The sequence below is a fragment of the Callionymus lyra genome, chromosome 17, assembly GCF_982586985.1.
Source record: "Callionymus lyra chromosome 17, fCalLyr1.hap1.1, whole genome shotgun sequence".
Lineage (NCBI taxonomy): Eukaryota > Metazoa > Chordata > Actinopteri > Syngnathiformes > Callionymidae > Callionymus > Callionymus lyra.
The window spans coordinates 23,704,611-23,776,699 of record NC_141834.1 but is presented as its reverse complement, the minus strand read 5'-3'; the positions used below and the strand labels follow the sequence as shown (position 1 = coordinate 23,776,699).

At 41.6% G+C, this 72,089-nt stretch overlaps 3 protein-coding genes across 3 annotated transcripts; all 3 read right to left on the bottom strand.

Moving 5' to 3' along the window:
* Positions 1–25,926: 25,926 nt before the first annotated feature.
* Positions 25,927–27,605, bottom strand: LOC148063053 (protein LRATD2-like). The gene has a single exon (XM_087778954.1). The coding sequence runs from the start codon at positions 27,335–27,337 to the stop codon at positions 26,519–26,521; it is 819 nt and encodes a 272-aa protein (XP_087635080.1). The 5' UTR covers positions 27,338–27,605; the 3' UTR covers positions 25,927–26,518.
* Positions 27,606–28,691: 1,086 nt separating this feature from the next.
* On the bottom strand, positions 28,692–36,185 carry nsmce2 (NSE2 SUMO ligase component of SMC5/6 complex). The gene is made up of 6 exons (XM_087812290.1): positions 35,888–36,185; positions 32,968–33,080; positions 29,596–29,746; positions 29,313–29,401; positions 29,098–29,204; positions 28,692–29,013 (listed from the first exon to the last, which is right to left on the bottom strand). The coding sequence occupies exons 1-6, from the start codon at positions 36,000–36,002 to the stop codon at positions 28,911–28,913; spliced, it is 678 nt and encodes a 225-aa protein (XP_087668416.1). The 5' UTR covers positions 36,003–36,185; the 3' UTR covers positions 28,692–28,910.
* Positions 36,186–36,278: 93 nt separating this feature from the next.
* On the bottom strand, positions 36,279–57,436 carry washc5 (WASH complex subunit 5). The gene is made up of 29 exons (XM_087812288.1): positions 57,360–57,436; positions 56,845–57,063; positions 56,504–56,649; positions 56,342–56,426; positions 56,173–56,273; positions 55,315–55,507; positions 54,015–54,167; positions 53,732–53,845; positions 48,718–48,889; positions 47,529–47,656; positions 45,613–45,742; positions 43,335–43,447; positions 43,074–43,240; positions 42,927–43,002; positions 42,749–42,859; positions 42,438–42,578; positions 41,740–41,820; positions 41,584–41,685; positions 41,338–41,517; positions 40,240–40,364; positions 39,531–39,693; positions 38,960–39,062; positions 38,820–38,899; positions 38,665–38,768; positions 38,478–38,607; positions 37,913–38,009; positions 37,706–37,859; positions 36,860–36,947; positions 36,279–36,451 (listed from the first exon to the last, which is right to left on the bottom strand). Exons 2-29 carry the CDS (start codon positions 57,028–57,030, stop codon positions 36,395–36,397), a joined length of 3,480 nt encoding a protein of 1,159 aa, XP_087668414.1. The 5' UTR covers positions 57,031–57,063; positions 57,360–57,436; the 3' UTR covers positions 36,279–36,394.
* Positions 57,437–72,089: the final 14,653 nt, after the last annotated feature.

Here is a 72,089-nt window from a genome sequence, read left to right as displayed (position 1 = left end):
TTAGTGTTAGTTAGTGTTAGTGTTGGTTAGTGTTAGTGTTAGTGTTAGTGTTAGTGTTGGTTAGTGTTAGTGTTAGTGTTGGTTAGTGTTAGTGTTAGTGTTAGTGTTAGTGTTAGTGTTAGTGTTAGTGTTAGTGTTAGTGTTAGTTAGTGTTGGTTAGTGTTAGTGTTGGTTAGTGTTAGTTAGTGTTGGTTAGTGTTAGTGTTGGTTAGTGTTAGTGTTAGTTAGTGTTGGTTAGTTTTAGTTAGTGTTGGTTAGTGTTAGTTAGTGTTAGTTAGTGTTAGTTAGTGTTAGTTAGTGTTGGTTAGTGTTAGTTAGTGTTAGTGTTGGTTAGTTAGTGTTAGTGTTAGTGTTAGTGTTAGTGTTGTTTAGTGTTAGTGTTGGTTAGTGTTAGTTAGTGTTAGTGTTAGTTAGTGCTAGTGTTGGTTAGTGTTAGTTAGTGTTAGTGTTAGTGTTAGTGTTAGTGTTAGTGTTAATGTTAATGTTAATGTTAATGTTAATGTTAGTGTTAGTGTTAGTGTTAGTGTTGGTTAGTGTTAGTTAGTGTTAGTTAGTGTTAGTTAGTGTTAGTGTTGGTTAGTGTTAGTTAGTGTTAGTGTTGGTTAGTGTTAGTTAGTGTTAGTGTTAGTTAGTGTTAGTGTTAGTTAGTGTTAGTGTTGGTTAGTGTTAGTTAGTGTTAGTGTTGGTTAGTGTTAGTGTTGGTTAGTGTTAGTGTTGGTTAGTGTTAGTTAGTGTTAGTTAGTGTTAGTGTTGGTTAGTGTTTGTTAGTGTTAGTTAGTGTTAGTTAGTGTTAGTTAGTGTTAGTTAGTGTTAGTTAGTGTTAGTGTTGGTTAGTGTTAGTTAGTGTTAGTGTTAGTGTTGGTTAGTGTTAGTTAGTGTTAGTGTTGGTTAGTGTTAGTGCTAGTGTTGGTTAGTGTTAGTGTTAGTTAGTGTTAGTTAGTGTTGGTTAGTGTTAGTTAGTGTTAGTGTTAGTTAGTGTTGGTAAGTGTTAGTTAGTGTTAGTGTTGGTTAGTGTTAGTGCTAGTGTTGGTTAGTGTTAGTGTTAGTTAGTGTTAGTGTTTTGCTCATCAATGACACACAAACATACTCACATCTACTCGGCTCTGATGAAGCAGCAGGACCTGCTGCTGCTGAGATCACCTGCTGTCAGGTGACGTCTTGATTGACACTCGTGTCATTAAAGATGTTTTTCTGCCGCAGAGACTCGAGTTTTAACATCGTCTGGTTCTGATCGTTTGACTCGTTTCTCTGTTGACTTTTACACACACACACACACACACACACACACACACACACACACACACACACACACACACACACACACACACACACACACACACACACACACACACACACACACACACACACACACACACAGACACACACACACACACAGCTACACACACAAAATGCCACCTGCTCGATAACCTTTCCTCAGACCTTTCTCTTGATCTGCTTCATTCAAGGCCACAGTCGCACACGGACAACATGCCTGGACTCACACGATGGATCAGCTCTGTTATCCATTACTTCTGCCTGCTTCTAAAACAAACACAACGAGGACAAAGAAGAGAAAAGTTGGACGACAGTGAAGTGAGAAGTTGATGAAGTCGTGGAGAATCTTTCAACTCCAGAAGTTCTACACTGTTGTGTGACACACACTGACTTGAACACAATATTGTGAGTCACACACTGACTTGAACACAATATTGTGTGTCACACACTGACTTGAACACAGTATTGTGTGTCACACACTGACTTGAACACAGTATTGTGTGTCACACACTGACTTGAACACAGTATTGTGTGTCACACACTGACTTGAACACAATGTTGTGTGTCACACACTGACTTGAACACAATATTGTGTGTCACACACTGACTTGAACACAGTATTGTGTGTCACACACTGACTTGAACACAGTATTGTGTGTCACACACTGACTTGAACACAATGTTGTGTGACACACACTGACTTGAACACAATATTGTGTGTCACACACTGACTTGAACACAATATTGTGTGACACACACTGACTTGAACACAATGTTGTGTAACACACACTGACTTGAACACAATAGTGTGTGACACACACTGACTTGAACACAATATTGTGTGTCACACACTGACTTGAACACAGTATTGTGTGTCACACACTGATTGAACACAATATTGTGTAACACACACTGACTTGAACACAATATTGTGTAACACACACTGACTTGAACACAATATTGTGTGTCACACACTGACTTGAACACAATATTGTGTGTCACACACTGACTTGAACACAATATTGTGTGACACACACTGACTTGAACACAGTATTGTGTGTCACACACTGACTTGAACACAGTATTGTGTGTCACACACTGACTTGAACACAGTATTGTGAGTCACACACTGACTTGAACACAATATTGTGATTCACACACTGACTTGAACACAGTGTTGTGTGTCACACACTGACTTGAACACAATATTGTGTGTCACACACTGACTTGAACACAATATTGTGAGTCACACACTGACTTGAACACAATATTGTGTGTCACACACTGACTTGAACACAGTATTGTGAGTCACACACTGACTTGAACACAGTATTGTGTGTCACACACTGACTTGAACACAATATTGTGATTCACACACTGACTTGAACACAGTATTGTGTGTCACACACTGACTTGAACACAATATTGTGTGTCACACACTGACTTGAACACAATATTGTGAGTCACACACTGACTTGAACACAATATTGTGTGTCACACACTGACTTGAACACAGTATTGTGAGTCACACACTGACTTGAACACAATATTGTGTGTCACACACTGACTTGAACACAGTATTGTGTGTCACACACTGACTTGAACACAGTATTGTGTAACACACACTGACTTGAACACAGTATTGTGTGTCACACACTGACTTGAACACAGTATTGTGTGTCACAAACTGACTTGAACACAGTATTGTGTAACACACACTGACTTGAACACAATATTGTGAGTCACACACTGACTTGAACACAGTATTGTGTGTCACACACTGACTTGAACACAGTGTTGTGTGTCACACACTGACTTGAACACAGTATTGTGTAACACACACTGACTTGAACACAGTATTGTGTGTCACACACTGACTTGAACACAGTATTGTGTAACACACACTGACTTGAACACAGTATTGTGTGTCACACACTGACTTGAACACAGTATTGTGAGTCACACACTGACTTGAACACAGTATTGTGTGTCACACACTGACTTGAACACAGTATTGTGTGTCACACACTGACTTGAACACAATATTGTGTAACACACACTGACTTGAACACAGTATTGTGTGTCACACACTGACTTGAACACAATATTGTGAGTCACACACTGACTTGAACACAATATTGTGAGTCACACACTGACTTGAACACAGTATTGTGTGTCACACACTGACTTGAACACAATATTGTGATTCACACACTGACTTGAACACAGTATTGTGTGTCACACACTGACTTGAACACAATATTGTGTGTCACACACTGACTTGAACACAATATTGTGAGTCACACACTGACTTGAACACAATATTGTGAGTCACACACTGACTTGAACACAATATTGTGAGTCACACACTGACTTGAACACAATATTGTGAGTCATACACTGACTTGAACACAATATTGTGAGTCACACACTGACTTGAACACAATATTGTGAGTCACACACTGACTTGAACACAATATTGTGTGTCACACACTGACTTGAACACAGTATTGTGAGTCACACACTGACTTGAACACAGTATTGTGTGTCACACACTGACTTGAACACAATATTGTGAGTCACACACTGACTTGAACACAATATTGTGAGTCACACACTGACTTGAACACAATATTGTGTAACACACACTGACTTGAACACAGTATTGTGTGTCACACACTGACTTGAACACAGTATTGTGAGTCACACACTGACTTGAACACAGTATTGTGTGTCACACACTGACTTGAACACAGTATTGTGTGTCACACACTGACTTGAACACAATATTGTGTAACACACACTGACTTGAACACAGTATTGTGTGTCACACACTGACTTGAACACAATATTGTGAGTCACACACTGACTTGAACACAATATTGTGAGTCACACACTGACTTGAACACAGTATTGTGTGTCACACACTGACTTGAACACAATATTGTGATTCACACACTGACTTGAACACAGTATTGTGTGTCACACACTGACTTGAACACAATATTGTGTGTCACACACTGACTTGAACACAATATTGTGAGTCACACACTGACTTGAACACAATATTGTGAGTCACACACTGACTTGAACACAATATTGTGAGTCACACACTGACTTGAACACAATATTGTGAGTCATACACTGACTTGAACACAATATTGTGAGTCACACACTGACTTGAACACAATATTGTGAGTCACACACTGACTTGAACACAATATTGTGTGTCACACACTGACTTGAACACAGTATTGTGTGTCACACACTGACTTGAACACAATATTGTGAGTCACACACTGACTTGAACACAATATTGTGAGTCACACACTGACTTGAACACAATATTGTGAGTCACACACTGACTTGAACACAATATTGTGAGTCACACACTGACTTGAACACAATATTGTGTGTCACACACTGACTTGAACACAATATTGTGATTCACACACTGACTTGAACACAGTATTGTGTGTCACACACTGACTTGAACACAATATTGTGAGTCACACACTGACTTGAACACAATATTGTGAGTCACACACTGACTTGAACACAATATTGTGTGTCACACACTGACTTGAACACAGTATTGTGAGTCACACACTGACTTGAACACAATATTGTGTGTCACACACTGACTTGAACACAGTATTGTGTGTCACACACTGACTTGAACACAGTATTGTGTAACACGAACTGACTTGAACACAGTATTGTGTGTCACACACTGACTTGAACACAGTATTGTGTGTCACACACTGACTTGAACACAGTATTGTGTAACACACACTGACTTGAACACAATATTGTGAGTCACACACTGACTTGAACACAGTATTGTGTGTCACACACTGACTTGAACACAGTGTTGTGTGTCACACACTGACTTGAACACAGTATTGTGTAACACACACTGACTTGAACACAGTATTGTGTGTCACACACTGACTTGAACACAGTATTGTGTAACACACACTGACTTGAACACAGTATTGTGTGTCACACACTGACTTGAACACAGTATTGTGAGTCACACACTGACTTGAACACAGTATTGTGTGTCACACACTGACTTGAACACAGTATTGTGTGTCACACACTGACTTGAACACAATATTGTGTAACACACACTGACTTGAACACAGTATTGTGTGTCACACACTGACTTGAACACAATATTGTGAGTCACACACTGACTTGAACACAATATTGTGAGTCACACACTGACTTGAACACAGTATTGTGTGTCACACACTGACTTGAACACAATATTGTGATTCACACACTGACTTGAACACAGTATTGTGTGTCACACACTGACTTGAACACAATATTGTGTGTCACACACTGACTTGAACACAATATTGTGAGTCACACACTGACTTGAACACAATATTGTGAGTCACACACTGACTTGAACACAATATTGTGAGTCACACACTGACTTGAACACAATATTGTGAGTCATACACTGACTTGAACACAATATTGTGAGTCACACACTGACTTTGAACACAATATTGTGAGTCACACACTGACTTGAACACAATATTGTGTGTCACACACTGACTTGAACACAGTATTGTGAGTCACACACTGACTTGAACACAGTATTGTGTGTCACACACTGACTTGAACACAATATTGTGAGTCACACACTGACTTGAACACAATATTGTGAGTCACACACTGACTTGAACACAATATTGTGAGTCACACACTGACTTGAACACAATATTGTGAGTCACACACTGACTTGAACACAATATTGTGTGTCACACACTGACTTGAACACAATATTGTGAGTCACACACTGACTTGAACACAATATTGTGTGTCACACACTGACTTGAACACAATATTGTGTGTCACACACTGACTTGAACACAATATTGTGAGTCACACACTGACTTGAACACAATATTGTGAGTCACACACTGACTTGAACACAATATTGTGTGTCACACACTGACTTGAACACAATATTGTGAGTCACACACTGACTTGAACACAATATTGTGAGTCACACACTGACTTGAACACAATATTGTGAGTCACACACTGACTTGAACACAATATTGTGAGTCACACACTGTCTTGAACACAATATTGTGTGTCACACACTGACTTGAACACAATATTGTGAGTCACACACTGACTTGAACACAATATTGTGAGTCACACACTGACTTGAACACAATATTGTGAGTCACACACTGACTTGAACACAGTATTGTGTGTCACACACTGACTTGAACACAATATTGTGTGTCACACACTGACTTGAACACAATATTGTGAGTCACACACTGACTTGAACACAGTATTGTGAGTCACACACTGACTTGAACACAATATTGTGAGTCACACACTGACTTGAACACAATATTGTGAGTCACACACTGACTTGAACACAATATTGTGAGTCACACACTGACTTGAACACAATATTGTGAGTCACACACTGACTTGAACACAGTATTGTGAGTCACACACTGACTTGAACACAATATTGTGTGTCACACACTGACTTGAACACAATATTGTGTGTCACACACTGACTTGAACACAATATTGTGAGTCACACACTGACTTGAACACAATATTGTGAGTCACACACTGACTTGAACACAATATTGTGAGTCACACACTGACTTGAACACAATATTGTGAGTCACACACTGACTTGAACACAATATTGTGTGTCACACACTGACTTGAACACAGTATTGTGTGTCACACACTGACTTGAACACAATATTGTGAGTCACACACTGACTTGAACACAATATTGTGAGTCACACACTGACTTGAACACAATATTGTGAGTCACACACTGACTTGAACACAATATTGTGAGTCACACACTGACTTGAACACAATATTGTGTGTCACACACTGACTTGAACACAATATTGTGATTCACACACTGACTTGAACACAGTATTGTGTGTCACACACTGACTTGAACACAATATTGTGAGTCACACACTGACTTGAACACAATATTGTGAGTCACACACTGACTTGAACACAATATTGTGTGTCACACACTGACTTGAACACAGTATTGTGAGTCACACACTGACTTGAACACAATATTGTGTGTCACACACTGACTTGAACACAGTATTGTGTGTCACACACTGACTTGAACACAGTATTGTGTAACACACACTGACTTGAACACAGTATTGTGTGTCACACACTGACTTGAACACAGTATTGTGTGTCACACACTGACTTGAACACAGTATTGTGTAACACACACTGACTTGAACACAATATTGTGAGTCACACACTGACTTGAACACAGTATTGTGTGTCACACACTGACTTGAACACAGTGTTGTGTGTCACACACTGACTTGAACACAGTATTGTGTAACACACACTGACTTGAACACAGTATTGTGTGTCACACACTGACTTGAACACAGTATTGTGTAACACACACTGACTTGAACACAGTATTGTGTGTCACACACTGACTTGAACACAGTATTGTGAGTCACACACTGACTTGAACACAGTATTGTGTGTCACACACTGACTTGAACACAGTATTGTGTGTCACACACTGACTTGAACACAATATTGTGTAACACACACTGACTTGAACACAGTATTGTGTGTCACACACTGACTTGAACACAATATTGTGAGTCACACACTGACTTGAACACAATATTGTGAGTCACACACTGACTTGAACACAGTATTGTGTGTCACACACTGACTTGAACACAATATTGTGATTCACACACTGACTTGAACACAGTATTGTGTGTCACACACTGACTTGAACACAATATTATGAGTCACACACTGACTTGAACACAATATTGTGAGTCACACACTGACTTGAACACAATATTGTGAGTCACACACTGACTTGAACACAATATTGTGAGTCACACACTGACTTGAACACAATATTGTGTGTCACACACTGACTTGAACACAATATTGTGAGTCACACACTGACTTGAACACAATATTGTGTGTCACACACTGACTTGAACACAATATTGTGTGTCACACACTGACTTGAACACAATATTGTGAGTCACACACTGACTTGAACACAATATTGTGAGTCACACACTGACTTGAACACAATATTGTGTGTCACACACTGACTTGAACACAATATTGTGAGTCACACACTGACTTGAACACAATATTGTGAGTCACACACTGACTTGAACACAATATTGTGAGTCACACACTGACTTGAACACAATATTGTGAGTCACACACTGTCTTGAACACAATATTGTGTGTCACACACTGACTTGAACACAATATTGTGAGTCACACACTGACTTGAACACAATATTGTGAGTCACACACTGACTTGAACACAATATTGTGAGTCACACACTGACTTGAACACAGTATTGTGTGTCACACACTGACTTGAACACAATATTGTGTGTCACACACTGACTTGAACACAATATTGTGAGTCACACACTGACTTGAACACAGTATTGTGAGTCACACACTGACTTGAACACAATATTGTGAGTCACACACTGACTTGAACACAATATTGTGAGTCACACACTGACTTGAACACAATATTGTGTGTCACACACTGACTTGAACACAGTATTGTGTGTCACACACTGACTTGAACACAGTATTGTGTAACACACACTGACTTGAACACAGTATTGTGTGTCACACACTGACTTGAACACAGTATTGTGTGTCACACACTGACTTGAACACAGTATTGTGTAACACACACTGACTTGAACACAATATTGTGAGTCACACACTGACTTGAACACAGTATTGTGTGTCACACACTGACTTGAACACAGTGTTGTGTGTCACACACTGACTTGAACACAGTATTGTGTAACACACACTGACTTGAACACAGTATTGTGTGTCACACACTGACTTGAACACAGTATTGTGTAACACACACTGACTTGAACACAGTATTGTGTGTCACACACTGACTTGAACACAGTATTGTGTGTCACACACTGACTTGAACACAGTATTGTGAGTCACACACTGACTTGAACACAGTATTGTGTGTCACACACTGACTTGAACACAGTATTGTGAGTCACACACTGACTTGAACACAGTATTGTGTGTCACACACTGACTTGAACACAGTATTGTGTGTCACACACTGACTTGAACACAGTATTGTGAGTCACACACTGACTTGAACACAGTATTGTGTGTCACACACTGACTTGAACACAGTATTGTGTGTCACACACTGACTTGAACACAATATTGTGTAACACACACTGACTTGAACACAGTATTGTGTGTCACACACTGACTTGAACACAATATTGTGAGTCACACACTGACTTGAACACAATATTGTGAGTCACACACTGACTTGAACACAGTATTGTGTGTCACACACTGACTTGAACACAATATTGTGATTCACACACTGACTTGAACACAGTATTGTGTGTCACACACTGACTTGAACACAATATTATGAGTCACACACTGACTTGAACACAATATTGTGAGTCACACACTGACTTGAACACAATATTGTGAGTCACACACTGACTTGAACACAATATTGTGAGTCACACACTGACTTGAACACAATATTGTGTGTCACACACTGACTTGAACACAATATTGTGAGTCACACACTGACTTGAACACAATATTGTGTGTCACACACTGACTTGAACACAATATTGTGTGTCACACACTGACTTGAACACAATATTGTGAGTCACACACTGACTTGAACACAATATTGTGAGTCACACACTGACTTGAACACAATATTGTGTGTCACACACTGACTTGAACACAATATTGTGAGTCACACACTGACTTGAACACAATATTGTGAGTCACACACTGACTTGAACACAATATTGTGAGTCACACACTGACTTGAACACAATATTGTGAGTCACACACTGTCTTGAACACAATATTGTGTGTCACACACTGACTTGAACACAATATTGTGAGTCACACACTGACTTGAACACAATATTGTGAGTCACACACTGACTTGAACACAATATTGTGAGTCACACACTGACTTGAACACAGTATTGTGTGTCACACACTGACTTGAACACAATATTGTGTGTCACACACTGACTTGAACACAATATTGTGAGTCACACACTGACTTGAACACAGTATTGTGAGTCACACACTGACTTGAACACAATATTGTGAGTCACACACTGACTTGAACACAATATTGTGAGTCACACACTGACTTGAACACAATATTGTGAGTCACACACTGACTTGAACACAATATTGTGAGTCACACACTGACTTGAACACAGTATTGTGAGTCACACACTGACTTGAACACAATATTGTGAGTCACACACTGACTTGAACACAATATTGTGAGTCACACACTGACTTGAACACAATATTGTGAGTCACACACTGACTTGAACACAATATTGTGAGTCACACACTGACTTGAACACAATATTGTGAGTCACACACTGACTTGAACACAATATTGTGAGTCACACACTGACTTGAACACAATATTGTGTGTCACACACTGACTTGAACACAATATTGTGTGTCACACACTGACTTGAACACAATATTGTGAGTCACACACTGACTTGAACACAATATTGTGAGTCACACACTGACTTGAACACAATATTGTGAGTCACACACTGACTTGAACACAATATTGTGTGTCACACACTGACTTGAACACAATATTGTGAGTCACACACTGACTTGAACACAGTGTTGTGAGTCACACACTGACTTGAACACAATATTGTGTGTCACACACTGACTTGAACACAATATTGTGAGTCACACACTGACTTGAACACAATATTGTGTGTCACACACTGACTTGAACACAATATTGTGTGTCACACACTGACTTGAACACAATATTGTGAGTCACACACTGACTTGAACACAATATTGTGAGTCACACACTGACTTGAACACAATATTGTGTGTCACACACTGACTTGAACACAATATTGTGAGTCACACACTGACTTGAACACAATATTGTGAGTCACACACTGACTTGAACACAATATTGTGAGTCACACACTGACTTGAACACAATATTGTGAGTCACACACTGACTTGAACACAATATTGTGTGTCACACACTGACTTGAACACAATATTGTGAGTCACACACTGACTTGAACACAATATTGTGAGTCACACACCGACTTGAACACAATATTGTGAGTCACACACTGACTTGAACACAGTATTGTGTGTCACACACTGACTTGAACACAATATTGTGTGTCACACACTGACTTGAACACAATATTGTGAGTCACACACTGACTTGAACACAGTATTGTGAGTCACACACTGACTTGAACACAATATTGTGAGTCACACACTGACTTGAACACAATATTGTGAGTCACACACTGACTTGAACACAATATTGTGAGTCACACACTGACTTGAACACAATATTGTGAGTCACACACTGACTTGAACACAGTATTGTGAGTCACACACTGACTTGAACACAATATTGTGTGTCACACACTGACTTGAACACAATATTGTGTGTCACACACTGACTTGAACACAATATTGTGAGTCACACACTGACTTGAACACAATATTGTGAGTCACACACTAACTTGAACACAATATTGTGAGTCACACACTGACTTGAACACAATATTGTGAGTCACACACTGACTTGAACACAATATTGTGTGTCACACACTGACTTGAACACAATATTGTGAGTCACACACTGACTTGAACACAATATTGTGAGTCACACACTGACTTGAACACAATATTGTGAGTCACACACTGACTTGAACACAATATTGTGAGTCACACACTGACTTGAACACAATATTGTGAGTCACACACTGACTTGAACACAGTATTGTGTGTCACACACTGACTTGAACACAATATTGTGAGTCACACACTGACTTGAACACAATATTGTGAGTCACACACTGACTTGAACACAATATTGTGAGTCACACACTGACTTGAACACAATATTGTGAGTCACACACTGACTTGAACACAATATTGTGAGTCACACACTGACTTGAACACAATATTGTGAGTCACACACTGACTTGAACACAATATTGTGAGTCACACACTGACTTGAACACAATATTGTGAGTCACACACTGACTTGAACACAATATTGTGAGTCACACACTGACTTGAACACAATATTGTGAGTCACACACTGACTTGAACACAGTATTGTGAGTCACACACTGACTTGAACACAGTGTTGTGAGTCAGTGTCTGACTTGAACACAATATTGTGTGTCACACACTGACTTGAACACAATATTGTGAGTCACACACTGACTTGAACACAATATTGTGAGTCAGTGTCACCGGCGTCTCAAACAGCAACTTCTAACGATGACGAGACATTTCTTCAGAAAAGCAGAAGCTCAAGCATGGACGTCGACGTGTGTGTCGCTACGGTGACGAGACAACAAACACACAAAGGTCAAAGTTCAGGAGAAAAGAGAGAAAACGAAAGTCAAACGAACGATGATTCAGAATCTGTTTGATCTTCTGCTGGTTCACCATCTGGATCCATGGATCTTTTGAAGGACTTCTCAGCTGCTGCTCGTGCTTCGTGTTGTGTGAGCGAACATTGATGGTAACAGTTGTTTATGAAGATGACAAATATATACACTAAACCGTTCAAAAGTTTGGGGTCACATAGAAAATGTTGTGTTTTCCATGAAAAGTCACTTATTTACCATGACTTGTAAAATGAATAGAAAATATCCATTTGCAGAAACTACAGCCTTGCAGACCTTCTTCATTCTAGCTGTTCATTTGTTGAGGTGATCAGGAGAAGTTTCACCCCATGCTTCTAGAAGCCCCGCCCACACGTTGGATTGGCTGGATGGACACTTCTTCGTACCATACGGTCAAGATGCTCCACAACAGCTCAATGGGGTTTAGACCTGGTGACTCCATTACAGATAGAATACCAGCTGCTTCTTCTCTAAGGTGTGCTTTGGGTGATTGTCCTGTTGTATGGAAGTGTCTCCAATCAAGCGCCGTCCTCAGGGTATGGCATGGTGTTGCAAAATGGAGTGATAGCCTTCCTTATTAGAATCCCTTTAACCTTGAACACATCTCCCACCTTACCAGCACCAAAGCAGCCCCCGACCCTCAGGTTACCCCCACCATGCTTGACAGATGGCGTCAGGACCTCTTCCAGCATCTATTCAGTTGTTCTGCGTCTCACAAATGTTCTTCTATGTGATCCAAACACCTCAACCTTCGATTCGTCGTCCATAACACTTTTTTCCAATCTTCCTCTGTCCAGTGTCTGTGTTCTTTTGCCCATATTCATCTTTTTCTTTTATTGGCCAGACTCAGATATGGCTTTATCTTTGCCACTCTGCCCTGAAGGCCAGCATCCCGGAGTCGCCTCTTCACTGTAGATGTTGACACTGGTGTTTTGCAGGTACTGTTTAATGAAGCTGCCAGTTGAGGACCTGTGAGGCGTCTATTTCTCCAACTAGAGACTCTAATCTTATCTTCTTGCTGAGTTGTGCAGCAGGGCCTCCCACTTCTCTTCTACTCTGGTTAGAGCCAGTTAGTGCTGTTCTCTGAAGGGAGTCGTACACCGTTGTAGGAAACCTTCAGTTTCTTGGCAGTTTCTCGCATGGAATAGCCTTCATTTCTAAGAACAAGAATAGACTGTCGAGTTTCACATGAAAGTTCTCTTTTTCTGGCCATTTTGAGCATTTCATCGTCCCCACAAATGTGATGCTCCAGATACTCAACCAGCTCAATGGAAGGTCCGTTTCATAGCTTCTCTAACCAGCTAAACTGTTGTCAGCTGTGATAACATACTTACATAAGGGTTTCTAATCATCCATTAACCTTCTGATCCAATGAACAAACACATGTACCGTTAGAACACTGGAGAGATGCTGGAACTGGGCCTCAATACACCTGTAGATATTACACCAGAAAACAGACATTTGCAGCTAGAAGTCATTTAACACATTAGCAATGTATAGATTAGATTAAACTTAGATTAGTTTAAACTTAGATTAGTTTAAACTTAGATTAGTTTAAACTTAGATTAGTTTAAAGCACTGTTTAAAAAAACAGAATCAAATCAAAAATAAGGACATTTCTAAGTGACATAAACATGTATATATATATCAACAACATGTACGAGTTCTGAGTTTCTACAAACATCTTCACAAACAAACTGAATAAAGTGAGACTTTTGTGATGAACTTCTGTGGTTTCCTGCCTTTTTCCTGTTGTGTTGCTGCACAGTTGTTGTGTTTCTGCACAGTTGTTGTGTTTCTGCACAGTTGTTGTGTTTCTGCACAGTTGTTGTGTTGCTGCACAGTTGTTGTGTTTCTGCACAGTTGTTGTGTTTCTGCACAGTTGTTGTGTTTCTGCACAGTTGTTGTGTTTCTGCACAGTTGTTGTGTTTCTGCACAGTTGTTGTGTTTCTGCACAGTTGTTGTGTTGCTGCACAGTTGTTGTGTTTCTGCACAGTTGTTGTGTTTCTGCACAGTTGTTGTGTTTCTGCACAGTTGTTGTGTTTCTGCACAGTTGTTGTGTTTCTGCACAGTTGTTGTGTTTCTGCACAGTTGTTGTGTTTCTGCACAGTTGTTGTGTTTCTGCACAGTTGTTGTGTTTCTGCACAGTTGTTGTGTTTCTGCACAGTTGTTGTGTTTCTGCACAGTTGTTGTGTTTCTGCACAGTTGTTGTGTTTCTGCACAGTTGTTGTGTTGCTGCACAGTTGTTGTGTTTCTGCACAGTTGTTGTGTTTCTGCACAGTTGTTGTGTTTCTGCACAGTTGTTGTGTTTCTGCACAGTTGTTGTGTTTCTGCACAGTTGTTGTGTTTCTGCACAGTTGTTGTGTTGCTGCACAGTTGTTGTGTTGCTGCACAGTTGTTGTGTTGCTGCACAGTTGTTGTGTTGCTGCACAGTTGTTGTGTTGCTGCACAGTTGTTGTGTTGCTGCACAGTTGTTGTGTTGCTGCACAGTTGTTGTGTTGCTGCACAGTTGTTGTGTTTCTGCACAGTTGTTGTGTTTCTGCACAGTTGTTGTGTTTCTGCACAGTTGTTGTGTTTCTGCACAGTTGTTGTGTTTCTGCACAGTTGTTGTGTTTCTGCACAGTTGTTGTGTTTCTGCACAGTTGTTGTGTTGCTGCACAGTTGTTGTGTTGCTGCACAGTTGTTGTGTTTCTGCACAGTTGTTGTGTTTCTGCACAGTTGTTGTGTTGCTGCACAGTTGTTGTGTTGAAGCACAGTTGTTGTGTTTCTGCACAGTTGTTGTGTTGAAGCACAGTTGTTGTGTTTCTGCACAGTTGTTGTGTTTCTGCACAGTTGTTGTGTTTCTGCACAGTTGTTGTGTTGCTGCACAGTTGTTGTGTTTCTGCACAGTTGTTGTGTTTCTGCACAGTTGTTGTGTTTCTGCACAGTTGTTGTGTTGCTGCACAGTTGTTGTGTTTCTGCACAGTTGTTGTGTTGCTGCACAGTTGTTGTGTTTCTGCACAGTTGTTGTGTTGCTGCACAGTTGTTGTGTTTCTGCACAGTTGTTGTGTTTCTGCACAGTTGTTGTGTTGCTGCACAGTTGTTGTGTTGCTGCACAGTTGTTGTGTTTCTGCACAGTTGTTGTGTTTCTGCACAGTTGTTGTGTTTCTGCACAGTTGTTGTGTTTCTGCACAGTTGTTGTGTTGCTGCACAGTTGTTGTGTTTCTGCACAGTTGTTGTGTTTCTGCACAGTTGTTGTGTTTCTGCACAGTTGTTGTGTTGCTGCACAGTTGTTGTGTTTCTGCACAGTTGTTGTGTTGCTGCACAGTTGTTGTGTTTCTGCACAGTTGTTGTGTTTCTGCACAGTTGTTGTGTTGAAGCACAGTTGTTGTGTTTCTGCACAGTTGTTGTGTTTCTGCACAGTTGTTGTGTTGAAGCACAGTTGTTGTGTTGCTGCACAGTTGTTGTGTTTCTGCACAGTTGTTGTGTTTCTGCACAGTTGTTGTGTTTCTGCACAGTTGTTGTGTTGCTGCACAGTTGTTGTGTTGCTGCACAGTTGTTGTGTTGCTGCACAGTTGTTGTGTTGCTGCACAGTTGTTGTGTTGCTGCACAGTTGTTGTGTTGCTGCACAGTTGTTGTGTTTCTGCACAGTTGTTGTGTTTCTGCAAAGTTGTTGTGTTGCTGCACAGTTGTTGTGTTGCTGCACAGTTGTTGTGTTGCTGCACAGTTGTTGTGTTGCTGCACAGTTGTTGTGTTGCTGCACAGTTGTTGTGTTGCTGCACAGTTGTTGTGTTGCTGCACAGTTGTTGTGTTTCTGCACAGTTGTTGTGTTTCTGCACAGTTGTTGTGTTGCTGCACAGTTGTTGTGTTTCTGCACAGTTGTTGTGTTGCTGCACAGTTGTTGTGTTTCTGCACAGTTGTTGTGTTTCTGCACAGTTGTTGTGTTTCTGCACAGTTGTTGTGTTTCTGCACAGTTGTTGTGTTTCTGCACAGTTGTTGTGTTGCTGCACAGTTGTTGTGTTGCTGCACAGTTGTTGTGTTTCTGCACAGTTGTTGTGTTTCTGCACAGTTGTTGTGTTGCTGCACAGTTGTTGTGTTTCTGCACAGTTGTTGTGTTGCTGCACAGTTGTTGTGTTGCTGCACAGTTGTTGTGTTTCTGCACAGTTGTTGTGTTTCTGCACAGTTGTTGTGTTGCTGCACAGTTGTTGTGTTTCTGCACAGTTGTTGTGTTTCTGCACAGTTGTTGTGTTGCTGCACAGTTGTTGTGTTTCTGCACAGTTGTTGTGTTTCTGCACAGTTGTTGTGTTGCTGCACAGTTGTTGTGTTTCTGCACAGTTGTTGTGTTGTTGCACAGTTGTTGTGTTTCTGCACAGTTGTTGTGTTTCTGCACAGTTGTTGTGTTGCTGCACAGTTGTTGTGTTTCTGCACAGTTGTTGTGTTTCTGCACAGTTGTTGTGTTGCTGCACAGTTGTTGTGTTTCTGCACAGTTGTTGTGTTTCTGCACAGTTGTTGTGTTTCTGCACAGTTGTTGTGTTGCTGCACAGTTGTTGTGTTTCTGCACAGTTGTTGTGTTTCTGCACAGTTGTTGTGTTGCTGCACAGTTGTTGTGTTTCTGCACAGTTGTTGTGTTTCTGCACAGTTGTTGTGTTGCTGCACAGTTGTTGTGTTTCTGCACAGTTGTTGTGTTTCTGCACAGTTGTTGTGTTGCTGCACAGTTGTTGTGTTTCTGCACAGTTGTTGTGTTTCTGCACAGTTGTTGTGTTTCTGCACAGTTGTTGTGTTGAAGCACAGTTGTTGTGTTGAAGCACAGTTGTTGTGTTGCTGCACAGTTGTTGTGTTGAAGCACAGTTGTTGTGTTGCTGCACAGTTGTTGTGTTTCTGCACAGTTGTTGTGTTTCTGCACAGTTGTTGTGTTGAAGCACAGTTGTTGTGTTTCTGCACAGTTGTTGTGTTTCTGCACAGTTGTTGTGTTGCTGCACAGTTGTTGTGTTTCTGCACAGTTGTTGTGTTTCTGCACAGTTGTTGTGTTTCTGCACAGTTGTTGTGTTGCTGCACAGTTGTTGTGTTTCTGCACAGTTGTTGTGTTTCTGCACAGTTGTTGTGTTGCTGCACAGTTGTTGTGTTGCTGCACAGTTGTTGTGTTTCTGCACAGTTGTTGTGTTTCTGCACAGTTGTTGTGTTTCTGCACAGTTGTTGTGTTTCTGCACAGTTGTTGTGTTGCTGCACAGTTGTTGTGTTTCTGCACAGTTGTTGTGTTTCTGCACAGTTGTTGTGTTGCTGCACAGTTGTTGTGTTGCTGCACAGTTGTTGTGTTTCTGCACAGTTGTTGTGTTGCTGCACAGTTGTTGTGTTTCTGCACAGTTGTTGTGTTTCTGCACAGTTGTTGTGTTTCTGCACAGTTGTTGTGTTTCTGCACAGTTGTTGTGTTTCTGCACAGTTGTTGTGTTGCTGCACAGTTGTTGTGTTGCTGCACAGTTGTTGTGTTTCTGCACAGTTGTTGTGTTTCTGCACAGTTGTTGTGTTGCTGCACAGTTGTTGTGTTTCTGCACAGTTGTTGTGTTGCTGCACAGTTGTTGTGTTGCTGCACAGTTGTTGTGTTTCTGCACAGTTGTTGTGTTTCTGCACAGTTGTTGTGTTGCTGCACAGTTGTTGTGTTTCTGCACAGTTGTTGTGTTTCTGCACAGTTGTTGTGTTGCTGCACAGTTGTTGTGTTTCTGCACAGTTGTTGTGTTTCTGCACAGTTGTTGTGTTGCTGCACAGTTGTTGTGTTTCTGCACAGTTGTTGTGTTGTTGCACAGTTGTTGTGTTTCTGCACAGTTGTTGTGTTTCTGCACAGTTGTTGTGTTGCTGCACAGTTGTTGTGTTTCTGCACAGTTGTTGTGTTTCTGCACAGTTGTTGTGTTGCTGCACAGTTGTTGTGTTTCTGCACAGTTGTTGTGTTTCTGCACAGTTGTTGTGTTTCTGAACAGTTGTTGTGTTGCTGCACAGTTGTTGTGTTTCTGCACAGTTGTTGTGTTTCTGCACAGTTGTTGTGTTGCTGCACAGTTGTTGTGTTTCTGCACAGTTGTTGTGTTTCTGCACAGTTGTTGTGTTGCTGCACAGTTGTTGTGTTTCTGCACAGTTGTTGTGTTTCTGCACAGTTGTTGTGTTGCTGCACAGTTGTTGTGTTTCTGCACAGTTGTTGTGTTTCTGCACAGTTGTTGTGTTTCTGCACAGTTGTTGTGTTGAAGCACAGTTGTTGTGTTGAAGCACAGTTGTTGTGTTGCTGCACAGTTGTTGTGTTGAAGCACAGTTGTTGTGTTGAAGCACAGTTGTTGTGTTGCTGCACAGTTGTTGTGTTTCTGCACAGTTGTTGTGTTGCTGCACAGTTGTTGTGTTGCTGCACAGTTGTTGTGTTTCTGCACAGTTGTTGTGTTGCTGCACAGTTGTTGTGTTGAAGCACAGTTGTTGTGTTTCTGCACAGTTGTTGTGTTTCTGCACAGTTGTTGTGTTTCTGCACAATTGTTGTGTTGCTGCACAGTTGTTGTGTTTCTGCACAGTTGTTGTGTTGAAGCACAGTTGTTGTGTTGCTGCACAGTTGTTGTGTTTCTGCACAGTTGTTGTGTTGCTGCACAGTTGTTGTGTTGCTGCACAGTTGTTGTGTTGCTGCACAGTTGTTGTGTTTCTGCACAGTTGTTGTGTTTCTGCACAGTTGTTGTGTTTCTGCACAGTTGTTGTGTTGCTGCACAGTTGTCGTGTTGCTGCACAGTTGTTGTGTTTCTGCACAGTTGTTGTGTTGCTGCACAGTTGTTGTGTTTCTGCACAGTTGTTGTGTTTCTGCACAGTTGTTGTGTTGCTGCACAGTTGTTGTGTTGCTGCACAGTTGTGTTTCTGCACAGTTGTTGTGTTGCTGCACACTTGTTGTGATACAGTGTGTGCAGTGTGTCTAGTGCGACAACACCTCTCAGAGCACGTTTGTGTAGTGAAACACAGAAGGGTGTGAGTCAGAATACGAAGTGTGTTGTTGCTCTGGAAGCAGAACAATGTGACTCGACGTGAAAAGCTCTTCAAGTGAAAGACTTTAAAGAAGTTAAAGATTTTAAAGACTTTAAACAAGTTAAAGATTTTAAAGACTTTAAACAAGTTAAAGATTTTAAAGACTTTAAACAAGTTAAAGACTTTAAAGACTTTAAAGACATGAGAAGTAAAAACAAACATGTGTTGCTGAACAAACACAGTCTGATGGAAACTTCATGTCAATCATTAACTTCTGTGTCAACGACACACACAACCTCAAGCAGCTGCAGTTCTGGAGGACACCACACGGGGCGCTCTCTCCTCACTCTTGACTCTGAGCTGTACGTACGTTAAAGTGTGTATGTTCGTGTGTTAAAGTGTGTGTTAAAGTGTGTATGTTCGTGTGTGTTAAAGTGTGTATGTTCGTGTGTATGTGCGTGTGTGTTAAATTGTGTGTTAAAGTGTGTATGTATGTGTGTATGTGTGTGTGTGTTAAATTGTGTGTTAAAGTGTGTATGTATGTGTGTATGTGCGTGTGTGTTAAATTGTGTGTTAAAGTGTGTATGTATGTGTGTGTGTGTGTGTGTGAGTGTGTGTTAAATTGTGTGTTAAAGTGTGTATGTTCGTGTGTATGTGTGTGTGTGTTAAAGTGTGTATGTTCGTGTGTTTCAAAGTGTGTATGTTTGTGTGTATGTGCGTGTGTGTTAAATTGTGTATGTGCATGTGTGTTAAAGTATGTATGTACATGTGTGTTAAAGTGTGTGTATATGTGTATGTATGTGTGTATGTACACATGTGTTAAAGTGAGTGTATGTGTGTATGTACATGTGTGTTAAAGTGTGTATGTATGTGTGTGTTAAAGTGTGTGTGCGCGTGTGTGTTAAAGTGTGCATGTGCATTTGTTTGTTAAAGTGTGTATTGTCTCCACATCCAAGGGACTCGTTGTATAAACAAAGTGTGATTACAGCTGGAGGAGTGAAGCCATTATTACGTCATAATGGACTCTCGTAACCAGAGTCAATACTAGTTGATATTTAAATGTATTTAACTGATAGATGACAAGTTAAGAATCATTTAAAGTTACAGTAATTTAGTTATAATTAGTTTAAAGTCACAGTAATGTAGTTATAGTTAGTTTAAAGTCACCGTAATTTAGTTATAATTAGTTTAAAGTCACAGTAATGTAGTTATAATTAGTTTAAAGTCAGAGTAAAGTAGTAATAGTTAGTTTAAAGTCACAGTAATGTAGTAATAGTTAGTTTAAACTCACATTAATGTAGTAATAGTTAGTTTAAAGTCACAGTAATGTAGTAATAGTTAGTTTAAAGTCACAGTTATGTAGTAATAGTTAGTTTAAAGTCACAGTTATGTAGTAATAGTTAGTTTAAAGTCACAGTTATGTAGTAATAGTTAGTTTAAAGTCACAGTTATGTAGTAATAGTTAGTTTAAAGTCACAGTAATGTAGTTATAGTTAGTTTAAAGTCACAGTAATGTAGTAATAGTTAGTTTAAAGTCACAGTAATGTAGTAATAGTTAGTTTAAAGTCACAGTTATGTAGTAATAGTTAGTTTAAAGTCACAGTAATGTAGTTATAGTTAGTTTAAAGTCACAGTAATGTAGTAATAGTTAGTTTAAAGTCACAGTAATGTAGTTATAGTTAGTTTAAAGTCACAGTAATGTAGTAATAGTTAGTTTAAAGTCACAGTAATGTAGTAATAGTTAGTTTAAAGTCACAGTAATGTAGTAATAGTTAGTTTAAAGTCACAGTAATGTAGTAATAGTTAGTTTTAAGTTACAGTAATTTAGTTATAGTTAGTTTAAAGTCACAGTTATGTAGTTATAGTTAGTTTAAAGTCACAGTAATGTAGTAATAGTTAGTTTAAAGTCACAGTAATGTAGTTATAGTTAGTTTAAAGTCACAGTAATGTAGTAATAGTTAGTTTAAAGTCACAGTAATGTAGTAATAGTTAGTTTAAAGTCACAGTAATGTAGTAATAGTTAGTTTTAAGTTACAGTAATTTAGTTATAGTTAGTTTAAAGTCACAGTTATGTAGTTATAGTTAGTTTAAAGTAACAGTAATTTAGTTATAGTTAGTTTAAAGTCACGGTAATGTAGTAATAGTTAGTTTAAAGTCACAGTAATTTAGTTATAGTTAGTTTAAAGTCACAGTAATTTAGTTATAGTTAGTTTAAAGTCACAGTAATGTAGTTATAGTTAGTTTAAAGTCACAGTAATGTAGTAATAGTTAGTTTAAAGTCACAGTAATGTAGTTATAGTTAGTTTAAAGTCACAGTAATGTAGTAATAGTTAGTTTAAAGTCACAGTAATGTAGTTATAGTTAGTTTAAAGTCACAGTAATGTAGTAATAGTTAGTTTAAAGTCACAGTAATGTAGTTATAGTTAGTTTAAAGTCACAGTAATGTAGTTATAGTTAGTTTAAAGTCACAGTAATGTAGTAATAGTTAGTTTAAAGTCACAGTAATGTAGTTATAGTTAGTTTAAAGTCACAGTAATGTAGTTATAGTTAGTTTAAAGTCACAGTAATGTAGTAATGGTTAGTTTAAAGTCACAGTAATGTAGTTATAGTTAGTTTAAAGTCACAGTAATGTAGTTATAGTTAGTTTAAAGTCACAGTAATGTAGTTATAGTTAGTTTAAAGTCACAGTAATTTAGTTATAGTTAGTTTAAAGTCACAGTAATGTAGTAATAGTTAGTTTAAAGTCACAGTATTGTAGTTATAGTTAGTTTAAAGTCACCGTAATGTAGTAACAGTTAGTTTAAAGTCACAGTAATGTAGTTATAGTTAGTTTAAAGTCACAGTAATGTAGTTATAGTTAGTTTAAAGTCACAGTAATGTAGTAATAGTTAGTTTAAAGTCACAGTAATGTAGTTATAGTTAGTTTAAAGTCACAGTAATTTAGTTATAGTTAGTTTAAAGTCACAGTAATGTAGTAATAGTTAGTTTAAAGTCACAGTAATGTAGTAATAGTTAGTTTAAAGTCACAGTAATTTAGTTATAGTTAGTTTAAAGTCACATTAATGTAGTAATAGTTAGTTTAAAGTCACAGTAATTTAGTTATAGTTAGTTTAAAGTCACAGTAATTTAGTTATAGTTAGTTTAAAGTCACATTAATGTAGTAATAGTTAGTTTAAAGTCACAGTAATGTAGTTATAGTTAGTTTAAAGTCACAATAATGTAGTAATAGTTAGTTTAAAGTCACAGTAATTTAGTTATAGTTAGTTTAAAGTCACAGTAATGTAGTAATAGTTAGTTTAAAGTCACAGTAATGTAGTAATAGTTAGTTTAAAGTCACAGTAATGTAGTTATAGTTAGTTTAAAGTCACAATAATGTAGTAATAGTTAGTTTAAAGTCACAGTAATGTAGTTATAGTTAGTTTAAAGTCACAGTAATTTAGTTATAGTTAGTTTAAAGTCACAGTAATTTAGTTATAGTTAGTTTAAAGTCACAGTAATGTAGTAATAGTTAGTTTAAAGTCACAGTATTGTAGTTATAGTTAGTTTAAAGTCACAGTAATGTAGTTATAGTTAGTTTAAAGTCACAGTAATGTAGTAATAGTTAGTTTAAAGTCACAGTAATGTAGTTATAGTTAGTTTAAAGTCACAGTAATGTAGTAATAGTTAGTTTAAAGTCACAGTAATGTAGTTATAGTTAGTTTAAAGTCACAGTAATGTAGTAATAGTTAGTTTAAAGTCACAGTAATGTAGTAATAGTTAGTTTAAAGTCACAGTAATTTAGTTATAGTTAGTTTAAAGTCACAGTAATGTAGTAATAGTTAGTTTAAAGTCACAGTAATGTAGTAATAGTTAGTTTAAAGTCACAATAATGTAGTAATAGTTAGTTTAAAGTCACAGTAATGAAGTTATAGTTAGTTTAAGGTCACGGTAATGTAGTAATAGTTAGTTTAAAGTCACAGTAATTTAGTTATAGTTAGTTTAAAGTCACAGTAATTTAGTTATAGTTAGTTTAAAGTCACAGTAATGTAGTTATAGTTAGTTTAAAGTCACAGTAATGTAGTAATAGTTAGTTTAAAGTCACAGTAATGTAGTTATAGTTAGTTTAAAGTCACAGTAATGTAGTAATAGTTAGTTTAAAGTCACAGTAATGTAGTTATAGTTAGTTTAAAGTCACAGTAATGTAGTAATAGTTAGTTTAAAGTCACAGTAATGTAGTTATAGTTAGTTTAAAGTCACAGTAATGTAGTTATAGTTAGTTTAAAGTCACAGTAATGTAGTAATAGTTAGTTTAAAGTCACAGTAATGTAGTTATAGTTAGTTTAAAGTCACAGTAATGTAGTTATAGTTAGTTTAAAGTCACAGTAATGTAGTAATGGTTAGTTTAAAGTCACAGTAATGTAGTTATAGTTAGTTTAAAGTCACAGTAATGTAGTTATAGTTAGTTTAAAGTCACAGTAATGTAGTTATAGTTAGTTTAAAGTCACAGTAATTTAGTTATAGTTAGTTTAAAGTCACAGTAATGTAGTAATAGTTAGTTTAAAGTCACAGTATTGTAGTTATAGTTAGTTTAAAGTCACCGTAATGTAGTAACAGTTAGTTTAAAGTCACAGTAATGTAGTTATAGTTAGTTTAAAGTCACAGTAATGTAGTTATAGTTAGTTTAAAGTCACAGTAATGTAGTAATAGTTAGTTTAAAGTCACAGTAATGTAGTTATAGTTAGTTTAAAGTCACAGTAATGTAGTTATAGTTAGTTTAAAGTCACAGTAATTTAGTTATAGTTAGTTTAAAGTCACAGTAATGTAGTAATAGTTAGTTTAAAGTCACAGTAATGTAGTAATAGTTAGTTTAAAGTCACAGTAATTTAGTTATAGTTAGTTTAAAGTCACATTAATGTAGTAATAGTTAGTTTAAAGTCACAGTAATTTAGTTATAGTTAGTTTAAAGTCACAGTAATTTAGTTATAGTTAGTTTAAAGTCACATTAATGTAGTAATAGTTAGTTTAAAGTCACAGTAATGTAGTTATAGTTAGTTTAAAGTCACAATAATGTAGTAATAGTTAGTTTAAAGTCACAGTAATTTAGTTATAGTTAGTTTAAAGTCACAGTAATGTAGTAATAGTTAGTTTAAAGTCACAGTAATGTAGTAATAGTTAGTTTAAAGTCACAGTAATGTAGTTATAGTTAGTTTAAAGTCACAATAATGTAGTAATAGTTAGTTTAAAGTCACAGTAATGTAGTTATAGTTAGTTTAAAGTCACAGTAATTTAGTTATAGTTAGTTTAAAGTCACAGTAATTTAGTTATAGTTAGTTTAAAGTCACAGTAATGTAGTAATAGTTAGTTTAAAGTCACAGTATTGTAGTTATAGTTAGTTTAAAGTCACAGTAATGTAGTTATAGTTAGTTTAAAGTCACAGTAATGTAGTAATAGTTAGTTTAAAGTCACAGTAATGTAGTTATAGTTAGTTTAAAGTCACAGTAATGTAGTTATAGTTAGTTTAAAGTCACAGTAATTTAGTTATAGTTAGTTTAAAGTCACAGTAATGTAGTAATAGTTAGTTTAAAGTCACAGTAATGTAGTAATAGTTAGTTTAAAGTCACAGTAATTTAGTTATAGTTAGTTTAAAGTCACAGTAATGTAGTAATAGTTAGTTTAAAGTCACAGTTATGTAGTAATAGTTAGTTTAAAGTCACAATAATGTAGTAATAGTTAGTTTAAAGTCACAGTAATGAAGTTATAGTTAGTTTAAAGTCACAGTATTGTAGTTATAGTTAGTTTAAAGTCACAGTAATGTAGTAATAGTTAGTTTAAAGTCACAGTAATGTAGTAATAGTTAGTTTAAAGTCACAATAATGTAGTAATAGTTAGTTTAAAGTCACAGTAATGAAGTTATAGTTAGTTTAAAGTCACAGTAATGAAGTAATAGTTAGTTTAAAGTCACAATAATGTAGTAATAGTTAGTTTAAAGTCACAGTATTGTAGTTATAGTTAGTTTAAAGTCACAGTAATGTAGTAATAGTTAGTTTAAAGTCACAGTAATGAAGTAACAGTAATCAATAGTCATTAAACTTGTCACTAGTTGAACATGAATATTGAGCAGGTTTATCGTTAACAAACACAAACAAACAAAACTGCTGCAAAAACATCTGCTCAAATATAGATTTATTTAGATCATCTGCGATACAAACACAAGTGAAGACTGATGTCTCCTCTCGTCCTCAGTCGTTCACGGGAGAGACGAGCAGTTACAAGAGGGATTAGAACCAGAAGAAATAAAACAAATAATTACTTTGATCAAACCACGTTCCACTCGTGTTCAAACTGTTCTGACCATGTTATGATGCAAACATCAGGAACTAAACAACATTTAAACGATGCTTCTGTCAATCAACGCTTCAGAAAATATATTCATACAAATAAATGTTATTTTGATCGTATCGAGTGAAGGCTCTACTGCCCCCTGTGTCTGGGAGAAGAACTGACTGAAGATCTCATTAATTCAAGGATTAATCACTTTTATAAAGTTTTTCTTCAAGGACTTGAGGAGCAACATCGCCCCCTTTTGGACTGGAGGCTGCGTGGATATTTCTATGACGTCACAGTTTCACTGTTGTCACGTGTCAGATTCATATTTAAAGGTTTTTTAAAGTTCAACACGTGATCAACAGTTGATTTAATTTGACCTTGATCTTGTTGAACTTTGATGAAGATGTTTGAACCGGTTCCGTCCGGATCGGTCAGTTCTCCCGCGGCTCCTGCGCGGGCTCGTGCGGTGCGTGCAGGTGAGTGTCCAGCTCCTGCAGGACGGCGTCTCTGCCCACCTGGTCGTTCCTCCTCTTCTCCATCACCACGTCCTCCAGGCTCTGGAACTCCAGCACGTGACTCTCCTTCTCCGAGAAGCGCATCTTCAGCCGATACGGCTGCTTTCCGATCCGGATCTCGCCTCCGATCTTGAACTCGCGCCTCCCGTAGCGACACCAGGCGGCGAAGCTCTCCGAGTTCCTCCAGTCCAGGTCCCGGTCCCGCGTGCCCACCTGGTCCAGCGCGTTCCGAACCACCGCCTCCGGCGGCAGCGCGCGGTATCGGTACAGTTGGTTTACGATCCTGCCGCGCCGGCCTTGACTCGCGTCGCTCAGGAAGTTGTTCTGGATCTCGGCCCGGTGCAGGTGGACCACCTGGAAGTCTCCCACGAACACGGCCCAGTGCGGGTACTGACCCGAGCTCACGAACTCCAGCAGGTCTCCGGGCCGGCACCGGTTCAGGAGGACCTCGGGCGCGTGCGTCTGGAGCGAGCCCTGCCGCTCGAACACGACCTGGTCCCGGTACAGAACCACACAGTCCAGCTCGTCGCGCGCGTCGAAGGGCTTCTCCTCGTGCGGGGCGCGTGCGCGCGACACCTGCTCCACGTGCTCGTCCAGCTCGTCCTGGTCGTCGCTGGAGAAGATGTACGAGACTCCGATCCTGGGTCCGTCCTCGTCCGGGTCGAGCCCGTTCGGATCCGCCGTCGGAACCTCCGCGTAGTTGAGGTGCGTCAACTTGTCCACCTGGTTCCCCATGATGGACCGGAACCCCCGGGCGAGCCTGGCTCACCTACATCCACGGAACCGGAACATAATCCATGTCGAGGTCCAGACGGATCCGGGCGCGGAACTCGTTCTCAACAGGTGAGACCAGACACACCTGTTGGCTCACTTCCTGTCCCGGAACTTCGACTCTGCCGAACCGTCCGCCTCACATGGTCCGGGACTCTCGGCCCGGTTCGGCAGGAGGTCCGTGAGCAGGTTCTGGTGTCGCGAGCACGACTGGGTCTGGTGTTGTGTTGCACGAAACTCTGGACCCGCGGGAGGTGTTCGCTCTTAAAGAGACACAACCTTTGGGTCTGAGCTCACGAGCGCCCCCTGCTGCCCCACCAGAGCCGCACCAGGTCCATCAGAACCTCTGCTGGACTTTGGACCTGATTTGTTTGTTGACAAAATTCCTTTAATTTCATCAGAACTCGATGAACTCGCACGTGACGCGTTTATTGTTGGTTTTTACTCGAGTTTGAATTAAATATTTGATATTTAAATGAATAAAATACTTGAAAATAATATAGTAATAATTAAATACTTGATAATATTAAATGATTTAAATATTTGATAATTAAATGAATAAAATACTTGATAATAATTAAAATAATTCAATATTTGATAATTAAATACTTGATAATAATTAAATGAATTTAATACTTGATAATAATTCAATGAATTTAATACTTGATAATAATTCAATGAATTAAATACTTGCTGATAATTCAATGAATTAAATACTTGCTGATAATTAAATGAATTAAATATTTGATAATAATTAAACGAATTAAATAATTACTAATAATTCAATGAATTCAATACTTGATAATAATTAAATACTTGATAATAATTCAATTAATTCAATACTTGATAATAACTAAATACTTGATAATAATTCAATGAATACTTAATAATAATTCAATGAATTTAATACTTGATAATAATTCAATGAATGAAATACTTGCTAATAATTAAATACTTGATAATTCAATGAATTAAATACTTGCTGATAATTAAATGAATTAAATACTTGCTAATAATTCAATGAATTAAATAATTACTAATAATTCAATGAATTAAATACTTGCTAATAATTTAATGAATTAAAATATTTGATAATAATTAAATTAAATACTTGATAATAATTAAATACGTTACTATATATAACGTTTACTGACATGATTTTAAAATAGTAAAACGTATAGTATATATAGTATTTATGAAACTACTGTGAATAAACGTAATAAATGTTTATTTTTTACACATACATATTTTAATCCAGATTAGAAACAAATCCATGTGTTAAATGAATAAAATATGTTTTAACTGTGAAAACTCTCTTTGAATTAATGACATTTTAATAAAGTCGTCATTAACACGAGTAGAAACAGAAGTTCGTCTGATCCATCATTTCTGATCCATGTTGACAGGTGTCAATCAGAAAAGTTATTTTCTTCTAAATGACCCAAATTAAACTTCAACTGATGTCGCCCTCAAGTGGACACATAACGCAACTACATGACATTTCGACTTTATTTACTACTAATAAAAGTGTTTCTCGTCAGTTCTTCTTCTGACTGATGAGGATCTTTCTCTTCAGAACCGGGTCCGGGACCAGGTCCGACACGTTCACGTCCAGGTTCCCACAGCCGACCACCGGACACCTTCAGGAGAGGGAGAAGAAGAAGATCAGCTGTGGTTCCTCGGGTTCCTCGGGTTCCTCGGGTTCCTCAGGCTCCGGGTCCGACCTGCACTTCTTCTTCTGGCTCCGTCGGGTCCGGATCAGACTCAAGATGGCGGCTTCGTCGTACATGTGGTTACACTTCCTGTTCTTCACGGGGTTCTCCATGTCCACCTGACGCAGGTGAGGAAACATCTCAGCAGGTGACGACAATAATCAAACTGAAGTGAGATAAACATCACAAACATTAAATACACAACAACAAATGTGTTTTGTTGACACCTGAGTGAGAGGACACGTGAAGTTCACTTGACTGTGAGCGACAACGATGTCTGCGTCAAACTCCTCCATGTCCTCGTGCTCCTGATCGGCTGAAAACCATCGATAAACATGTTTTTACTGAACAAGATCTAAACATTATTGTAATCATTCATATTTAAAGTATATTTCACTTCAATATTATTACAATTAATCAATAGTTTTCATTTGTTTTACTGTCGTTTCTGTTGTAATTCTCGACGTGGCCACAGGAGGCGCTGCAGACCAGAGCACACGAGTCTCTCACCTTGACCTGTTGCTCTCACGCTCTCCTTGAAGGTCACGACCTTAGGGTGACTTTGAAGACCAGCGTCCGACAGACGAGAAGTTTTCTCTGCGAACTTTTCCTTCACCTCGTCCAGCAGGTGGCGCAGCGAGTCTGGTTCCTGCGAGACCGCCTGCATCCAACCGTCATCAGACCGTCATCCAACCATCATAAGACCATCATCAGACCATCATCCAACCGTCATCCAACCATCGTCCAACCATCATCCAACCTTCGTCCAACCTTCATCCAACCTTCGTCCAACCTTCGTCCAACCTTCGTCCAACCTTCGTCCAACCATCGTCCAACCATCATCAGACCATCATAAGACCATCATCCAACCGTCATCCAACCATCGTCCAACCATCATCAGACCATCATCAGACCATCATCAGACCATCATCCAACCATCATCCAACCATCATCCAACCTTCGTCCAACCGTCATCAGACCGTCATCAGACTGTCATCCAACCATCATCCAACCATCGTCCAACCTTCATCAGACCATCATCCAACCATCGTCCAACCATCGTCCAACCATCATCAGACCATCATCCAACCGTCATCCAACCGTCATCCAACCATCGTCCAACCATCATCCAACCTTCGTCCAACCTTCGTCCAACCATCATCCAACCTTCGTCCAACCTTCGTCCAACCTTCGTCCAACCATCGTCCAACCATCATCAGACCATCATAAGACCATCATCCAACCGTCATCCAACCATCGTCCAACCATCATCCAACCTTCGTCCAACCTTCGTCCAACCTTCGTCCAACCATCATCCAACCTTCGTCCAACCTTCGTCCAACCTTCGTCCAACCATCGTCCAACCATCATCAGACCATCATCAGACCATCATCAGACCATCATCCAACCATCATCCAACCTTCGTCCAACCGTCATCAGACCGTCATCAGACCGTCATCAGACCGTCATCAGACTGTCATCCAACCATCATCCAACCTTCATCCAACCTTCGTCCAACCTTCGTCCAACCTTCGTCCAACCTTCGTCCAACCATCGTCCAACCATCATCAGACCATCATAAGACCATCATCCAACCGTCATCCAACCATCGTCCAACCATCATCAGACCATCATCAGACCATCATCAGACCATCATCAGACCATCATCCAACCATCATCCAACCTTCGTCCAACCGTCATCAGACCGTCATCAGACTGTCATCCAACCATCATCCAACCATCGTCCAACCTTCATCAGACCATCATCCAACCATCGTCCAACCATCGTCCAACCATCATCAGACCATCATCCAACCGTCATCCAACCATCGTCCAACCATCATCCAACCTTCGTCCAACCTTCGTCCAACCATCATCCAACCTTCGTCCAACCTTCGTCCAACCTTCGTCCAACCATCGTCCAACCATCATCAGACCATCATAAGACCATCATCCAACCGTCATCCAACCATCGTCCAACCATCATCCAACCTTCGTCCAACCTTCGTCCAACCATCATCCAACCTTCGTCCAACCTTCGTCCAACCTTCGTCCAACCATCGTCCAACCATCATCAGACCATCATCAGACCATCATCAGACCATCATCCAACCATCATCCAACCTTCGTCCAACCTTCGTCCAACCGTCATCAGACCGTCATCAGACCGTCATCAGACTGTCATCCAACCATCATCCAACCATCGTCCAACCTTCATCAGACCATCATCCAACCATCGTCCAACCATCGTCCAACCATCATCAGACCATCATCCAACCATCATCCAACCATCATCAGACCATCGTCCAACCATCATCCAACCATCATCAGACCATCATCAGACCATCGTCCAACCATCATCCAACCATCATCCAACCATCATCCGACCATCATCCAACCATCGTCCAACTTTCATCGGACCATCATCCAACCATCGTCCAACCATCGTCCAACCATCATCAGACCATCATCCAACCATCATCCAACCATCATCAGACCATCATCAGACCATCGTCCAACCATCATCCAACCATCATCCAACCATCATCTGACCATCATCCGACCATCATCCAACCATCGTCCAACCTTCATCAGACCATCATCAGACCATCATCAGACCATCATCCAACCATCATCCAACCATCGTCCAACCATCATCAGACCATCATCAAACCATCATCCAACCATCGTCCAACCATCATCAGACCATCATCCAACCATCATCCAACCATCGTCCAACCTTCATTCAACCATCATCCAACCATCATCCAACCATCGTCCAACCTTCGTCCAACCATCATCAGACCATCATCAGACCGTCATCCAACCATCGTCCAACCATCGTCCAACCTTCGTCCAACCATCATCAGACCATCATTAGACCATCGTCCAACCGTCATCCAACCATCATCCAACCATCATCCAACCATCATCCAACCTTCGTCCAACCATCATCAGACCATCGTCCAACCATCATCCAACCATCATCCAACCATCATCCGACCATCATCCGACCATCGTCCAACCTTCATCAGACCATCATCCAACCATCATCAGACCATCATCCAACCATCATCCAACCATCGTCCAACCATCATCAGACCATCATCCAACCATTGTCCAACCATCGTCCAACCATCATCAGACCATCATCCAACCATCGTCCAACCTTCATTCAACCATCATCCAACCATCATCCAACCATCGTCCAACCTTCGTCCAACCATCATCAGACCGTCATCAGACCGTCATCCAACCATCATCCAACCATCGTCCAACCTTCGTCCAACCATCATCAGACCATCATCAGACCATCGTCCAACCGTCATCCAACCATCATCCAACCATCATCCAATCATCATCCAACCATCATCAGACCATCATCCAACCATCATCAGACCATCATCCAACCATCATCCAACCATCGTCCAACCATCATCAGACCATCGTCCAACCATCATCAGACCATCATCCAATCATCATCCAACCATCATCAGACAATCATCCAACCATCATCAGACCATCATCCAACCATCATTAGACCATCGTCCAACCGTCATCGTCCAACCAACATTCAACCATCATCAGACCATCATCCAACCGTCATCCAACCATCATTAGACCATCGTCCAACCATCATCCAACCATCATCCAACCATCGTCCAACCATCATCAGACCATCATCCAACCATCATCAGACCATCATCCAACCATCGTCCAACCATCGTCCAACCAACATTCAACCATCATCAGACCATCATCCAACCATCATCAGACCATCATCCAACCATTATTAGACCATCGTCCAACCAACATTCAACCATCATCAGACCATCATCCAACCGTCCTTCAACCACGACTCGACTCCTTCACTCGTCTCACCTGAGTCGTGACCTGACTCACGACGTCCACGAAGGTATTGATCTCTCGTTCCAGACGAGCAGAGTCTAGCATCAGGTCCTGCAGCGTCTGCAGCTCCTCAGTCACACCTGCGTCTGACCAGGTGAGGAACACACATTAATACACAAACATGTTGAGTGTGTTCAGAACAACAACACACATTAATACACAAACATGTTGAGTGTGTTCAGAACAACAACACACATTAATACACAAACATGTTGAGTGTGTTCAGAACAACAACACACATTAATACACAAACATGTGAAGTACGTTCAGAACAACAACACACATTAATACACAAACATGTTGAGTGTGTTCAGAACAACAACACACATTAATACACAAACATGTTGAGTGTGTTCAGAACAACAACACACATTAATACACAAACATGTAGAGTGTGTTCAGAACAACAACACACATTAATACACAAACATGTTGAGTGTGTTCAGAACAACAACACACATTAATACACAAACATGTGAAGTACGTTCAGAACAACAACACACATTAATACACAAACATGTGAAGTACGTTCAGAACAACAACACACATTAATACACAAACATGTGAAGTACGTTCAGAACAACAACACACATTAATACACAAACATGTGAAGTACGTTCAGAACAACAACACACATTAATACACAAACATGTGAAGTACGTTCAGAACAACAACACACATTAATACACAAACGTGTGAAGTAAGTTCAGAACAACAACACACATTAATACACAAACGTGTGAAGTACGTTCAGAACAACAACACACATTAATACACAAACGTGTGAAGTACGTTCAGAACAACAACACACATTAACACACAAACATGTGAAGTACGTTCAGAACAACAACACACATTAATACACAAACATGTGAAGTACGTTCAGAACAACAACACACATTAACACACAAACATGTGAAGTACGTTCAGAACAACAACACACATTAATACACAAACATGTGAAGTACGTTCAGAACAACAACACACATTAATACACAAACATGTGAAGTACGTTCAGAACAACAACACACATTAATACACAAACATGTGAAGTACGTTCAGAACAACAACACACATTAATACACAAACGTGTGAAGTACGTTCAGAACAACAACACACATTAACACACAAACATGTGAAGTACGTTCAGAACAACAACACACATTAATACACAAACATGTGAAGTACGTTCAGAACAACAACACACATTAATACACAAACATGTGAAGTACGTTCAGAACAACAACACACATTAATACACAAACATGTGAAGTACGTTCAGAACAACAACACACATTAATACACAAACGTGTGAAGTACGTTCAGAACAACAACACACATTAACACACAAACATGTGAAGTACGTTCAGAACAACAACACACATTAATACACAAACATGTGAAGTACGTTCAGAACAACAACACACATTAATACACAAACATGTGAAGTACGTTCAGAACAACAACACACATTAATACACAAACATGTGAAGTACGTTCAGAACAACAACACACATTAATACACAAACGTGTGAAGTACGTTCAGAACAACAACACACATTAATACACAAACATGTGAAGTACGTTCAGAACAACAACACACATTAATACACAAACATGTGAAGTACATTCAGAACAACAACACACATTAATACACAAACATGTGAAGTACGTTCAGAACAACAACACACATTAACACACAAACATGTGAAGTACGTTCAGAACAACAACACACATTAATACACAAACATGTGAAGTACGTTCAGAACAACAACACACATTAATACACAAACATGTGAAGTACGTTCAGAACAACAACACACATTAACACACAAACATGTGAAGTACGTTCAGAACAACAACACACATTAATACACAAACATGTGAAGTACGTTCAGAACAACAACACACATTAATACACAAACATGTGAAGTACGTTCAGAACAACAACACACATTAATACACAAACATGTGAAGTACGTTCAGAACAACAACACACATTAATACACAAACGTGTGAAGTACGTTCAGAACAACAACACACATTAACACACAAACATGTGAAGTACGTTCAGAACAACAACACACATTAATACACAAACATGTGAAGTACGTTCAGAACAACAACACACATTAATACACAAACATGTGAAGTACGTTCAGAACAACAACACACATTAATACACAAACATGTGAAGTACGTTCAGAACAACAACACACATTAATACACAAACGTGTGAAGTACGTTCAGAACAACAACACACATTAACACACAAACATGTGAAGTACGTTCAGAACAACAACACACATTAATACACAAACATGTGAAGTACGTTCAGAACAACAACACACATTAATACACAAACATGTGAAGTACGTTCAGAACAACAACACACATTAATACACAAACATGTGAAGTACGTTCAGAACAACAACACACATTAATACACAAACGTGTGAAGTACGTTCAGAACAACAACACACATTAATACACAAACATGTGAAGTACGTTCAGAACAACAACACACATTAATACACAAACATGTGAAGTACATTCAGAACAACAACACACATTAACACACAAACACTGGGACAAAGTTTCAACAATAATGAAAGACATGTTTATATTTAAGATTAATGACAAAAACAAGGCAGACGTACATTATATATAATTATATATGATACATAAGAGAGAATCAAAGTTATGTTTAATTATTATTATTATGTTACTCTCGTTATTATTATATTAACCGTCACAGTATTTTTATTTATTTATATTTATATTTCTTCAACATGTTTCTACTTTTAATTCCACGATCTTTGACTTTTAATCCAAACAATAAAAAGAATTAACTCTTTATCTTCTAACTTCAGTCTTCATGGACGCTTCTCACCCTGAGCCTCCACCAGATCCATCGCCACATCCGTCACTATGTCCATCCCGGTTCCGATGTCCGCCTGGAAGGACCGGAGCGACGACAGAGACCCGTGGACCGAACTGAGAGACATGGTTCTGATCCAAACGATCAACAGAACCGCCACCAGTTAGCCCGTTAGCTTAGCATGCTAACACCCGCGTCAACGTGACTAAACCAGTAACGATTCGATTAATACTTAATATTTTAATCGATCGGTTTATTGATTTACGTCCGAACACGAGGTTGATCCAAGTGTTTGTTGTTGTATGAAAGAACCGCGGAACAAAGTTACTTCCTGGTTATAAAAAAGCACATCCGGGTCTTTTCTAAGGTTTTCAAAGTAAAACGAAAGTACAAACGCGACAAAGAAGTTATAAAAACAATTGTTTATTTTGCGTTGCAAAGGTATTAAGACACAAAGTGAATCGTTTAAACTTTCTATCAACATCCAAGGTTAGTTAAAATCACAGTTTTATTGTGGAATCACAGTATCGTCCTGAACTCGTCGAAGATGAAACTCGGAACATGAGCTTCAACCACCTGCAGAGAAGACCAGTGAGAACCAGTTAGAACCAGAGAGAACCAGATAGAACCAGAGAGAACCAGATAGAACCAGATAGAACCAGATAGAACCAGATAGAACCAGATAGAAGCAGTTAGAAGCAGATAGAACCAGATAGAACCAGATAGAAGCAGATAGAACCAGATAGAACCAGATAGAACCAGATATAACCAGATAGAAGCAGATAGAAGCAGTTAGAAGCAGATAGAACCAGATAGAAGCAGATAGAACCAGATAGAACCAGATAGAAGCAGATAGAAGCAGATAGAACCAGAGAGAACCAGATAGAAGCAGATAGAAGCAGAGAGAACCAGAGAGAACCAGAGAGAACCAGATAGAACCAGATAGAACTAGATAGAACCAGATCACAGCACAAGTGGATCCACCTTGCGGGAGAGTTTGGTGTACTTGACGTAGTCCTCCAGGAACATCAGAGCACCGACCACCTCTGACGGCATGTCAGGAATCTTTTGACTGAAACACAGTTGAGGTCAGAGAGGTCAGAGGTCACAGACCCCACAGTGACTCTCATAGTAATACTACAGTGACTCTCACATTAATACTATAGTGACTCTCATAGTAATACTACAGTGACTCTCACATTAATACTATAGTGACTCTCATAGTAATACTACAGTGACTCTCATAGTAATACTACAGTGACTCATGGAGTTATACTATACTGACTCTCATATTAATACTACAGTGACTCTCATATTAATACTACAGTGACTCAAGGAGTAATACTACAGTACTCGAGGAGTAATACTACGGTGACTCGAGGAGTAATACTACAGTGACTCGAGGAGTAATACTACAGTGACTCGAGGAGTAATACTACGGTGACTCTCATAGTAATACTACAGTGACTCTCATAGTAATACTACAGTGACTCAAGGAGTAATACTACAGTGACTCGGGGAGTAATACTACAGTGACTCGGGGAGTAATACTACAGTGACTCTCATAGTAATACTACAGTGACTCGAGGAGTAATACTACAGTGACTCGAGGAGTAATACTACAGTGACTCGAGGAGTAATACTACAGTGACTCGGGGAGTAATACTACAGTGACTCGAGGAGTAATACTACAGTGACTCGGGGAGTAATACTACAGTGACTCGAGGAGTAATACTACAGTGACTCGAGGAGTAATACTACAGTGACTCGAGGAGTAATACTACAGTGACTCGAGGAGTAATACTACAGTGACTCTAGTCAAGTATGTACCTGGTACACTGTTCCATGATGGATCGGATGAACTGGCCAATGAGAGCCAAGAACTGCTGTGTGTATCTGGAGTGGAACTGCTTGAGCAGCGTCAACATTCCCAGAACCAGCGCCGGCCAGTCCACCGGGTCCGTGGCCTTCCTGCACGTCATGCCTGGAACACAGTCGCGGGTCACAGCGGTTCTGGAGGAGGTCGGGTCTGCTCACCTTGGTTCTTGCTGTACTGGAGTTTGGGCAGCTGAGCGACGACGAACAGGAAGTTGATGACGGGGAAGAACGGAAGCCTCTTGGTGGTGATGTAGATCTGAGGAGGACAAGAGTTGACCAGTGACCCAGTGACCTCTGCTGCAGTACAGTATGGGATCGATGAGGTCACAGGTTCAGGGTCGAAGCTTGAGATCATTGAACAACAGTTTGATGTTCGTTGAAGTGAAACACCTTCACGTCGTGGTTCGTGAACCAGTCAGATCCAGATGTGACTGAACATCGTGAGACTCAGATGGTTCTGGAGCAGAAGATAGGTTCGGTTCGGTAGAACTTTATTGATGTATTAATATTATTCTACCGAACCTGACCTAAGATGCTCCAGAGTCTCATCCTTTCATGTGAGATGAAAGCATGAACTCCACCATTTTGACTTTCCACTAACTTCAGACCCTGCATTGAGATACTTAGACGCCACTTGAGAATCGTGAGCTCGGGTGTGAGAAGTTGCTAAACTGTGTGTATTCTGCACAATAATCGATACACAATGAAGCTCCGAGTCGTGGACCTTGTTGAGAGGGTTGTGTATTCCTGCTGCCTCCACGTAGGCCGTGATCTCGTACAGGAGGGTGTTGTCCTCCTTGGGGTACGGCAGGGTGGGGTCCTGGTAGTGGGCCTCGATGTCCGCCAGCAGGGACCTGAGCAGGGACGAGGACCATGAGTGACAGCAGGATGGACCTGAGAGCGGGACCCACTTGTTGAGGTTCTCCAGGGCGGCCGACAGATGCTTGGAGTCGAACTTGCAGGAGTAGTTGAGCTCGTTGGTGATCTGCTGTCTCAGGATCTGCATCTGACCCACCTGCACACAGACCGGGGTCAGCTGGGGTCGGCGACCTGCCGCGGGTCCTACCTTCATGATGGCCTCCAGGTAGGGGCCCCAGATCTTCTGAGTCTTGGCGGCGGCGTTGGAGTAGACTTTGCTGGCGTTGGCTGGAAACCAAAGGTTTGTTAACGACCTTGACCTCTGACCCGAGTGCGTGAAGGACTGACCCACGATGCCCTGGACCGGGTTGACGGCTCCGACGATGGCCTTGAAAACGTCCACCACAGCTCTGTCCCTCAGGATGTTCTTCTGAAGCAGCGTCAGGAAGTTCTGCAGCAGAAACACATCTTTTGACTTTTTCCTCCTTCAGGAGTCGCTTTTATTTCTATTATCTCTCTTTAAATTAAATATAAAAGTGTCTTTTGAACTACAAGAAAATAACATATATATTTTTTTAATATTTAAAGATACATTTTTGATCGGAACTACAAAAAGAAATCAGACAGCTGAATATACAGTATATATATATATATATAAAATAATATTGTTTTTTAATTAGAAAAAATTAGAAAAAATTAGACTTGTTGAATAGATTCAAGATGATATTTGTGTCGTTATCATGTTATTAAGACTCATCAGTTCATGTGAGAAGCAGATGTTCGTGTGAGAAGCAGATGTTCGTGTGAGAAGCAGATGTTCGTGTGAGAAGCAGATGTTCGTGTGAGAAGCAGATGTTCGTGTGAGAAGCAGATGTTCCTGTTTCTTCATGTTCCTCTGACATCAGTGAAGGAATCGAACCTGCAACTCCTTGACGATCATGAAGCACAGCAGGCGGTCCAGCCCGTTCAGCCCGAACGTTCCCAGCGTGGTCTGGATCTCAGAGAAGAGTCTGTTGTTGGTGACTTCCTGGTGGGTCCTCAGGTCGTACCAGGTGTTCATCTGGTCCATGTAGCAGGTGATCCTGGAGGAACAACGTCAAAGTCTGGGGTCACCTGGGGTCTGTGATCTGACCCACCTCAGGATCTGACCCACCTCAGGATTCGACCCACCTCAGGATCTGACTCACCTGAGGATCTGACTCATGATCTGACTCACCTGAGGATCTGACTCACCTGAAGATCTGACTCATGATCTGACTCACCTGGGGGTCTATGATCTGGTTCACCTGGGGGTCTATGATCTGACTCACCTGGGGATCTGACTCATGATCTGACTCACCTGGGGGTCTATGATCTGACTCACCTGGGGTCAGTGATCTGACTCACCTGGGGTCAGTGATCTGACTCACCTGGGGTCAGTGATCTGACTCAGGGTCTGACTCACCTGGGGTCAGTGATCTGACTCACCTGGGGTCAGTGATCTGACTCACCTGGGGTCAGTGATCTGACTCACCTGGGGTCAGTGATCTGACTCACCTGGGGTCAGTGATCTGACTCACCTGGGGTCAGTGATCTGACTCACCTGGGGTCAGTGATCTGACTCACCTGGGGTCAGTGATCTGACTCACCTGGGGTCAGTGATCCTCAGGATCTCTCTGCACAGGCGACCGATGAACGTCGCCGACTCGTCCACGGGCGAGAACTTGGGGATGGGGATGTGTGTGGATTGATAGACGCTCTGCCAGTCCTGGATCTGAAGACGACGTTCATCACAGGTTTAACACATGTTGGACCTTTTTTTAAAGGTTGAACTTAATTTAAATGTGTAAATATTTTAAAGACAATTTTACACATTTAGTATGAAGGAGTTATAATAACAATAATTAAAAAATACACTTTTTAAATTCATTATTTTTAAATTCATCGTCTAATAAATTCATCTCAGTGCTCTGTTGGTTTGGTCTGGTTTACAACGTTTATATTGAATTTAAAAGACTATAAATTAAAGAAATGTTGAATTTAAAAGATTTATTTTTGAATTATTGGAATTAAAATATCAAACTTTATGTAAAAAATGAATTAATTTTGAAATAATTATTTTTTACTTAAATAAAAATAAATAAAATAATAAATGAAAAAAAAATGAAACTATCAACACAGAAACAAGTTAGTAATTTAATTTTTAATTTAATTTATTGTATTTGTTAATTTATTCTTTAATTTCTTCTTTATTTTATTTTTATTTTATTTTAATTTTTAATTACATTTTTTTTTTTTTTTTTTTAAATTTATTCTTTAATTTAATTTAATGTAATTTTTAATTTAATTTTTAATTTAATTTTTAATTTAATTTTTAATTTAATTTTTAATTTAATTTTTAATTTAATTTTTAATTTAATTTTTAATTTAATTTTTAATTTAATTTATTTTATTTGTTAATTTATTCTTTAATTTCTTCTTTATTTTATTTTAATTTTTAATTACATATTTTTATTTTTTTTTATTTGTTAATTTATTCTTTAATTTAATTTAATGTAATTTTTAATTTAATTTTTAATTTAATTTATTCTTTAATTTATTCTTTAATTTATTCTTTAATTTATTCTTTAATTTATTCTTTAGTTTATTCTTTAATTTATTCTTTAATTTATTTTAAAGTCATGACTATTGTGACGACAACAACAACAACAACAACAACAACAACAACAACAACACACGAGGCTCACCATGGTGCGCAGGAAGCTGTTGCACTCCTGCTCCACGTTGTAGTTGATGATGCGCGACACCTCCTCCTGCCAGATCTTCAGGCCGTAGATGCTCACGTAGTCCTGGATGTACTCGAAGGAGCGGTAGAAGCCGTCCATGGTGGCGCCCATCTCCCTCAGCTTGGGCATCAGCTCGCTGGGCTGCAGGAGTCCAGACACGTCAGACTCGACCAGACCTTCCAGACCTTCAGGACCTGCTGGACCCACCTTGGCTTTGGGGTTGAAGATCAGGCCTCGGTGCAGAGCCAGCGCCACCCTCTTCACCAGCTCCTTCCTGATGCCGTCCTCCAGCAGCTGCTTCGGATCCACCTGCGGCGTCCACAGGTCACGTCAAGGTCAGAGCTGAAGGTCACGTGGACTCACCTTGATGATCCCCACCAGGGTGGTCTTCATCATCAGGATGCCCTCGGTGAAGATGGAGATGTCGTGGGTCAGTTTGGCCACCTGAGCGTGAAGAGTTTGGTGTTTTTAGACAAATGTTTAAAAACTTTCATTGAAAGTATTTTATTACTTTGAGTATTTTAAAGAAAAACATTTTCTAGTTTTATTATAAATAAGTGAAAAAAAATGAATCAAAAAGTTTTTAAAATGAACGTAATTTTAAACAAAGACATAAATATTGTAATTACAATATTTTTACTGGTAGTTTTTTTAATTCAATATAATAGAGTCTCCAGACCAAACCAACAGAGCTCAGAGCGACTGGATCATGTGCTTCTACGTCACATGATCGTCTGTGTGTCGCATGATTGGCTGAGAGGTTGATCAGTAGCTCTGAGCTCTGTTGGTTTGGTCTGGAGACTCTATTATAACATTTATATTGAATTTAAAAAACACATTCTTGAATTATTGGAATTAGAAAATCATCTTTATGTTGTGAATTAATTTTTAAATTATTAAAAACATTTAATTCATTAAAATAAAATAAATTCAATATAGAAACAATTTAAATTGAATTATTTAAAAGTAACAATTCGATGCTAAAACATTTCCATAGAATTATTGATCAACATCCTTCATTCTTGTCACTGGTTCTGGTTCTGGTTCTGTCCGGGTCTCACCTCGTAGCGGGCGCTGAGCTGCGAGAAGTCCTTGAGTTTGTCCTTGTCCAGGCGCGTCGGGACCTCCATGATGTCGTGGATCTGAAGCTTGATGATCTTGGCCAGGCTGGTGAACATGCTCTCGGGGATGATCTGCAGGACCTGAAGGACAACATGACCTGATGAGGACACGAGGAACCTGGAGGAACCTGGAGGAACCTGGAGGAACCTGGTGGAACCTGGTGGAACCTGGAGGAACCTGGAGGAACCTGGAGGAACCTGGAGGAACCTGGAGGAACCGGGAGGAACCGGGAGGAACCAGGAGGTCGTACCTTCCGAACGTAGGCCACCAGCTCGCCCGAGTAGAACTGAGAGACGCTCAGCAGGTCGGCGCTGTTGGCCTGGTTGATGCGCAGCAGCGGGAGGTCCAGCGCAGACGCCAGCTGGAGACAGAGCAGCAGGTCAGGGCACGACCTCCAGGGTCAGGGCAGGTCAGGAGAAGTTGCTCACCTTCAGGAAAGTTGCTCGAAGCTTGGTGACCATGGACGGGTTGACCCTGATGCTCTCCTGCATGATGGACGTGAAGCTGCAGGAGACACGAGTCAAACCTCAGAAGCTTCTAACTTCATCCACCAGAGTCCATGACGACGCTCCTACCTGTCGATGATCTGCCAGGCGTACGACAGATCTCCCACGATCTCCATGGTGATGAGAACTTCCTCCTTGATGTTGATGGTGCGAATCATCTGGTGCAGGAACTTCCTGGTGTCGGCCAAGAACTGACACACCTGCAGGTTGGACTCCAGCTGGTGGAACTCTTGCACCTGAGGAGACGGAGGGTCGTTGAGTTAACCCGTGGTCAACCCGTGGTTAACCCGTGGTCAACCCGTGGTCAACCCGTGGTCAACCCGTCCTCACCTCCACCAGCGCCTGGATCAGCTGCACCGTCTTCCTTCCGGCCGCCGTCGAGTCCTCGTAGTTCAGGGACTCGATCTGTTTGGAGATCTCTCGGAACCAGGCTTGAAGGTTCTCTGAGGGAAGATGGCGGCGGGTGAGTGTGTGCTGAGAGCCCGTAGAGGCATCAACATACATTTAGATGCTTTCAATCTTTCTCTCCTGCTGCTGGAGCGTTTCTGACCAAAGGGGGCGCTGTTGCGCAAGAATTAAGATGAACTCTAAATTAATCAATTAATTTGAAATTAAATTGTTCTTTTAAGCTTTTCATCGTTTTATTTAATAATTGAATCCAATCATTTATATATTAAAGGGTTACATGTGTTTAGTTTTTTTTATATTTTCTAAATAAAAGGGTTTTTTTTACTAAAAGAGCTTGATTTTCTAATTTCAAAAACACATTTTTTAAATTCAACATTTAATTCATATTATTTTAAACTCAATATAAATGTTGGTATAATAGAGTCACCAGACAAAACCAACAGAGCACAGAGATACTGATCAAACTTTCAGCCAATCATGTGACGAACAGGCGATCATGTGACACACAGACGATCATGTGACACACAGACGATCATGTGACACACAGACGATCATGTGACACACAGGCGATCATGTGACACACAGATGATCATGTGACGCACAGGCGATCATGTGACACACAGATGATCATGTGACACACAGATGATCATGTGACACACAGGCGATCATGTGACACACAGACGATCATGTGACACACAGGCGATCATGTGACGCTCAGACGATCATGTGACACACAGACGATCATGTGACACACAGACGATCATGTGACACACAGACGATCATGTGACACACAGATGATCATGTGACGCACAGACGATCATGTGACGCACAGATGATCATGTGACGCACAGACGATCATGTGACGCACAGATGATCATGTGACGCACAGACGATCATGTGACGCACAGGCGATCATGTGACGCTCAGATGATCATGTGACACACAGACGATCATGTGACACACAGACGATCATGTGACACACAGACGATCATGTGACACACAGATGATCATGTGACGCACAGACGATCATGTGACGCACAGATGATCATGTGACGCACAGACGATCATGTGACGCACAGATGATCATGTGACACACAGACGATCATGTGACACACAGACGATCATGTGACACACAGGCGATCATGTGACACACAGACGATCATGTGACACACAGGCGATCATGTGACGCTCAGACGATCATGTGACACACAGACGATCATGTGACACACAGACGATCATGTGACGCACAGACGATCATGTGACGCACAGATGATCATGTGACACACAGACGATCATGTGACACACAGATGATCATGTGACGCACAGACGATCATGTGACGCACAGATGATCATGTGACACACAGACGATCATGTGACACACAGACGATCATGTGACACACAGACGATCATGTGACACACAGACGATCATGTGACGCTCAGACGATCATGTGACGCACAGATGATCATGTGACACACAGACGATCATGTGACACACAGACGATCATGTGACACACAGACGATCATGTGACACACAGACGATCATGTGACGCTCAGACGATCATGTGACACACAGACGATCATGTGACGCACAGACGATCATGTGACGCACAGACGATCATGTGACACACAGACGATCATGTGACACACAGACGATCATGTGACACACAGACGATCATGTGACACACAGACGATCATGTGACACACAGACGATCATGTGACACACAGACGATCATGTGACGCACAGACGATCATGTGACGCACAGACGATCATGTGACGCACAGACGATCATGTGACACACAGACGATCATGTGACACACAGACGATCATGTGACACACAGACGATCATGTGACGCACAGACGATCATGTGACACACAGACGATCATGTGACACACAGACGATCATTTGTGACACACAGACGATCATGTGACACACAGACGATCATGTGACACACAGACGATCATGTGACACACAGACGATCATGTGACACACAGACGATCATGTGACACACAGACGATCATGTGATAAGGTAGAAGCGAATGATCGAGCAAGCAGCTCTGTGCTCTGTTGGTTTTGTCTGGTGACTCCATTCTAACAAAATGTTATCATTTAAATGACTGAATTAAAAACACTGAGTTGAGAGTGAGAAAAAGGGGGCGTGGCCTCCTAATGTGGGGCGTGGCCTCCTGTGCGGGTCAGACCGTTCTTCTCGACGCGGGTCAGAGGTTTGACGCCGGAGAAGACCTCGGCGAGCTCCGTCATCCTCTCCGATCCCTCCTTCTTGTAGCTCTCCCACTGGATCTGCTTCTCCGACAGCATCTGCTTGAACATCTGGGACAGATGTGCGCTGATGAGCCAGGATTAGTCTGATGAGATGTAACGACCAGATTAAATCTGGAGGCTTCGCTAACGACACATATGTGCAGGAGCCGCGAGAGGTTGAGTCACCAGGACCTTCTTATAGCCTTCTGTAAAACCTGCTGGTAGATGATGAACATCCTCAAAGAATTCATCTCTGGAACATTAATGATCTTAAAGGTGTTGCTGATTAAAGGTTTTAATAAAACAATCATATAAATCTCCATCAAACTTTTCATTGATCTCTCTGGGTTTCAATCACAGCTCACAGCACTTTGAAGAACACCTGGTTTGAATCTGAGCAGAAACATCTGAAGATGAAAATATAACAAATATCTGAGAAGAAAATAAAGACAAATTCAGACTTTTTTTTAAAATATATACAAAATAATTGAATTTATTTTGACAAAATGTATTCAAAACAAAACATTTTGATTCAAATAAATGTTTATATTTTTTCTTATTTGTATTTTATTAATTATTTGATTTTATACTGTGTTGTTCTCAGTTTTATCTTGATCTTTAAAGTATATACTTTATTGAATATTGTTTTGATTGTTTAAGCGCTTTGTGACCCTGGTTTGGAAAAGTACTATATAAATACAAATTACTTAATTAAATCTAATTTTAATTTTCAAAGGAACCTTTGTAAGAGATGAATACATTTTTTCTACAGCATCTATTCATCTAAATAATAATGATAATAATAATAATAATAATAATAATAATCATGATAATGATAATGATAATGATAATGATAATAATAATAATAATAATAATGATGATAATAAAAATAATGATAATAATAATTATAATGATAATGTGATAATGATAATAATAATAATGATAATACAATAAAATAAAAAATAATAATAATAATAATAATAATAATAATGATAAGGATAATGGTAATAATGATGATAATAATGATGATGATAAAAATAATGATAATAATAATTATAATAATGGAAATAAACTGCAGCGAATTAAGATGTTTTTTAATGAATTCTAATCATTTCACCAACACTGATCTCAAACATGTCTTCTCTGAAGAAACTGTTTCCTTCAACTGAGAAAAATCTCTAAACTTGGGAAAATGTTGTCGGAACATGATCTGGATCTTATAATCCATGCGTTTGTTTCTTCTCGTCTGGACTATTGTAACAGTTTGTTTTCATGTCTTAACAAGAAGGATCGTCTCGCCTGCAGTTGATTCAGAATTCTGAGCCGCTCTAGTAGAAGAACTCACATTTCTCCGGTCCTTAAAACTCTTCACTGGCTTCCAGTTTCTTTCAGGATCAACTTTAAAATTCTGGTTCTTACTTTCAGATCTATTCATGGTCAGGCTCCTCCTTACATCACTGATCTGATCCAGCCTTACACCCCAGCTCGGGCTCTGAGGTCTGTGGATCAGAATCTACTTATGGTTCCACGCACACGGCTCAGGACCAGAGGAGAGAAATCTTTTCAGGCTGTTGCTCCTAAGCTTTGGAACAATCTTCTCTCTCTTTGCGCTTGATGGAGTCTACTGACTCCTTTAAGAAACATCTTAAGACGTTTCTATTTGTTCAGGCTTTTCCTTGAATTTCTCGAACTCCTGTGTTGTTCTCTGTGTTGTCTTGATCTTTGAAGTATGTACTGTTTTGAGTATTGTTTTGATTGTTAAAGCGCTTTGTGACCCTGGTCTCGAAAAGCGCTATATAAATATTACTTACTTACTTACTTACTTACTCTGTTGAAGAAAAGGTTCCAGACTCACCTCCTTCAGTGTGAACTCGAACTGAGCTGTGTCCAGCAGAAGCTGGAACAGAGTCTTGGGGTTGAACTTGGAGTCGTTGAGAACCTGATCCTTCATCTGACGCAGACGCTTGTTGTTCAGGTCGTACGCTGGAACATGAGACCATGAGAATTTTAGAACATGAGAACAAGAGACAATAAGAACACGATAAGATGAGAACACAAGACAATAAGAACATGAGAACACAAGAACATGAGAACATGAGACAATGAGAACATGAGAACACAAGAACATGAGAACACAAGAACATGAGAACACAAGAACATGAGAACACAAGAACATGAGAAGATGAGAACACAAGAACATGAGAACACAAGAACATGAGAAGATGAGAACACAAGAACATGAGAACACAAGAACACAAGAACATGAGAAGATGAGAACATGAGAAAATAAGAACACGAGACAATAAGAACATGAGAACACGAGACAATAAGAACATGAGAACATGAGAAGATGAGAACACAAGAACATGAGAACATGAGAACACAAGAACATGAGACAATGACAACATGAGAACACAAGAACATGAGAAGATGAGAACATGAGAAAATAAGAACACAAGAACATGAGAACATGAGAAAATAAGAACACGAGACAATAAGAACATGAGAACACGAGACAATAAGAACATGAGAACATGAGAACACGAGACAATAAGAACACAAGAACATGAGAACATGAGAAAATAAGAACACGAGACAATAAGAACATGAGAACACGAGACAATAAGAACACAAGAACATGAGAAGATGAGAACATGAGAAAATAAGAACACGAGACAATAAGAACATGAGAACAAGAGACAATAAGAACATGAGAACATGAGACAATAAGAACATGAGAACACGAGACAATAAGAACATGAGAACACGAGACAATAAGAACACAAGAACATGAGAAGATGAGAACATGAGAAAATAAGAACACGAGACAATAAGAACATGAGAACAAGAGACAATAAGAACATGAGAACATGAGACAATAAGAACATGAGAACACGAGACAATGAGAGCATGAGAACATGAGAACACGAGACAATAAGAACATGAGAACACGAGACAATAAGAACATGAGAACACGAGACAATAAGAACATGAGAACATGAGAACATGAGAACATGAGAACATGAGAACCTGAGCAGACTCACCAGACTCAGCACAGTGCAGCATGAGCCAGCGGATGGTGACGTTACAGTCCCTCAGACAGTTGAGCAGTTTAGGAATGTTGTCCAGAACGATCTCCTGGCGCAGGAACCCTTCCTTCAGCAGCTGCTGCACCTGCAGCCTCAGGGACTCCAGGCTGGAGGCGTAACGTGTCGACTGAACACATCAATGTTTTCTACTGTTACACTGTAATGACTGAACACAACAATGATGTTCTACTGTTACACTGTAACGACTGAACACAACAATGTTTTCTACTGTTACACTGTAATGACTGAACACAACAATGATGTTCTACTGTTACACTGTAACGACTGAACACAACAATGTTTTCTACTGTTACACTGTAACGACTGAACACAACAATGTTTTCTACTGTTACACTGTAACGACTGAACACATCAATGATGTTCTACTGTTACACTGTAACGACTGAACACATCAATGTTTTCTACTGTTACACTGTAACGACTGAACACATCAATGTTTTCTACTGTTACACTGTAACGACTGAACACATCAATGTTTTCTACTGTTACACTGTAACGACTGAACACAACAATGATGTTCTACTGTTACACTGTAACGACTGAACACATCAATGATGTTCTACTGTTACACCGTAACGACTGAACACAACAATGATGTTCTACTGTTACACTGTAACGACTGAACACATCAATGTTTTCTACTGTTACACTGTAACGACTGAACACATCAATGATGTTCTACTGTTACACTGTAACGACTGATCACATCAATGTTTTCTACTGTTACACTGTAATGACTGAACACATCAATGATGTTCTACTGTTACACTGTAACGACTGAACACATCAATGTTTTCTACTGTTACACTGTAACGACTGAACACAACAATGATGTTCTACTGTTACACTGTAACGACTGAACACATCAATGTTTTCTACTGTTACACTGTAACGACTGAACACATCAATGTTTTATACTGTTACACTGTAACGACAGAACACAACAATGATGTTCTACTGTTACACTGTAACGACTGAACACATCAATGATGTTCTACTGTTACACTGTAACGACTGAACACAACAATGATGTTCTACTGTTACACTGTAACGACTGAACACATCAATGATGTTCTACTGTTACACTGTAACGACTGAACACATCAATGATGTTCTACTGTTACACCGTAACGACTGAACACAACAATGATGTTCTACTGTTACACTGTAACGACTGAACACATCAATGTTTTCTACTGTTACACTGTAACGACTGAACACATCAATGATGTTCTACTGTTACACTGTAACGACTGAACACATCAATGATGTTCTACTGTTACACTGTAACGACTGAACACATCAATGTTTTCTACTGTTACACTGTAACGACTGAACACATCAATGATGTTCTACTGTTACACTGTAACGACTGAACACATCAATGATGTTCTACTGTTACACCGTAACGACTGAACACAACAATGATGTTCTACTGTTACACTGTAACGACTGAACACATCAATGTTTTCTACTGTTACACTGTAACGACTGAACACATCAATGATGTTCTACTGTTACACTGTAACGACTGAACACATCAATGTTTTCTACTGTTACACTGTAACGACTGAACACATCAATGTTTTCTACTGTTACACTGTAACGACTGAACACATCAATGTTTTCTACTGTTACACTGTAACGACTGAACACAACAATGATGTTCTACTGTTACACTGTAACGACTGAACACATCAATGATGTTCTACTGTTACACTGTAACGACTGAACACATCAATGTTTTCTACTGTTACACTGTAACGACTGAACACATCAATGTTTTCTACTGTTACACTGTAACGACTGAACACATCAATGTTTTCTACTGTTACACCGTAACGACTGAACACAACAATGATGTTCTACTGTTACACTGTAACGACTGAACACAACAATGATGTTCTACTGTTACACTGTAACGACTGAACACAACAATGATGTTCTACTGTTACACTGTAACGACTGAACACAACAATGATGTTCTACTGTTACACTGTAACGACTGAACACAACAATGATGTTCTACTGTTACACTGTAACGACTGAACACATCAATGTTTTCTACTGTTACACTGTAACGACTGAACACATCAATGATGTTCTACTGTTACACTGTAACGACTGAACACATCAATGTTTTCTACTGTTACACTGTAACGACTGAACACAACAATGATGTTCTACTGTTACACTGTAACGACTGAACACATCAATGTTTTCTACTGTTACACTGTAACGACTGAACACATCAATGATGTTCTACTGTTACACTGTAACGACTGAACACATCAATGTTTTCTACTGTTACACTGTAACGACTGAACACATCAATGTTTTCTACTGTTACACTGTAACAACTGAACACAACAATGATGTTCTACTGTTACACTGTAACGACTGAACACAACAATGATGTTCTACTGTTACACTGTAACAACTGAACACAACAATGATGTTCTACTGTTACACTGTAACAACTGAACACAACAATGATGTTCTACTGTTACACTGTAACGACTGAACACATCAATGATGTTCTACTGTTACACTGTAACGACTGAACACAACAATGATGTTCTACTGTTACACTGTAACGACTGAACACAACAATGATGTTCTACTGTTACACTGTAACGACTGAACACATCAATGATGTTCTACTGTTACACTGTAACGACTGAACACATCAATGTTTTCTACTGTTACACTGTAACGACTGAACACAACAATGATGTTCTACTGTTACACTGTAACTTTAGTCACATGATCAGTTGTTATTACTTCACCTGAGAAACATATGTTACATTATTACGATATTGAACCCAATAAAATGTTTTTTATTGAAATGTTTATTTTCATTTATTGTATTCAATCTTTCCTACATTGTATTATACATGTTAGTATTACACATACACATTATACATTGATTATCAAATGTTGGTATCAAAGTGTCTCCAGAGCAAAGAGCTACTGGATCATGTGTCGTCACATGATCGTCTGCGCGTCACATGATTGGCTGAAAGTTGGATCAGTAGCTCTGTGCTCTGTTGGTTTGGTCTGGAGACTCTGTTATATCAACGTTTTATTTTTATTCCATAATTGTGACACGAACATCAAACTATGGGGAAAAATGATTTTTAATTCTTTTATTCAATGATTTTTAAAGAAATAAAAAATATAAAACATTTGAAATGTGAAAGTCATTCAATCATCTTCAGACACACTAACACACACTAACACACACTAACACACACTAACACACACTAACACACACTAACACACACCAACACACACCAACACACAGTTCATCTGACGACACACTAACACACACTAACACACACCAACACACACTAACACACACTAACACACACTAACACACACCAACACACAGTTCATCTGACGACACACTAACACACAGTTCATCTGACGACACACTAACACACACTAACACACACTAACACACACCAACACACAGTTCATCTGACGACACACTAACACACACTAACACACACCAACACACACTAACACACACCAACACACAGTTCATCTGACGACACACTAACACACAGTTCATCTGACGACACACTAACACACACTAACACACACTAACACACACCAACACACAGTTCATCTGACGACACACTAACACACACTAACACACACCAACACACAGTTCATCTGACGACACACTAACACACACTAACACACACTAACACACACCAACACACACTAACACACAGTTCATCTGACGACACACTAACACACACTAACACACACTAACACACACCAACACACACTAACACACAGTTCATCTGACGACACACTAACACACACTAACACACACTAACACACACAGTTCATCTGACGACACACTAACACACAATAACACACTAACACACACTTACACACAAACACACACTAACACACACTAACACATACCAACACACAGTTCATCTGACGACACACTAACACACAGTTCATCTGACGACACACTAACACACAATAACACACTAACACACAAACACACACTAACACACACTAACACACACTAACACACACTAACACACAGTTCATCTGACGACACACTAACACACAATAACACACTAACACACACTAACCCACACTAACACACACTAACACACTAACACACACTAACACACACTAACACACAATAACACACAATAACACACAATAACACACTAACACACACTAACACACACTAACACACTAACACACACTAACACACACTAACACACACTAACACACACTAACACACTAACACACTAACACACTAACACACACTAACACACACTAACACACAATAACACACAATAACACACAATAACACACAATAACACACAATAACACACTAACACACACTAACACACACTAACACACACTAACACACTAACACACTAACACACACTAACACACACTAACACACTAACACACACTAACACACACTAACACACAATAACACACAATAACACACAATAACACACTAACACACACTAACACACACTAACACACTAACACACACTAACACACACTAACACACACTAACACACTAACACACACTAACACACACTAACACACACTAACACACACTAACACACACTAACACACTAACACACTAACACACTAACACACTAACACACACTAACACACACTAACACACACTAACACACAATAACACACAATAACACACAATAACACACTAACACACACTAACCCACACTAACACACTAACACACACTAACACACACTAACACACACTAACACACACTAACACACAGTTCATCTGACGACACACTAACACACAATAACACACTAACACACACTAACCCACACTAACACACACTAACACACTAACACACACTAACACACACTAACACACACTAACACACACTAACACACACACACACACATCAATGACGTGTCAAACCTGCTCTTTGATGTTAGTCGAGTCCAGTGTGTAGTTCAGAGCCGTCTTAGCAGCTTTGTACGGATCCCAGGCCTCGACCAGGTTCACTGTGATCCCCATGTAGATGCTGATGACCTGAGGTCAGAGGTCAATCATATACGGGTGTGAATGTGTGTACACGTGTGTGTATGTGTATGTACACATGTGTAACTGCAGCTGTGACTGTAAGTATCAACATGATTCTTAAAATAATGTCTCATTAAAATGTCATTTCATGTCAAACTCTCAAAGTACGTTCACTCACCCAGTTGTCGGGGAAATACTTGTCCACGATCTCCCTCATCTTGGCCTGTTGCGTGTGCAGGATGGACGCGCTGAAGTACAGGCACACGTACAACATGGCCGCCTGGTTGGCGAGCGCCGTGCTGCGGTGTTCAGGCAGAGGGTAGGCCGACACCTGAGACAAGACTGTTGTGGGTCCTGGTTGTGTGTCCGTGTGTGCGACTTAACCTGTTGTGTGTCGTGTGTGTGACTCAACCTGTTGTGTGTCCGTGTGTGCGACTCAACTGGTTGTGAGTCCGTGTGTGAGCGACTCAACTGGTTGTGTGTGTGCGACTCAACTGGTTGTGTGTCGGTGTGTGTGCGACTCAACCTGTTGTGTGTCCGTGTGTGTGCGACTCAACTGGTTGTGTGTCGGTGTGTGTGCGACTCAACTGGTTGTGTGTCCATGTGTGAGCGACTCAACCTGTTGTGTGTCGTGTGTGTGTGACTCAACTGGTTGTGTGTGTGTGACTCAACCTGTTGTGTGTCGTGTGTGTGTGACTCAACCTGTTGTGTGTCTGTGTGTGTGCGACTCAACTGGTTGTGTGTCCGTGTGTGCGACTCAACCTGTTATGTGTCGTGTGTGTGTGACTCAACCTGTTGTGTGTCTGTGTGTGTGCGACTCAACTGGTTGTGTGTCCGTGTGTGCGACTCAACCTGTTGTGTGTCCGTGTGTGTGCGACTCAACTGGTTGTGTGTCCGTGTGTGCGACTCAACCTGTTGTGTGTCCGTGTGTGTGCGACTCAACTGGTTGTGTGTCCGTGTGTGTGCGACTCAACTGGTGGTGTGTCCGTGTGTGAGCGACTCAACTGGTTGTGTGTCCGTGTGTGTGCGACTCAACTGGTTGTGTGTCCGTGTGTGTGCGACTCAACCTGTTGTGTGTCTGTGTGTGTGTGACTCAACCTGTTGTGTGTCTGTGTGTGCGACTCAACCTGTTGTGTGTCGTGTGTGTGTGACTCAACCTGTTGTGTGTCCGTGTGTGCGACTCAACCTGTTGTGTGTCGTGTGTGTGCGACTCAACTGGTTGTGTGTCCGTGTGTGCGACTCAACCTGTTGTGTGTCATGTGTGTGCGACTCAACTGGTTGTGTGTCCGTGTGAGCGACTCAACCTGTTGTGTGTCGTGTGTGTGCGACTCAACTGGTTGTGTGTCCGTGTGTGAGTGACTCAACTGGTTGTGTGTGTGCGACTCAACTGGTTGTGTGTCCATGTGTGCGCGACTCACCTGGTTGTGTGTCCATGTGTGTGCGACTCACACGGGTGTGTGTGTCTGTGTGCGACTCACCTGGTTGTAGATGTCGTCGGAGCGCAGCCGGCCCACCACCATGCTGACGAAGGTGCTGCTGACCGGGACTCTCTGGAAGAAGCTCTCTGGGTAGTTGACGGGTCGTTTGGCTCCAGGTTGGCTGGAGTACCCGGTGCTGCGCAGGAGTTTACAGATGTCGTCCAGGTTTGAGTCGCCAGACGATCGCGCAGCGCTGACGAGAAACATTGAATATTGAGTTGTGTTGTTGTGTTGCTGGTTGAGGCCAATATTTGTGTATTTATTAACTCATTCTTGTGTTTTGTCACTTCTTGCTGTGTTTGTGTGTTTGTTATTGTTTCAAGTCCATCTTTGTGTGTTTGTTATTGTTTCAAGTCCATCTTTGTGTATTTGTTATTGTTTCAAGTCCATCTTTGTGTGTTTGTTATTGTTTCAAGTCCATCTTTGTGTGTTTGTTATTGCTTCAAGTCCATCTTTGTGTGTTTGTTATTGTTTCAAGTCCATCTTTGTGTATTTGTTATTGTTTCAAGTCCATCTTTGTGTGTTTGTTATTGTTTCAAGTCCATCTTTGTGTGTTTGTTATTGTTTCAAGTCCATCTTTGTGTATTTGTTATTGTTTCAAGTCCATCTTGATGTTAAATGTGTTGATAAATGTGTGTAAATGTAAGAATTGTTGTGTTGGAGGAACAGCTGCGTCATGTAGTTGTGATTTTTTGTCGTGTCGAGGGGAAAGAATCTCAGGTTGTCGTGTTTAGTTATTTTGTTGTGTTTTGTTCAAATGACCTTCAAGATTGTGTTTATTTCTTGTATTCGTTTGTAACTCTCGGTTGTGTTAGAAGTTGTCGTGCTGTAGGTTGTGTTGTTGCTTCAGACACACACCTGTATCTGTAGTACGACACCAGCATCCGCTCTCTGACCTCGCCGTCGATCTTGTGGTCGATGACGAGCAACATGACGCCGTAGAGATACAGAGCTTCACACTGGAGACACACCTGGAGGTTCAGAGTGCGAACACAACTCAAGACGCACAACAGAGGAACACAATCACCAGGAGCTGCTTCCCGTCCTCGTTGAGAAGAACCGTCTCCAGCGTCTGCTGGATGTAGACGCCCTCGTGCAGGTCGTCCAGGTACCTGCGTCACATGACCCACCTCAGCCGGGACCGGAGGACGGACAGTCGTGCTCACCTGTTCAGGACCGTCGTGCTCACCTGTTCAGGTCCACGATGTACTTGTGGACGCTCTCGAAGGCCAGATAGAACCGGGACAGGATCTCGATGTTGTTCTCTCGGAACTCCTCGTCCAGGTCCTGAAGCTCAGGCTTGGCCTCCAGCTTCCCCTCGTAGTACTCCTGACCCTGCAGACACACAACCTCGTGTTTGCAACACAATCACTGCGACACAAGTGTGACGACAAAACCTCTGAAAGAGTCTGAATAATTGAATCCATGGCTTTAGTTTTATCTACTTCGATCTTTCAAACTAGATCGATGACTAGAAACAAACATCTGGAATCCATCAGGTGATCTTCTCCAGGTCCAGCTCCGGCTCACCTTGAAGTAGCTGAAGTCGCAGATGATGTCTCCGTACTTGTGCTGGTCTCTCTTGTCCTTCAGCCTGAAGACCGCCGGGATGAAGTCCGAGAGCCGGAGCAGCTCGGCGATGATGGCGTTTCCTCTGGACACGATCCTGAGGACGGCTTGACCGCACAGGTTGTTCTCTGCCAGGAAGTCCACCATGGCTGCTGGACCAGGAACCAGGACGTGGATCTGCTGCTCAGATGTTCAGGAGATTCTTGTTAGAAACATCAACAACACAATGAAACCTTCGTATTAAAACTAAAAGTGTCAAATAATTCAACTGTAATAACCACATAACAACAGTGCGTACGTTTGAAAACATCGAATATTTAATTTAAACACCAACAAACATGACATTATCGACACATTACTGTCGGATCTAGAAAGCTTTGAATCTTAAGCTAACCTTAGCATCGTTAGCATCTGTTGATCGACCACGAATCTGATCATTAAACACCGAGAAGATAGTAAATAATAATAATAAATACCAGTTGATGTTCGCACAGATTATTCCTTCTTTCCTTCCATTAACTCAAGTCTCTGTTTACTTCCTCGTGACCTGTCACGTGATTGTGCGCGGGGTGCGTTTGGTTCTAGTCAGCGGTCACACCGGAGACGAGCGGGGTCTAATGCCGCCGTGAGATAAACTAAAAAAAAGGCAAAAATATTTGCAAATCCACGTTTACTTTCTTTTAAAAAACACGTATGTTCTTGGATTCATTGATAAATTGTTATTTTATAAACCGGGGGTTTAAGACCCGCCCCTGCCGAACACCACACGCTGTTCTCAGAGGCTCCAATAGATGGCGACAAGGATCCACTGCAGCGTGTGATGCTCACGCGGAGGAAATATCCAGAGACGTTAAATCGACGGAGACTCTTGACATCATATTTAATATAATATTTAATATATATTTATATATTTAATCTCTTCCGCTGAAAATAGCCTCAGACGCGTCAACTGTTGCTTTGTGTTAAAAAGAAAGAGGTTTTTCTCAGAAACACGTCGATAAAGAAACTCAATCTGAGCGACAATCATGAAGTGTGGCCCCTGCTGAGCGGAAGAACCGCGTGTGGTCCGTGCGCGTGAAGGAGCGCGAGCCTCGTGCCTCACGCGCACTGATTCAATTGGACTTTTATGGCCCGTGAGACCGTCAGAGGTGACTGTCACTCATGTGGCCCCTGGACTCTCACGGGGCCCCTGCTCTCACACGTGACTTCTCACACGTGACCTCTCACACGTGACCTCTCACACGTGACCTCCAGCCTCGTCCCCCCACGACCCTCATCAAGGTCAGGATGAAAGTAAAACCGTCTCGAGGCTCGTGTTAAAAGTGAACCAATAAAACGTTATTGATCCTCCTTCGGTTCCTGGAAGATGAAAGCGCTGGTGACGTCATCAACACGTGACGTCTTGACGAGTCGCTGTGATTGATCGATCACTTTCACGATCTAACATCTCGTGTGACGTCACCTGAAGACATGTTAGTTTAATGTTTCTACCTCAAGTTTTAACATGTGTGTGTGTTTGTTCTATTTTGTGATCTTTCTCCTGAGAAAACACAATCTTATCTTATCTTAAACCATCACATTACATTACAACAATTACCTGAATTCAGACACTTAAAAAAAATCACCTTCAACATGTTGAGACTCATTAGATCTTTTCAATGTCAATAATTATCCTGGAAAATGAAGCTAAAGGTGTTCAAAGCAAATAAACAAGTTTCTTGTTGTTATTATATATTAGTTCGTATGAACTCTCGTGTCTTGAGGTGTTTCATGTTCCTCAGGTGTTTCTGTGATTGAAGAAGATGATTCATCAGCAGGTGAATGGAGTCATGAGTCGTCTGAGTCACGAGTCTTCAGTAAAGAAGTCTCTCCGGTGACTCACACACTCCTTTGAATCCTCGTCTGCCGTTAACTTCTCACGCCTCCGACTTCAAGGAGTGTTTCCCACCTGAGGTCAGGCTCTGCGTCGCACCGGGGCCTCCACCCGGGGCCTCCACCCAGGGCCTCCACCCGGGGCCTCCACCCGGGGCCTCCACCCGGGGCCTCCACCCGGGGCCTCCACCCGGGGCCTCCACCCGGGGCCTCCACCCGGGCTCCTGGTGGACGAGCTCTCAGATGAAGTGAGATGTTGTCTCGTCCTGTGACCTCTGACCCTTCAGACGCTGACAGTGTTTCTCTCACGACTGACGCTGAAGGTGTTGAACCAGCAACTCTTACTGTGACATGTTTCCGTTGAGCTGCTGCTGCTCAGACGAGCATTTATTTCTGTCGGTTTTATGTCCATTTTCTCTGTAAATATTGTTTCCACTGCAGGTTCATTGTCTAGAAGAAGTTCGTAAGTTAAGAAGGTTCAACATATAGTTTCTACTCTAACAGTTTTACTCTTTTGTTTAATGAAACTTACAATTTCACATTTTTGGCTAAAAAGGTTCTTTTTTTATGGTCAACAATTATGTTTCACTTTTATGCTCAATACTTGTTTTTATTAGTGTTTAAAACAATTCGATTTCACTCATATTTCTTCTACATTTTTCACTTCATTTAAAAGTTTCCCTTGAAATCTTTTCCTTCAACACTTTGATCTTATTAACGCGTCAGTCGAGCCGTTTTGTTTTTCTTTCATTTTATTTCTTCAATGTACACTTTTTTTGTAGTTGCTGTGACTGTTTCTGCTTTTATATCCATAGTTTGATGGTCTCACAGCCGACGCTGTTCCACATATAGTTTCTTTCTCATCTGTGCAGTGATTATAGCTCTTATAAAAAAGTTTACTCTCAGAACATCTAAGTTCTGGTCGATTTAACTTTAAAATTGCCTGGAGGTAAGAATAGTGAAGTTAGAGCACCACCTTTGATTTATAGTACAAAGGATTCTTTTCTTCTCTCTTCTTCCTCCATCTCTCCATCGCAGTTTTTTCGAATACTTTATCTGTCATTTCCCAACAACCCAAATTATTCTGGGATCATTCTATCGATTGGTTTTGTCTTCATTCTTTCCCAACAAACCGAGGACATTAAACACATCAATTATATGATGAGTCTCAACACATGTAGGTCGTTAGTAAATCATATCAATGAGGTTTTAGTGCAGCTTTATAAGACTGGATCCTATTCTTTTCTTTTCTTTCTTTCAATCAAACACTTTATGTTACGTAGATCACATACATGTACACATGTACACATGTACACATGTACACATGTACACATGTACACATGTACACATGTACACATGTACACATGTACACATGTACACATACTCACATGTACACATGTACACATGTACACATGTGCATGTGTACACATATACACATGTACACATGTACACATGTGCATGTGTACACATATACACATGTACACATGTACACATGTACACATACTCACATGTACACATGTACACATGTACACATGTGCATGTGTACACATATACACATGTACACATGTACACATGTGCATGTGTACACATATACACATGTACACATGTTCACATGTTCATACAAAAGACATCTCAAGTGGGTCTTTATTCAAAAAGATGAAAATGGAAAATTCTGGAGGCACACAGTTCAGTCCCTCTGTTTATTCTTCTCAAGGTAGAAGAAACATCTTCTGGCTCCCAGGGTCACGAACTCTGACCCTCTTCACAAGTGAAGGACCCCATAGTTAAAATGATGGCCTTGAGTTTGTGCAAGATTCTCTGAAATTGATCCGCTATCCAAAGAAGTCATTTCCAAAAAAAGGTTAAAAGGAAAGTTTATTTTTCAGAAACTGTTCAACTGACGAAACATTAAAACCTAGAACCTTATTTCCCCCTCATTTTGTCACGACCTCACACACCTGAGCATGACCTCTGCATGACCTTGAACAGATATTTAGTCTTGAATGAAAGTTCCAGTTCAAGTCATGAGGTCGTGAGCGAGGAGCGGATGTGAACCGTGGACTCTAGACCTGAACCGTGGACTCCAGACCTGAACCGTGGACTCCAGACGTGAACCGTGGACTCCAGACGTGAACCGTGGACTCCAGACGTGAACCGTGGACTCCAGATGTGAACCGTGGACTCCAGACGTGAACCGTGGACTCCAGATGTGAACCGTGGACTCCAGATGTGAACCGTGGACTCCAGACGTGAACCGTGGACTCCAGATGTGAACCGTGGACTCCAGATGTGAACCGTGGACTCCAGACGTGAACCGTGGACTCCAGATGTGAACCGTGGACTCCAGATGTGAACCATGGACTCCAGACGTGAACCGTGGACTCCAGATGTGAACCGTGGACTCCAGACCTGAACCGTGGACTCCAGATGTGAACCGTGGACTCCAGACGTGAACCGTGGACTCCAGATGTGAACCGTGGACTCCAGATGTGAACCGTGGACTCCAGATGTGAACCGTGGACTCCAGACGTGAACCGTGGACTCCAGACCTGAACCGTGGACTCCAGACCTGAACCGTGGACTCCAGACGTGAACCGTGGACTCCAGACCTGAACCGTGGACTCCAGACGTGAACCGTGGACTCCAGACGTGAACCGTGGACTCCAGACGTGAACCGTGGACTCCAGATGTGAACCGTGGACTCCAGACGTGAACCGTGGACTCCAGATGTGAACCGTGGACTCCAGATGTGAACCGTGGACTCCAGATGTGAACCGTGGACTCCAGACGTGAATTGGGACTCCAGACGTGAACCGTGGACTCCTCATGTGAACCGTGGACTCCAGACGTGAACCGTGGACTCCAGATGTGAACCGTGGACTCCAGACCTGAACCGTGGACTCCAGACGTGAACCGTGGACTCCAGATGTGAACCGTGGACTCCAGACGTGAACCGTGGACTCCAGATGTGAACCGTGGACTCCAGATGTGAACCGTGGACTCCAGATGTGAACCGTGGACTCCAGACGTGAACCGTGGACTCCAGACCTGAACCGTGGACTCCAGACCTGAACCGTGGACTCCAGACGTGAACCGTGGACTCCAGACCTGAACCGTGGACTCCAGACGTGAACCGTGGACTCCAGACGTGAACCGTGGACTCCAGACCTGAACCGTGGACTCCAGACCTGAACCGTGGACTCCAGACGTGAACCGTGGACTCCAGACGTGAACCGTGGACTCCAGACCTGAACCGTGGACTCCAGACGTGGCCCGTGGACTCCAGACCTGAACCGTGGACTCCAGACGTGAACCGTGGACTCCAGACCTGAACCGTGGACTCCAGATGTGAACCGTGGACTCCAGATGTGAACCGTGGACTCCAGACGTGAACCGTGGACTCCAGATGTGAACCGTGGACTCCAGACGTGAACCGTGGACTCCAGACCTGAACCGTGGACTCCAGACGTGAACCGTGGACTCCAGACCTGAACCGTGGACTCCTCATGTGAACCGTGGACTCCAGATGTGAACCGTGGACTCCAGACGTGAACCGTGGACTGCAGATGTGAACCGTGGACTCCAGATGTGAACCGTGGACTCCAGACGTGAACCGTGGACTGCAGATGTGAACCGTGGACTCCAGACGTGAACCGTGGACTCCAGATGTGAACCGTGGACTCCAGATGTGAACCGTGGACTCCAGACGTGAACCGTGGACTCCAGACCTGAACCGTGGACTCCAGACCTGAACCGTGGACTCCAGATGTGAACCGTGGACTCCAGATGTGAACCGTGGACTCCAGATGTGAACCGTGGACTCCAGACGTGAACCGTGGACTCCAGATGTGAACCGTGGACTCCAGATGTGAACCGTGGACTCCAGATGTGAACCGTGGACTCCAGACCTGAACCGTGGACTCCAGATATGAACCGTGGACTGCAGATGTGAACCGTGGACTCCAGATGTGAACCGTGGACTCCAGACGTGAACCGTGGACTGCAGATGTGAACCGTGGACTCCAGATGTGAACCGTGGACTCCAGACGTGAACCGTGGACTCCAGATGTGAACCGTGGACTCCAGATGTGAACCGTGGACTCCAGATGTGAACCGTGGACTCCAGACCTGAACCGTGGACTCCAGATATGAACCGTGGACTCCAGACCTGAACCGTGGACTCCAGATGTGAACCGTGGACTCCAGACGTGAACCGTGGACTCCAGACCTGAACCGTGGACTCCAGATGTGAACCGTGGACTGCAGATGTGAACCGTGGACTGCAGATGTGAACCGTGGACTCCAGATGTGAACCGTGGACTCCAGATGTGAACCGTGGACTGCAGATGTGAACCGTGGACTGCAGATGTGAACCGTGGACTCCAGATGTGAACCGTGGACTCCAGATGTGAACCGTGGACTGCAGATGTGAACCGTGGACTCCAGACCTGAACCGTGGACTCCAGACATGAACCGTGGACTCCAGACCTGAACCGTGGACTCCAGACGTGAACCGTGGACTCCAGACGTGAACCGTGGACTCCAGATGTGAACCATGGACTCCAGACGTGAACCGTGGACTCCAGATGTGAACCGTGGACTGCAGATGTGAACCGTGGACTCCAGATGTGAACCGTGGACTGCAGATGTGAACCGTGGACTCCAGACCTGAACCGTGGACTCCAGATGTGAACCGTGGACTCCAGACCTGAACCGTGGACTCCAGACATGAACCGTGGACTCCAGATGTGAACCGTGGACTCCAGATGTGAACCGTGGACTGCAGATGTGAACCGTGGACTGCAGATGTGAACCGTGGACTCCAGATGTGAACCGTGGACTCCAGATGTGAACCGTGGACTGCAGATGTGAACCGTGGACTCCAGATGTGAACCGTGGACTCCAGATGTGAACCGTGGACTGCAGATGTGAACCGTGGACTGCAGATGTGAACCGTGGACTCCAGATGTGAACCGTGGACTCCAGATGTGAACCGTGGACTGCAGATGTGAACCGTGGACTCCAGATGTGAACCGTGGACTCCAGATGTGAACCGTGGACTCCAGACCTGAACCGTGGACTCCAGATGTGAACCGTGGACTCCAGATGTGAACCGTGGACTGCAGATGTGAACCGTGGACTCCAGATGTGAACCGTGGACTGCAGATGTGATCCGTGGACTGCAGATGTGAACCGTGGACTCCAGATGTGAACCGTGGACTGCAGATGTGAACCGTGGACTCCAGATGTGAACCGTGGACTGCAGACGTGAACCGTTGACTCCAGACGTGAACCGTGGACTCCAGATGTGAACCGTGGACTCCAGACGTGAACCGTGGACTCCAGATGTGAACCGTGGACTCCAGACGTGAACCGTTGACTCCAGACGTGAACCGTGGACTCCAGACGTGAACCGTGGACTCCAGATGTGAACCGTGGACTCCAGACCTGAACCGTGGACTCCAGACGTGAACCGTGGACTCCAGACGTGAACCGTGGACTCCAGACGTGAACCGTGGACTCCAGATGTGAACCGTGGACTCCAGACCTGAACCGTGGACTCCAGACGTGAACCGTGGACTCCAGACGTGAACCGTGGACTCCAGACGTGAACCGTTGACTCCAGATGTGAACCGTGGACTCCAGACGTGAACCGTGGACTCCAGATGTGAACCGTGGACTCCAGACCTGAACCGTGGACTCCAGACGTGAACCGTGGACTCCAGATGTGAACCGTGGACTCCAGATGTGAACCGTGGACTCCAGATGTGAACCGTGGACTCCAGACCTGAACCGTGGACTCCAGACGTGAACCGTGGACTCCAGATGTGAACCGTGGACTCCAGACCTGAACCGTGGACTCCAGACGTGAACCGTGGACTCCAGACGTGAACCGTGGACTCCAGATGTGAACCGTGGACTCCAGACGTGAACCGTGGACTCCAGATGTGAACCGTGGACTCCAGACCTGAACCGTGGACTCCAGACGTGAACCGTGGACTCCAGATGTGAACCGTGGACTCCAGACCTGAACCGTGGACTCCAGACGTGAACCGTGGACTCCAGATGTGAACCGTGGACTCCAGACCTGAACCGTGGACTCCAGATGTGAACCGTGGACTCCAGACGTGAACCGTGGACTCCAGATGTGAACCGTGGACAGATGTGAACCGTGGACTCCAGACCTGAACCGTGGACTCCAGACGTGAACCGTGGACTCCAGATGTGAACCGTGGACTCCAGACCTGAACCGTGGACTCCAGACGTGAACCGTGGACTCCAGACGTGAACCGTGGACTCCAGATGTGAACCGTGGACTCCAGACGTGAACCGTGGACTCCAGATGTGAACCGTGGACTCCAGACCTGAACCGTGGACTCCAGACGTGAACCGTGGACTCCAGATGTGAACCGTGGACTCCAGACCTGAACCGTGGACTCCAGACGTGAACCGTGGACTCCAGATGTGAACCGTGGACTCCAGACCTGAACCGTGGACTCCAGATGTGAACCGTGGACTCCAGACGTGAACCGTGGACTCCAGATGTGAACCGTGGACAGATGTGAACCGTGGACTCCAGACCTGAACCGTGGACTCCAGACGTGAACCGTGGACTCCAGATGTGAACCGTGGACAGATGTGAACCGTGGACTCCAGATGTGAACCGTGGACAGACCTGAACCGTGGACAGATGTGATCTCTGGTGTGTCCGCGGGTCCGTCTGGCCTTCATTAGCACCAAGCTCTGGATCTTCTCTGACTCAGAACCTTGGCACCAGGCGTGTGAGGTGATTAAAGATCTTCTCTCTAGTCGCTGCTCATTGATCTCCTGAAGTGAAAGCAGCTCCACATGTTCTCATCATTGACTCCAATTACATCTGAGGACGGTTCTCTGTTAGGTCGGTTCATGACGGGAATAATAATCCAGAGCGATGACGAACATCTCAGTCTTGCAGTCGTCAGGAGGTTGAAGTCGTCAGCGAGAGCATTTACATTCATTTTCACTGTTGAGAATGAAATGACTTGTTGTTACTCAGGTTTATGTCGCGGTGCATGAAAATAATCATATTGTTATTAAATCATGACTTGTTTTTTAATGAAAGATTGGACACTAGTTTCAAAACCTTCTTCAAATTGAAAACTTGACCTTTTTTCCACTAGTTTAACCACGTTTATCTGAACTTTCAAACACTTACACGAGGTGCCATCTCTCCCAACAACCCTAACAGTGACCTGAACAGCTCCCATAATGCTTTGCCGCCCAGCAAACCAATCACAGCTGTGCATGACTTTTGGCAGCAAAGACATAGATTTCAATCACAGCATCGTTTCGACCGATCAGCCGTCACACAAATACACCAGTGTGTAGAAAGGCATCATGGGAGTCGAGGGTTTTGTCGGCACCATGAGTGAAGGTGTTCGCAGTCATTAGTGTTAATGTTTGTAGCAGTGAGACCTGATGCTCCTGCAGCTTCATACAATATATTGAATTAGGTTAGTTAGAACTTTATTGATCCCTCAGCAGGTCTCCTTCGGGAAATTGTTTTTTTCCAATTAGACACAGCAATACAGCAATTATTCATAAAAATAAATAAAAATAAGAACAAGAACAAAGAGAAATAAAGAGAAAGAACAAGATGATACAATCTAAGTCTAAAGATAAAGAACATAGATCATAGAAGAATAACAAAGACAAAGGATACAAATATTAACAGAACATACTGATACTTTTACTCCACTCCTGCCTGAATTAAGAAGTACAAAAGAACTCTTTGAAAATATACAATTCATGACTCATGAATTGGTTCATAAACTGGAACTATGAGACTTTCACAGCTTTTTTCGATTCATATCCACAGATCGACAATCACAGGCAAGCAGCCAAACAAATATATCAAAATATGTTTTTCAATTTCTTTTAATCATTGTAGTTCTGTGGAAAATGTGTATCGTGGACATACATTGACATACATTGTGTGGGTGACACGACTGTGACACACTTCTTCAGACTTGAATCAATGGAGGATCTGTGACGTGGTCCAGGTTCTGGACCCTGGAGTCCGGTGACGACTCACCACAGGTGTGAGTCATTGAAAGTGAACTCTGTGATCACACACACTGGAAGTATGAGTGTGTGAATCTTGTGTGTCTCTGTGTGTGACTGATGTTCAGGGGGTCTTCCGCCTCTCACCCCGACTAGCTGGGATAGACTCCTCTGCACCACGACCCCGATAGAAGAAGAAGAGGAACATCTGCCACCGACGCTCTGGTGTCTGCAGCACTCTGGTCTTCACGGGGTCACGAGCGGGTGAAAGCACTTTGTTCCTGAGATTTACGAGACAAGTCCTCGTGACCGGAGCTGCCGAGGAAACCTTCCCTGGAGGAGACACAGTCGTGCGAGAGGCAGCAGAGACGATCAATATTCATCTGGATGTGGAAGCGAAGGATGGATTTGAAACATGTTTCAAGAGAGAAATGATCTGAGCCTGAGCTTGTTGTGGTTCTGCTGGTGCAGATGTTCTTGACCTCCAGTGAGGTGGTCATGTTGCTCTGATCCTGGGTATGATGGGATGTTCAGGAGAGAACGAGAGAAGACAGAAGAGAACGAGAGAAGACAGAAGAGAACGAGAGAAGACAGAAGAGAACGAGAGAAGACAGAAGAGAACGAGAGAAGACAGAAGAGAACGAGAGAAGACAGAAGAGAACGAGAGAAGACAGGAGAGAACGAGAGAAGACAGGAGAGAACGAGAGAAGACAGAAGAGAACGAGAGAAGACAGGAGAGAACGAGAGAAGACAGAAGAGAACGAGAGAAGACAGGAGAGAACGAGAGAAGACAGGAGAGAACGAGAGAAGACAGAAGAGAACGAGAGAAGACAGGAGAGAACGAGAGAAGACAGAAGAGAACGAGAGAAGACAGAAGAGAACGAGAGAAGACAGAAGAGAACGAGAGAAGACAGGAGAGAACGAGAGAAGACAGGAGAGAAGACAGGAGAGAACGAGAGAAGACAGAAGAGAACGAGAGAAGACAGGAGAGAACGAGAGAAGACAGAAGAGAACGAGAGAAGACAGGAGAGAACGAGAGAAGACAGGAGAGAACGAGAGAAGACAGAAGAGAACGAGAGAAGACAGAAGAGAACGAGAGAAGACAGAAGAGAACGAGAGAAGACAGAAGAGAACGAGAGAAGACAGGAGAGAACGAGAGAAGACAGAAGAGAACGAGAGAAGACAGGAGAGAACGAGAGAAGACAGAAGAGAACGAGAGAAGACAGGAGAGAACGAGAGAAGACAGGAGAGAACGAGAGAAGACAGAAGAGAACGAGAGAAGACAGGAGAGAACAAGAGAAGACAGGAGAGAACGAGAGAAGACAGGAGAGAACGAGAGAAGACAGGAGAGAACGAGAGAAGACAGGAGAGAACGAGAGAAGACAGGAGAGAACGAGAGAAGACAGGAGAGAACGAGAGAAGACAGGAGAGAACAAGAGAAGACAGGAGAGAACGAGAGAAGACAGGAGAGAACGAGAGAAGACAGGAGAGAACGAGAGAAGACAGGAGAGAAGACAGAAGAGAACGAGAGAAGACAGGAGAGAACGAGAGAAGACAGGAGAGAACGAGAGAAGACAGGAGAGAACGAGAGAAGACAGGAGAGAACGAGAGAAGACAGAAGAGAACGAGAGAAGACAGAAGAGAACGAGAGAAGACAGGAGAGAACGAGAGAAGACAGAAGAGAACGAGAGAAGACAGGAGAGAACGAGAGAAGACAGAAGAGAACGAGAGAAGACAGGAGAGAACGAGAGAAGACAGGAGAGAACGAGAGAAGACAGAAGAGAATGAGAGAAGACAGGAGAGAACGAGAGAAGACAGGAGAGAACGAGAGAAGACAGAAGAGAACGAGAGAAGACAGGAGAGAACGAGAGAAGACAGGAGAGAACGAGAGAAGACAGAAGAGAACGAGAGAAGACAGGAGAGAACGAGAGAAGACAGAAGAGAACGAGAGAAGACAGGAGAGAACGAGAGAAGACAGGAGAGAAGGAGAGAAGACAGGAGAGAACGAGAGAAGACAGGAGAGAACGAGAGAAGACAGGAGAGAACGAGAGAAGACAGGAGAGAACGAGAGAAGACAGGAGAGAACGAGAGAAGACAGGAGAGAACGAGAGAAGACAGGAGAGAACGAGAGAAGACAGGAGAGAACGAGAGAAGACAGGAGAGAACGAGAGAAGACAGGAGAGAACGAGAGAAGACAGGAGAGAACGAGAGAAGACAGGAGAGAACGAGAGACGACAGGAGAGAACGAGAGAAGACAGGAGAGAACGAGAGAAGACAGAAGAGAACGAGAGAAGACAGGAGAAATGATGGATGACTTTGATTGGATCCTTCATTATAATCATTTTACTGAGACTAACTGTGACCATGACATGTTTTAACAGATGCTGCTCTGGTGTCTGTTGTGTTCCTATATGTGACGACCTTTACACGACCTTCACGTCTGATCTTATCCTAGTATCTGTTGACATCATCTTGAGAGAAACGTCTCATGGATCAGTGATTTATCCTTCATGGATCCGAAGCTTTTACAGACGACTTCTCGTGGTTCTCCGATCGTCCTTCCTGCTCTCCAGCTCCTGGTCTTGGTTCTGGTCCTGGTCCTAGTCCTGGCAGACAGTTCCAGTGTGAGTTTTGAAGGACGATATTAGAAGCCGTCGCTCGCTGCTGACATCGGTCCATGTCTCCATGGAAACATGGCGAGTCATGTGATTGAACCATCACAGAGGTATGTCAGTGGATGCTGGTAGTCCCAGGACCTTGTTGCCCCAGGATCTCGTTGTCCCAGGACCTTGTTATCACATTATCTCATTGTCCCAGGACCTTGTTATCCCAGGACCTCGTTGTCCCAGGACTTTGTTGTCCCAGAACCTTGTTTTCCCAGGACCTTGTTGTCCCATGATCTCGTTGTCCCATTATCTCGTTGTCCCAGGACCTTGTTTTCCCAAGACCTCGTTGTCCCAGGACCTTGTTGTCCCAGGACCTCATTGTCCCAGGACCTCGTTGTCCCAGGACCTCGTTGTCCCAGGACCTCGTTGTCCCAGGACCTCGTTGTCCCAGGACCTTGTAACAAATGTAAAAACCGTTCAGTCTCGCTTTGGTTCACATCTTGAGGAACATCTTCATAAGTAACATCATGTCACGACTCTCTGATGAATACGAGCGAGATGGTATTTAAAGGTCACGGATGGATGGAATTGTCGCAGGTTATCGTGTTAAATCCCCGTGTGAAGGTCAGGTATGGATGGATGGACATCTGAAGAAACCAAGGTCATCTTGCATACCTTCCATTAGTGACCCTCTAGAAGGTTGAGCAGAAGCTTTCAGGGAACAGATTCATCGATGGATCCAGGTTCAGATTTCCTTCTGGCTCATCACAGCGTCTGGAGATCTGAGATGTTGGCGATAACTTTCATGTCCCCGGAGAGAAGCTCCGTCACGAGTCCATCAATCGTGGATCTTTGAAGTCCCGCAGAGAGACTCGATGCCTCCATTTATCACAGGAACCTTTCAAGTCGCTGTTCCTGCTGATTCACTGCGACGTGATTTGTGTCTCCTGGTCCTGCAGACGCTGGTCTCACAGAGAAGTCAATCCTCGTCCTGCTCTCGACCGTCTCAGGGTTTCATCTGCTCTGGTTGTGAAGAATGTGTCGATACGTCTCACGATACAGTGTCAATGATACGATATATACTGAAGGGACCAGGATATACTTCGTATGAAAGAACTGAATGTAGAACAATGGTTAGTCAACGAGCAATGAAGAAATAAACGAAAGGTCTGTTTAATGTCCTTCAAAAGAGAAGAAAAACAAGATGTATCGAACAAATGAAAGAAAATAATGATACATAGATGTATCGTCTGCTCAAAGACAGAGTATTTCATGTACATTTAAAAAAATGATACGGATGAATATTGAAACTGTTTCATGAATAAAAACATCACCATTTTTAATTGTATCGATATTTTCTTACACGCTTAGAAAATGTACTTTTATGGCTCAATATTATAAAAGCGTGACGGACACTTTCTTGTTAGCATTAGCGCTAACACTTTCTTGTTAGCATTAGCGCTAACGCTTTCTTGTTAGCATTAGCGCTAACACTTTCTTGTTAGCATTAGCACTAACGCTTTCTTGTTAGCATTAGCGCTAACGCTTTCTTGTTAGCATTAGCACTAACACTTTCTTGAACGACGTCAGGTACGAGCTTCTCAGCAAAGTTTTTTTGTTTTTAGAATCCTTTTTTAATATTTGAAATTAATCTTTTCTTCTCAAGACCCATGCTGTGTCTCAAACATACTTCTCTTAGTACACTAGAAGTTAGTATCATCAGGATAGTGTACGTACTAACTAGTAACTAATCCTCCACAGATAGTATGTCTCAAACATACTTCTCTTAGTATACTAGAAGTTAGTATCATCAGGATAGTGTACGTACTAACTAGTAACTAATCCTCCACAGATAGTATGTCTCAAACATACTTCTCTTAGTATACTAGAAGTTAGTATCATCAGGATAGTGTACGTACTAACTAGTAACTAATCCTCCACAGATAGTATGTCTCAAACATACTTCTCTTAGTATACTAGAAGTTAGTATCATCAGGATAGTGTACGTACTAACTAGTAACTAATCCTCCACAGATAGTATGTCTCAAACATACTTCTCTTAGTACACTAGAAGTTAGTATCATCAGGATAGTGTACGTACTAACTAGTAACTAATCCTCCACAGATAGTATGTCTCAAACATACTTCTCTTAGTATACTAGAAGTTAGTATGCATCAGGATAGTGTACGTACTAACTAGTAACTAATCCTCCACAGATAGTATGTCTCAAACATACTTCTCTTAGTATACTAGAAGTTAGTATCATCAGGATAGTGTACGTACTAACTAGTAACTAATCCTCCACAGATAGTATGTCTCAAACATACTTCTCTTAGTATACTAGAAGTTAGTATCATCAGGATAGTGTACGTACTAACTAGTAACTAATCCTCCACAGATAGTATGTCTCAAACATACTTCTCTTAGTATACTAGAAGTTAGTATCATCAGGATAGTGTACGTACTAACTAGTAACTAATCCTCCACAGATAGTATGTCTCAAACATACTTCTCTTAGTATACTAGAAGTTAGTATCATCAGGATAGTGTACGTACTAACTAGTAACTAATCCTCCACAGATAGTATGTCTCAAATCACATACTTCTCTTAGTATACTAGAAGTTAGTATCATCAGGATAGTGTACGTACTAACTAGTAACTAATCCTCCACAGATAGTATGTC

Excerpts from the sequence above, each read along its gene's own strand:
- nsmce2 (XM_087812290.1), bottom strand. The coding sequence starts at position 36,002 with ATGTCTCTCAGTTCGGTCCACGGGTCTCTGTCGTCGCTCCGGTCCTTC. Across the intron at positions 29,747-32,967 it reads TGAGTCAGGTCACGACTCAG|GCGGTCTCGCAGGAACCAGA; the intron begins GTGAGACGAGTG and ends GGTTGGATGCAG. Across the intron at positions 29,014-29,097 it reads AGCCAGAAGAAGAAGTGCAG|GTGTCCGGTGGTCGGCTGTG; the intron begins GTCGGACCCGGA and ends CCTCTCCTGAAG.
- LOC148063053 (XM_087778954.1), bottom strand. The coding sequence starts at position 27,337 with ATGGGGAACCAGGTGGACAAGTTGACGCACCTCAACTACGCGGAGGTT.
- washc5 (XM_087812288.1), bottom strand. The coding sequence starts at position 57,030 with ATGGTGGACTTCCTGGCAGAGAACAACCTGTGCGGTCAAGCCGTCCTC. Across the intron at positions 55,508-56,172 it reads GTGTCGTACTACAGATACAG|CGCTGCGCGATCGTCTGGCG; the intron begins GTGTGTGTCTGA and ends GTTTCTCGTCAG. Across the intron at positions 41,821-42,437 it reads AGCTCAGCGCCCGCTACGAG|GTGGCCAAACTGACCCACGA; the intron begins GTGAGACCCGGA and ends CTTCACGCTCAG.